The sequence below is a fragment of the Thermobia domestica genome, chromosome 3 (assembly GCF_964235325.1).
Source record: "Thermobia domestica chromosome 3, izTheDome1.hap1.1, whole genome shotgun sequence".
Taxonomy (NCBI): domain Eukaryota; kingdom Metazoa; phylum Arthropoda; class Insecta; order Zygentoma; family Lepismatidae; genus Thermobia; species Thermobia domestica.
This window is the reverse complement of record NC_137456.1, coordinates 226,558,282-226,630,370: the sequence shown is the minus strand read 5'-3', so window position 1 is coordinate 226,630,370 and position 72,089 is coordinate 226,558,282. Positions and strand designations below refer to the sequence as shown.

Sequence of the window (72,089 nt, the reverse complement as noted above, 5' to 3'; positions counted from 1 at the left end):
ATGAGACTATTCTTTTAGTAGAACTGCCTTTCCCGTAAAAATATTTCATAGAAATAAATAATTAAAGTCGTTGAATCTCTTCCTTGTAGACATACTTGTACAAGAGTAACAATAAAATAATTAATACTGGGGTGTGTTAGCGCCCCACTTGTTAAAAAGAAGGTTACACTTCCATTGGAAGCAACTTGATATGATTGTATACATTTTCTTGTACAAAGTGCAGTAAAAACAATAAACTTACATGCTTAGAAAAGGGTAGATCTACAAATGCACTGTAGGCATATGACCTCAATGTAAAATAGAAGTAATTTTATCCCCTTGTTGTGCGAATTTAAGTGTGCTGGGGAAAATTTATGATTTCTTCTGTGTTGAATATTATGACCGAGAAACTAACTATATTTTTATGTATGTTGTTTAGCATAATGCTATCTTATTTTGCATTCCGTTTCTAGCAAGCTATTCATTCAAATTAATCGTTATCTCATATTATACCTCAAGTCTTAGTTTGACCACATACGGTGTTATTTTCTCTGCCATGGTAAATTTTGTTTACTGACTAATACAGCAGAATTTACTTTCAAAAATTGATAGCTTACATTTTTAAAATTATAATTTTGTTTTTCTAGAAGTTACTTTCTTTTATGTAATAATAATTGATCTAGAACAAGTTTGGTCTGCTCTTCATACTAGTCTTTGCATCTTCTCTAGAATTGCGTCAATCGTTTTTAGTTAGCTAACATTTTTGAGCGTCAGCAAGTATCTTATTAGTATAGATAAGCCATTGCCAAGGTTGATATCTACAAGGGATGAACGGTTTGGAATTCCGGTTTGTCAGCACGTTTATCTACATTTAATTTCAGTATCAATCCACATTCAGTGTGATAAGCAAGATCACCTCCTGAGTAGAAGCTAAGACATCAAGAATGACTAGCAATCAGAATACATCCATGAATACTGTACAAAACGCTCTAAATAATAGATATTCGTCTTAAGCTGGATACATATTTCGTGCATAATAATCTTCACAGCAAAACAATGCTTTCGTGGTACTCAGATTTACCAACGGTCTTCGATTATTAGAACTGATAGTTATAAGTTCCTTTGCTTATGCTCGTGTGCTTTTGACAGCAAGAAGTGCGCTGAATGCTATGTAATAAAGTGATAGTTCTCAACGGAGAGCAGATTGAACTCACAGCTGTACATGGCATTTAAGTTATCGATACTACTAATAATGTTATACCTTTATAATTTTCAATTCAACTTACTATGTGTGTTATTGCATTATAACATTCGGAGTGCCACGCATTATAATATTATCATACTAATTTGATATATATTGAATAAACCGAAGTAATTTGTCAGTATATACCCAAGCCAAAGAAGTATTACTTGAAGGTAATACGTTTATTGACTTTTAAAATGAAGTGAAAAATCTCATATAAGGTGAAGTTATTTAGTATCCATAATTAAAAGAAAAAAATCAATTAGTATTTTACTTGTGTGTAAGTATTGCAAGCTACATATTGTTAATATATTAAAGATTTACTTAACTGAAAATATAATTACAAACTTCGCTTTGAAAGTCCATAGTTAAGTAGAAAGTCAAAATAATGTTTGGATAATGCACGACTAAGAAGAAAGTTGAATCCGTCTTTTCCATGATAGTAGTAGTGGTACAAATTTTGGAAATCACAAAGCCTATTGGCATGATAAATTCACCTAAGAAACTACCTATAAAATGTTTGTTAACATCAACGGAGTTGCTTGATATCACAAGTGAAGTATAAAAATGATAAGGATAATATCGTGATCAAATGAATGCTAGCAAGAAACAAACACAAGATGAGCAATTAATTCTATATATATTTGTTTGCATTTGATGGAAATGTGACGTAAATTATTCAGTATACAATTACAATTAAATTTGTTTAGCATGAATGTTGTAGTGAATATTCTAGTAGTGACCTTTAGGATTGAAATTCTCCTTTGGATCGTTCTTCTTTCTGATAGGATTCTTTTTGAAAATAAATAAATTACAACTTAAATAGGTGATGGTTTACTGTGCCAATTATTAAAATATTATTCAGTTTAATAAATATGAAGATGTGAACCACTGTAATATTTTTGATGGTAACAGTATTGCTAAAGTTACATATTCTAGTAACGTTTGTTTAAATGCACGTTATAAGATTGTGTTCAAGAGTTACAAGAATAGTTTCAAATGTTATATTCAACAAGATGTAGCACGTACAGTTCGTGGCCCCAATGGATAATTTTTAAACAATTTCAGTCCGTATATGCAGTATTTTGGGTTTCTTGGAAACTGAATGAAATTTCTTCCTACTTCCATGTATCGAATATAAGGGGTGGTAGTGGGATAGTACTTCGATTGAAATGGAGAAGCTTGAGTTAACTTTGTAATGTATGTCTTAGTTAATTTTGTGAAATATTCCCTAAATTTAACAGAAACAAAGAAAGAAAAAAAAGATAGAGACTGGATAAAGATATAAAGAGTAGCATTAAAATTATTATGTATTGAGAAATAACTTGAGTATTAATGGAATTGTAAAAAGGAATGGTTTTTATTATGTCAACTACGAATTTGCTATGTGCTACATCTTGCAGCTGCCGTGAAAGATTATCACGTCACTTGCAAGCAAGCTCTTTATTGGGAAGGTACTGAAACATATATGGACAAAGAGCAAAGGAACCGCTTATAGATGTGGTTATAATTTATTTTTGCATTAGAGTGTTGTAAAATACACAACTTGTTACACATTGTAAGGAAAAATGTAAGGGAGGGGAATGATATATTGCTTTCAATTACAAACTTTGCACAAACTTTGGAAAATTATTTGCTTATTCCATTATAATGTTCTACCGGCAAGTAATCAATTGAGACGTCCTAGATTTTGAACTACTTTGAATTGAAAACTCTGGTATATTAATATTAAATATTACGGTTTCTACCTGCAAATAATTCTGGAATATTATTATTATTATTATTATTATTATTATTATTATTATTATTATTATTATTATTATTAATAATAATAATAATAATAATAAGTATTGGCAAATCAAGAGGTGGCTACTGAATCTTTTCCAGATATTTGTAAATCAATATAAAGAACTACAGCACGGATACTTTACATCTCCATGTGGAATTTTTGAACAAAATATAGTGCCAACGTTCCATTAGAAAACGTATCCAAAATATTTTATAGGACTAAAACAATATAATATGTGGTTATAACTTAATGACCATTTTATTTTCTTACATAATGAAATACTGAACAACTATTGGAAATATTGAATAAATATTTTCTTCACTTAACATATTTCCATATTGCTTTCTATTTGAGTACATATATTACAAATAAAAACATAAAAAAGAAAGTGAAAGATAAAATGATATAACATAGAAAGAATTTATTTCAGTTTACGTCTCAGGAACATGTCGCTAAGTCTAGAGTATGCAAATGGTTAATCCAAGTTGACGAATAGGGAAATTATTTTCAATTTTCTTAACGAGAATCGAACCTGGAACCACTCGCACATTAGAATCAAGACGAGACGGATGTGTAATTTGGTTTAATGTACAGGTTTGTTTTCGTATGTTACGTAGCTGCGATGTAATTATAATTTTCTTGCATCGACATATGATTCATGCACCATGAATGACTGTTGCAATAAAATGCAGATTCTTCACTTTAAAAAATAAATTCTAACTAACATAATTCCTGCATAATCAAGCAATTGTAAAAATTTTCTATGTATTAGACACCACTCTACAAAGTAAAACGTTCCAAGTGTTCCGTGTACGTATGTCCAGCCTTTTTAGTGATAATGTTTCTTAAACTCTTGAATCATCCCTTATCACCAAGTATGCTAGGTCTTTAATTGTATCTATCTATCTATCTATCTATCTATCTATCTATATATATATATATATATATATATATATATATATATATATATATATATATATATATTTAATTTCATAATGTTATTGTATTCTATATGTGAATTATATATTTACTTGGTGGTAACCTCAAGATGGTCTATACCTTTTGTAGCACTTGGCAGTTATTTTCTGTCAGAATGGAGGGAAAATACATTTCTTTATAAGAACAAATCCAAGGGACGTACTGATCTTGTTCAATTTCATGGCTTTAGTCTCACATAGTAAGACTAGGAACTTGTGATTAGATGTGTATAATTTAAAGTATGTATTGACTTAGTAACAAATACCCCTCAAATATCTCTACCTTCTATCCTTGCACTGCAATTCTTTTTCGAGTTTCTAGATAATAAAACATATAATTCTTATTAACAACAAAATCAATTGCATTTGTGTTTTCAAATTATTTGCAACAAGAACTATTATTTAAGTGCAACTAATTATAATTGCACTTGTCTCTGTACTAACCATGTGAAGATACGATATTCTATTAGATCTTTTAATATAATGTTAGGGAAGAATTATATTTATATTTATTAATATTTGCAATAACTTATAATTTTCATTATATTATTCTGTTTAAATGCATATTTAAGATATTCAATTGTTAACTATTTAACGTTTTATAATTAAAGCAATAGTGTTTTGCAGAAAGTGACCCTACCATCAAGTTCAAGAGTTTCATTTGGTCTACATGTTTCGGAAAAGAAGAAAATAGTGACTCATGTTATTTCAAAAATCGTAACTTTATCTTTGTTAAGATTTTTTAGCAAATTTAAACATATGTAATAAATAGAGAAACATATTGCATTCTTGGACATTACCGAAGTTAGAGAAGAAAAATATATAGAGGCCTTGAATATGTGGTAATTGAGAAAGAAGGAGAAGTTAACTTCCAAAAACTAAGCTATAACAGTAACATCCGTCTGAGAGACGGACACACACAATTGAGATGCTTGAAGCCAAAGTGGAGAAAGTCAGTTTTCAATAAGTTCTAGTTACACCCAGAGAATTGATTCTAAGTAACAAAATGAATAAACTGAATATGGAACACGTCGTAATTCATTTATGGATGTACCCATGAGTTTATTACAACATGCTTCACCGCTGAGAATCAATTTCTAACCATGTACCTTATAGAGTTTTATCAACACATATATGCATCCCAATGGAATATGCCGTCTGACAATTAGAAATGAACTTATTGAAAGCATTAGAGACTGCTACTGAAAGATTCTTTCATTTCCTCCGTTCAATAGTAGATTAATCATCAAACATAAGGGCCGCCAGCAAACGTTCACACCTTTTGAGAGAAAAGGTTCCATGAAAAGCATGAAGTCTTGTGCAGTCAGTTAATAAAAGTGATACCAAGCTCTCACGCCCCGACTTGAAAATGGAGCACAAAGTCATAAAAACAATAAGCGCTAAAATTTTAGTCTTGTCAGTATTCTTATAACTTGAGGAGGAGTTACGTAACTTCCATTTTAACCCCTTCCATTTTACACTAATGGTGCCTACAGTTCTATAAAAATAAATGGCAGATCTTCTCTAGATTTGGAAAATTCCGTAACTGATTCGGGGGTCCTAACCATGATGACAATTTAATTTTATCACGTTTTCCTTCGGTGTTTTATTACTCAAATTTGGCTTGTTGTAACCCCATTCGATACAACTATTTTTTGCAATAAACACTATCTGTTTCTTTTGTTCTTATCATTGCTGTATTCTTAATCAGCTATGTTATTGGCATCATTAAACTCTATATCTGGATTGCTGTCATTACCTGTTTTGGATAAATGATCTTGCTCAGGAGCATTCGAATCATCGGACTCGTAAGAGTAATCAGTTTCTGATTGATATCCATATCTAAGTGTTATATATTCATTCGTAGTATAGCCCTACTCCTTTGTGGTATATATTTTCTACTTGACATCTTAAGATATTTAGATTTTTCGAAACGAAAGAGAAACCGAAATATTAATAGTTGTCAGTATAAAGTAATATCCGTCCCTTAGACGGACAAAATATATTTCTTTTAGAGTAATATCCGCTTGCGAGACGGGATGGAATAACTTTATAAACACCGAAGTTTGCAACAATGAGCTAGACACGCGACCACCTGACAAAACAGTACAGTCAAACCTCAACTGAAGCATAGGTGAAATATCAGATGGGCATAACCGGGTATATGGTTAACAACTCTGAAGAAAAGAATATCGTACATCCGCCTGGGAGACGGATATTACCGACTAAGGGTAAAAATGGGCAGAAAGAGTAAGAAACGAATATGTTTTAAAACGGATAGGAAACAAGAAGAAGCTTCTAGCCACCGTCCTTCGTAGAAAGGCTAGTTGAATTAGATACAACTTCCAAAGAAATTGTCTTCTTCATACCATCATAGAAGGAAACATGGAAGAAAAGCGAGGAATAGGAAGAAGAAGAACGCAAATGATCGATGGTTTCAAAAATATAAGAAAATATTGGGAGTTAAAGCAGGAAACTTAAAATCGAAAAATATGAAAAAAAAAAACCTTTCCAGGCCCAAACTGAAAATTAGGAAAAATAAAAGAAGAAAGTAACCCTTATTAGTCCCAGGACCTGCCAAATAACAGAATACTTAATCATAATAATTATTTCAATTAAATTATAATCCTGCATTTAGTAAATACTAACGAAAAACTTCACATAATTCGTTGAGGTTAAGAAAACGTACACCAACAGATAAAGTATAAGCTGCCAGGTATGTTTAATGAAAGATCCAACTTTTCCATTCGTATTTGATGATCATGCATGTAATCTTGATTAGGTAAAGAATTCTAATAATTAATATCATTGCATACTTTATATATTTCTAATTTGTTTATGGGCTTTGCTATCCCCTATGCATTCGTTAGTAATATTATTTTTTTCTTAGAAAATAATAAATTTGCACGTTTTGACTTCACGTATTTCATAAACAGCATTGGAAACGTTGGTTTTATTTTTATGACAACAATTTTACTCGTCAAATCAAGAGGTATCTCAATATCTCTCTTAGACGGACATAATAATCTATCTTAGATCAATGTGATGATCATTGTTGTATTGCGTAAGACAGATAATGAATGTTTAACGGCTAATATTACGCAATGCATTTTTCTTGTAAGGTATTTGCGGATTGCAACTTTGATAGTTTTTGCTACGCTTGCTGCTTTGGTGTCTCAGTATCTATGGACTCTATACTTCTACAATGCAAGAAGTTACACTCTGGAGGATATAAGCCAGGAGGTGAATCTAAGTTTACCGGTCGCTATGGGAGTTTGTTTCTTATCGATGGATATCACAAACACGTAATATTTTATTATAGTATTAATACAATAATATTAGAGGTACTAATAATAATAACATATAATACGTATTATGTTTAACAAAGTTGATATTACGGATAATGATTAGGTTTTTACTGGCAAGTATAAAATAATCTTTGATTTTAATACAATTAAAATATTTTAAACTTATTAAAGTTAATAAAATATATTTTATATACTATAGCATTCAATTATCTGAACAATATTGTTGATAATATAAATTGCTAGAACATATCGAAATGAGAAAAATGATTATGAAACCTGAAAAAGCATATGCACGAGAGAAACTCAATTACTACAGAAAGAAGTAGAATGATCTGACGTAGACAAACTAAGGGAAGTCGCGAGATGTTACTCTGACTTCATGACGATACTATGCTCAATCGACTCTTTCTTTTTTATATATACATACGAAACAATTACGCAAACGGGGAAATTCTCGATCACAAGCGTGTTTGAATTAAGAGCGTTAAAAGTTCAAATTTGAAAAGATTTTGTATTAAGTGTGAAGAAACTCTATTGTTAGATGCATGCATCAATTTTGGTATCGGTGTGATTTATTGTTTGCTCAGTACAGTTGTGAGGTCAAAACTTATGCGTGTTGCAAGATAAGGCTACTTGTTTGGGAGGAGATGAAGAATAATATATTCTTGCACTGCCGGATCTGTTTTATGAACAAATTCAGCGCGATTGACCACAAATAACAGCCGTGCTGTAAACTGATACTCGTATTCACTGTCAGTGTCGGTCTGTAATATATAATTTATATTGTTTATCTTCGTTTTAACTATAAACTAATTTTGGTTTTACACTAGGGTTGCCATATTTCAAAAATGAAAATTCGGGACATTACTAAATTAAGAGAATCTATGAAATGCTGAAACTGAAAAGAAGTGCTATATAGTAATGTACTTTGTTCGGTTAGATAGTGTTGATAAACTATTACGTAATCATATTTATAGTCATTTTAGTGGGATTTCTTCTCCTTACTTAAACAAACCTACGAAGATGATTTACCCGGTCACCCTTGGTAAGAACCTTTTTGATTTCTCAGGATTTCTCACAGTCTCTTTTCATTCAAGGTATGATGTTTCTTTTCACACCTTTTGTATCCTTGTGTTGTATCTAATTTTCCTTTTTAGAACGGTTAATTCATTGGGAATACGTTCTGGCTGCGTTTATTTTCCAAAAAAATCTTTCGTTGAAATTTTACTTTATTTACGTTATTTTTAACAAAGTAACAAAATAATTTGTATGTATGCATACGTCAGAATTATTCCTCACTGTCAACAAAAATAAGAAACACTTAATTCCAATTCCCTTTTAGGCTGTTTACGTAACAACTGAAGAGCCCTTGAGTTTATTATACATATAATAACATAAAACTTTAAAATAAATCAAAATATGGTACTTATTGTATACTGTTTTATGTAATGTACATTACTCTATTATTATAAATAAAAAACTCATTTCCTGATTCGTTCCTCATTTCTGTTCCTGAAAGTAGTTCTGACTATCTTCCTGATAGTAGTTCACTTACTTTCTTCTTTGCTGAAACACGCAAAATTTAAGCATTCCGAGAAGTATTGTTGGGACGCCACGACGCAGAGTTCGATTCCATTACGGTCCCGTGTTTTTGGGACGAATGGCAACCCGATTTCACACATATGATACTATGTTGTGCACAAAGTGCAAAATGCTTCTTTTACAGCTTTTCCGGGCAAAACAAGACCTTGGTTAGAGATGCTTTTGAGAAAGTGTTGATCTCACTCCTATCTACAGAAAACAAGAACATCAATAATAGATTATCCCAATATTAATTACGAATTACCGACGTTCTTCATTGAATTTCTCACGCCTGGCAAACCTTTCGCGGACAAATGTCAATATTCAATTTAAAGTTGGACACACAGGAAAATTATATTTGAATGACCATACAATCGAATAGTGGTAGCAAATATACAGAGTGTCCATAAATTTTCTGGACAATTTTAATCGTTCACAACTGTAATGAATAAAGATTTTATAGTCTGCCCTTGTCAGTGAATAGTGCAACTCAAAAAGTTTATGTACAAAGTTCATTAGTACACCTCAATATGTGCACCGTCCGCAGCAATAAGCAAAATCAGTCTGTACTCAATTTCCTGCCAGGTACACTATAACATTTAGTGTATGACACTGTTAAGAGCAGTCGTAATGTCAGTTTTTTCTCAGCTATGTCACTAAACGGCTTAAGGTAAACACTATCCTTTACAAAATCCTACAAAAAAAGTAGAGGAATGCAGTATCTGGCGACATCGGGGGCCATGGAATGGGGCCATCTCGTTCAATCAATCGGTTGGGAAAGGTATCACGGACTGCTGCGAACCAGTGTGGTGTAGCACTAACATGTTGGAACAGAATATTGGGATGCAAATTCTCCAACTACGCATTTGCGAAGACTTGAAGAGAGTCGGGATAAATGACAGCAGTAATTGTTGGCTCGGCGATGAAAAAGGTCCGATGATTCAATTGCATCGTGGCGAACACTTGTCTTTGACCAGATAATGGCGACTGCTTTGAAACAAATGCAGAGCATGAGAAGAAACAAGCTTCTAAACCAAAGGATTAAGAACAACTCAATTTATTGATTTAACTTTCCCGAAGATTATTCACTTATGTCATCATAAAAGAAATACGAAAGACGTTTTGAATCGAAGAAATATAACATACAACTTTGCAAGCGCAGGCAAAGAAACTTAACGTAACCAGACTGAAGAAGAATCGTTTACTGCGCAGTGATCGCGGATCAGTGGGTAAGGTGCTTGAGCAGTGATCTGGAGCTTCTTGGTTACAATCTACGTCTTGGATTTTTTCTTACTCTAGGACTTTTATGGTGATTGACTGGCGATGACATACGTTTTATTATATTCAGATATTCAATGCTCGGATGTTTCAATACTTGAACTATCAAATTTTCAGGAATAATAATAAACTAATACTAATTATTATTTTTTCGTAGAAGTTTAAAAGCTAGGAGCTAATTATCGCTCAGGTCATACCATTACAAGCAGAAACGTGACATTTGGCAAGAGTATTTTGGTTTTATTTAATGTTGCCCATGAGAAGAGGAATTTCTCATCTCCTTAAATCAATTTATCGTCTGGCTTTGGAGATTAGATTCGAGACGGAACGAAAAGTATCGTAAACATTTCTCGTCTTGTTTCGATTCCATTCGTTAAGTTTCAATTGCTCTGTAGACTGAATTTTATAGGGTATAGGCTATTTAGTTACTTTGTATTTCAGAACTCATTGAGTTATGGTCTGTGTAGTTACATGTGTAGGAAACATTTTATAATTACCTCTGCATATCCTAAAAATTAGTTTATTCTATGCCTTACTGTTGTGCGATATTAAGTTCTTTTTACTACAGTTATTCTCCTTAAAACATACAGTAGAATACCTTCTACATTATTATTACTGAGTATTTGAGACCTGAATTTTACGTCCAATTAAAATGCAAATAAGTATACTGAAGTTAAGAAAAATGAAAAGAAAATTTTTGGACCTTCTGTAAGCATGAATTGCCTTATAAGAAATACTTTGAAAGGAAAAGAAGGGAAAAAGTTTTCAGCTCCTTGACAATATGAAAATTGAACCTTCGGATGGCCTTAACAGAAACTAACTAGAATTTGTCTTCATCACGATACATAGTAACGCCGTTTCTTTGGGTAAAAAACTTTGGATTATGTATGCGTTATATTGGTATTTTTAACATAATATAAAAAGGAATGACTCCTATTTACAAATTTTGGTTTAACAGATATATCTAACGTATTGGAAATGGCGAACGAAATTATTAGAATTATTTCTAGTAAGAGTGGAAAAACTGGGAAAAAATTCCACAATGAATCAATAATGTTTCAGACACATTTGTGACACATACCTTATGTATTCATGAAGTGTTTGCTAAACACGAGAGTACGAGTTTTCAGAGAGTACGAATCGAGATTGTAGGCTGTGACATCATGTTGTCAGTATTTCCCCTGTGAAGGAAGTCAATTCAACTCTAACTTGTAAGAACGAGAGAAATTGAGTATTTTTCAGTTATTGTACGCCAGAAATACTGACAACCTTGTGCGTTATAAATTATCTTTTCTTCATCGGCGGGAATCGAACAGCGGACCATAAAATTACGAAACGAATGCTCAAGCCACTACTCTAAGACTGCTCGTACATGCAAGAATTAATAAACACTCATGTATGTAGGGAATTGAAGACGTTTACGACTCCAATATTTTATTAACGATGAAACATTCATTTGTCATGATAAAATACTATAGTCCAGAGAATTCAAATTTAAATAAAAAAGACTTACAAACAAGCAAGAACACAAAGGAATAAATGGTCTTAAGACTAATTCTAATCATTAAATGGAACATGGTGCCTCAGACCACTCTTTTTTCTGATTCACCGAAAGTATCTCGGTAACGTATCTGTATTATATTCGGTTATTCTCGTTTTACAGTTATTTCTAGTAACCTTGAACGACAGGGACACGAACATAGATACATCAAGGACATTTAATATTACAAAGCCTCTCCCTCCGGAAATCGAAACTGAGACCCCGCCTACTAAACTATCTGATGGGTGGGGTACCTGGTTCGTTATCAAGGCAAATAAGCCTGAGACGGACAACATCGTGTTTGTGGGTTTTCTCGGACGCTCCCACTTTCTCATTCCACCAATTCGTCCATCATAATTAACTTCGTTTAATCATTGTCTTCCTCAACCTAACAGGCATAATCCTAGAACAGTGAACCTAAAGATTACATTTCGAGGTGTTAACACAAACGAATCTGAACATAAAAACAGTTCTATTTTCTATTGCTCGTTAACATCTTTCCTCAAAAAATATATAAGGAAAAAAACATGGGGAATCGTAATTTCGTTCAAAAGTGAAACAGCAGATTTGTAATACCTTAACCTAAAACGAAACCATTACATATCGTTTGGAACTTTTCCAAAATATATATTGATATTCTGAAAAATGGCAATATAGTGAGTGATTGATATTCTGAAAAGTGGTTGTGAAATTCTAACTAATCAGAGTTTGAATTTCTACGGTCAATCGCTCAAGCACCGCTCTGTTACAATAACGAAGGATCTGATCTTTACGATATAAAATGGTGTAGTGTTTGTGATGGATAAAATTACTATGAATTTCATTTAAATTATATTGGTCTAATTATTTAATGGTGCAATTATAAATACTATTCAGTGGGAAAAAGGATGAAATTTTGAAAGTCTCAAATCAAGGTAAGTAAGTTAGTTCCCAAGACAAGTAAGCTCGAAATGGACAAAATCGTGCTCGTGGGATTTTTCGGGACACCCCTGTAAATGTGTCTGAAACGTGCCCCACACTTTTGGAGCTATAGGCCTTTAAATGTTCATTTCGGGTGCCTATAACTCCGGAAGTTAGCATTTGTGCACCCAAGTTGGTCTATACATTTTATGATGTATTGGTGTCAGGAATCAATCGCCAAATGTTCTCTTTGTTGTTTTGGAACACCCTATATAGTCCTCTCTTTCCACCCAAATATACATATCTATATCTAATATATCTATCTATCTATCCTTCTATCTATCTATCTATCTATCTATCTATCTATCTATCTATATATATATATATATATATATATATATATATAGATAGATAGATAGATAGATAGATGGATAGATATATCTATCTATCTATCTATATATATATATATATATATATATATATATATATATATATATATATATATATATATATATATATATGGGCGGAAAGAGCGGACTATAATGTTTTTTTTCTACAAATATGAACTACATAATGGTAGTTGATTTCATGAGACAGTACCTAGGTAGTAACATCAAATACAATCTAGGTAGTATTCGTGTTCCACCAGAGTTAGAGTTTGTCAGTGGGTCGGTGGGTCAAGTGGGTCAAGCTTACTGAGTGGGTCAATGGGTTGTGGGTCAACAGCATGTGACCCACTGCAACCGACCAAACACTATGACCTACTGCAACCCACCACGAACCACTCTGACTCACCGACCCAATCTGCTCACAGCATTGTAGACAGCATCTTCTGAACAACACATTTTTTCACCCCCGACGCTAGCCATAGAAAATAAAACACTTTTCTGATTGGTTGCAGTTTGTGATTGTCCAAACTTTATGGTGTATGTATTGTGTATTATGGTACTAATAAAAGAAAATTGTGAACTTGTTGGAATTGAAGAAGAAAAGCATTGAAGAAGCAGTTGAGGTTAAATTTATATCATAGCGGCCTAGATGGAACAAGTCGAGCCCTGGGAGGCTTCTAACCCATTTTTATTACTACTACTTATACAGTGGAATCGTATAGCAAAACTGCACACGTAACGTAAGGAAATCACTTTTTTGAGTATTATTTTTTTTAAAATGTAAATTAACTTTCCTTGGTCCGGTTTGAACCAAAATCTAAAGCAATTACAATTTCTAGCGCATTGCGCTAGTACGCTCGTCCACGAAGACCGCTGGAAACATAAATTTGATTTCCCCTATATTTGTGCTACATGGCGAGAAACTGATCCACGTATTTTGATCCTATGAGACGGTCGACTGTGATTTAAAAATAAGCTTCCGAACTCTGGTGAATTTGTCTACAGATTACTTTCAAGGCCACTATTTCAATTTTTCTTTTGTTTCTGTTTACTTACCTGAGATGAATATCTCTAAGTCAAAAAAGAACTTGATGCATTTTTGGATATTGATATTTGTAATTGTAATAATAGTAATAGGACTTATACTACTATTTGGCTTTCGAGACAGCCTGTGAGTTTTTAGAGGAGCTAACTACTGGAAAAAATACATTTTTGATTCACTGTAATATATAAATTATTATATAAAATAATTGAATGTAACTACGAGTGCCTAATCATCACTGCCAAATGGCAGTCAAATGTAATGAATTTTAGTGTGAAGTTAAGCTTTAATCCAAACTTGGATGTTATCATATTGCTTTCATTATAATAATATCATAAGGGATAGTGAGATCCGAATTTTTGGAAAAAATGAGCTGGTTCTCACAAGCAGTTCTACTTACGGAGCTGAAATTTAGTATACTAGCTCTTTATTAAAAATGAACAAAACGCCTCCTAGCGTATTTTAAACTTATCCTTTGTGGGGAGGGGCGACACTTTCTATATATGGTAAATTGAGAGTGGGTTAGTGGGATAGTGGGTTAGAAACAAACAATACACTGCTTCGCATCATACATCCATATATGCTTACCATCAGGGGCAAATCCAGGACATACTTCTGGGGGGGCGGTAAGTAATGCTGCTACTTAGAACGACTTTTAAGAGCTCCAAACTCTGGGATGTGTTTTATTTATATATAAAATGAGAGAATTTCTTCTTCTAGAGGGGACGATCGCCCTGATCACTCTTCCCCCTTAAGCAGCCCCTGCTTACTATATGCTTCCTACTATATCAATTGCTGAAGCTTGCTTATAATATGGAGCGCTTAGAGCACATGGAAATCAACCCATTAAGTTGTGAGAAAAATAGACATAAAATGTGTAACCTATGTTGGTCTTCTGTACGTTGGTCTACTTACATGGATGTGGGACTTTAATAATTTCATCCCTTTTTCCACTGAAAAGTATTATAATTGTACAAAGAAAAACCTATTTAATTAGACCATGATAATTTAATTGAAATTCATCGTAATTTTACCCATGAAAAACACTTTACCATTTTATATCGTGAAACTTAGATTCTTTGTTTCTGTAACAGAGATGTGCTTGAGCGATTGACCATAGAAATTCAAACTTCGATTACTTAGAACAACAAAACCTGCTTTTATTACAAGTGTAAACTCCTTAGTCGGTACAGAGAAGGTCGTGGATCATCTGTCAGACTTGATGATTATGTGTGTTTGTGGGTCAGTGGTTCATGGTGGGTGGTAGGTCAGAGTGGGTCACGGTGGTTAGGAGATCAGTCGGTCGTAGGGCAAGTTTCCATTAACCCAAGACTCGCTTAACTGGTTTGGGTTCGGTTTAAGCTTGAAACAGAATGTGTCCGTTTATTTCAGAAAACGAACCGTAATTTTTTTCAGGTTTGTTTGAAAACACTATATTGCTACTCAGAATATTTTGGAAAAGTTACAAAATGACGTAACGGTTTCGTTTTAGGCTGAGGTATTATCAGTCTGCTGTTTCACTTTTGAACGGAATTACAATTCCCCATGGTTTTTGTTTCTCTATATATCTTTTGAGGAAAGACTTTAGTGAGCAATAGAAAATACAACTGTTTTTACGTTCGGATTGGTTTGGGTTAACACCTCGAAATGATATATTTACGTTTACTGTTCTAGGTTTATGCCTATTAGGTTGAGGAAGACAATGATTAAACGAAGTTAATTATGATGGATGAGTTGGCGGAATGAGAAAGTGGGAGTGTCCGAGAAAACGCACGGGGCTGACAGCTTTTTCGCCTTCCTTTGCTTGCAAAGTATCTCTTATAAGGTAATTCATGTTTAAAGAGGGTACAAAGAATTTCTTTTCATTTTTCTCAACTTCAGTATGCTTTTTTCCATTTTAATAGAACATAATACTGAGGTCTCAAATATTCAGTAATATAAATAATAATAATAATAATAATAATAATAATAATAATAATAATAATAATAATAATAATAGTAATAATAATAATAATAATATAGAAGACAAATTCCGTATGAGGACAGATTGTATTAAAATCTTTAAAATTGCCCCTGGGATTGGAGAGAAGTATCAGGCCCATCAGGCCGTACCCTCTGCATACCAACCTACAGCTATTAAATTTTAAACGGAATGTTTTCGGGCAAATTTCATGTAGAAAGTAGGGCTACCGAACTCACAAGAGCCATAAGAAAATTCGTTTTTAATTAATGGTTATGCCGGCTAAGCTACAGAAGATATCGATGATGAGAATGTAAGAAATGTTGGAACAAAGAATATGGGAGGAAGCGGAACCAGGAGAAAACCTACACACGGACGTTTGTCCAGCAAAATATCCACTAAGCAAGAGCTGGGTTGAACAGGGTGTTCCATTAAATTCACAACACTTCAGTAATAATAATAATAATAATAATAATAATAATAATAATAATAATAATAATAATAATAATAATAATAATAATAATAATAGTGGTATTAAAAGTTTGAAAGTTGTCCTAAAATTTGGCAAAATTTTATTCTAAGTAGGATTTACGGGAAAGGGGTTCCGTACCTTCAGACACACCTCTGCAACTACCCAAATATTAAACGAAAGCATTCCACTCAAGTTTTAGGTCGAAGGTATTATACTGTATGTTTTAAGGAAAATAACTGTAGTAAAAATAACTGAATATCACTCAACAGTAAAGCATAGAACAAACTCATTTTTCGGATATGCAGAGGTAATTATAAAATGTTTGCTACAAAAATACCTACACAGACCATAATTCAATGAGCTCTGAAATACGAAATAACAAAATTGGCTATAGCCTATAAGATTGAGACTACAGACTAATTGTAACTTAAAGAATGGACATACCATAATTTGAGAATCAATATAAGACGAGAAATGTTTACGGTACTTTTCGTCTCGTCTCGATTTTCATTATTAAAGTGAGAATATAATTTGAGTTATCCTTGTCTCGTCTCGAATGTAAAATGTTAATTCTGATGTTATTTTGTTTCTTTTAGAAACGAGATGAGAAATTCCTCTTCTCGTGCGCAACATTAAACAAAACTGAAATATTCTTCCCAAATTTCACGTTTTGCCTGCAATGGTATGACCTGAGCGATAATTACCTCCTACCTTTTAGTCTTTTACGAGATAATAATAATTATTATTAGCTTAAGATTATTCCCATTATTATTCCTGAAGATTTGAAATTTCAAGTATTGAAACATCCTAGTATTAAATATCTGAAGGTAATAAAACGTATGTCATCGCCACCAAAAATTCTAAAGTAAGAATGAAAGGAAGTAAGAATAAAAGAAATAAGAATTTATAGTTAGAAAAAATACCTCCCCCAAGATTCGACCCAAGAACTCCAGATTACTGGTCGAGCCCCTTGACCTCTTAAGCACGATCACTAGGCGGTAAATAATTCGTCTTTAGTATGTTTACGTTAGGTTTCTTCACTTCTGCTTTAAAAGTTTTATGTTACTTTTTGTTAGAGGATAAGAAGGATCTAGGTACAAAGTGTTCATGTATGTGACACTAGCTGTTGGTAAGGTGAAATGGGCACGAGTATGTGCAAATAAAAATAATCAAGAAATAGATTAATGAGATTGAGAATATAGATGTTGAGGATTTAAAAGATTACGAGAAAGATTATAAATATATGAAGAAAGATGATTTAAGAGGATTTACGATAATAATAATGTAAGTTATGTAAAGATATGAAAATAGAGTGGCTCAGATTAAGAATAAATATATAAGAGAAGATATCAGAATTAGTTGTTGGTGTAGTTAATGTAGTAGCAAGTAGAATCAACGAATTGACATTTAGATTTATAAAAGATCATTTTTAAGATTTTAACAATTGGCACAGTCATATTATACAAGATAATCTACGTTCCACAATGACGACTATTAATAATTTTCCACCGTTCAATATAGAATCAGATCGGCTGCAATCGTATTTAGGAAGGTTCGAACATTTATGCATTGCATCGCAAATTCCAGAAGAAAGAAATGTTTCCGCGTTGTTTATAGTTATTGGGGCAGAGGCTTATGAACAATTATGTAATATTTGTTGCCCAGTATCTCCATCAGACAAGTCATTTGCAGAAATTAAAGAAGAAATGAAAATTTATTATGCTGCGAAAGTGAATATCATTTCAGAAAGATATCAATTCCATACGTTGAAACAAAAAACGATCAATCTATCACTAATTTTGTCCTGGAGCTAAAAGAACAACCGTCTTTCTGTGAATACAAGTGTTGTTTAGATGAACAATTTGGAGAGCAGTTTGTATTTTGAGTTGCAGACGAATCCATTCGGCGAAAATTGTTAAACACCAAGTAGTTAACTTTTCTTAAAGCTACGGAGATCGCATTGAACATGGAAAGTACCGAAGAGCAGTAAAGGCGGTTTAAACCTAACCCTAAACAAGAGATCAATACGGCTCATCGGTCAGCCCTGAGGTCACGGAAATCTTCAGCACATTTTTCATTTATTTCTGGTGCCTCATCTTCGTCCTCAACTCAGTCTGTGATTAGCTGTAAATTTTGTAAGCTTAAGCATAAAAGGAAAGCTTGTCTTGCATGAGGTAAAGTCTGTTTACGTTGTGGGAGAATGAATCATTTCGCGTTGGCTTGTCAGTTTGATTCCTTTAACAGTAAAGTTACTGATTTTGTTTCATCAAAGCAAAATATTATGGATACAGAAGATAAAGAATTACCTTCACAGCAAGAAGAAATGATGAAGTTAGCTACTCTAATGAGGCTGAATTTTATCACAGGTGTTACTAGTGAGGAAGAAGAAGCGGTATCAAGTATGGACAAACCTGGCATATCTAACTTTTTATTTTATGATCAAGATTGTTCCCCAGATGTAGTTTCAGAAGAGCAAATGGCCTTTAATTCAACATATATGATGGCTGAGAGGCAAAATTGTGATGGAGAAGCGAAGAGTTGGAGTGATGAAAGTTTTCATGATAATTTGTTCATACATAAAGCTAATTTGCTTTGCACAGGTACAGGTCAAGATTTCGCCCCAAGAAAAAGAGGAACTCTTCACGAAAATGGTGGTGGTCTAAGCTTCGGGGTAAATATGCGGAGAATATGAAGGAAGTGGAAACTAAATTACAGGAGAGACATGATTCGGTGCAGATACAGCAAAATGTAGCAAATTTACCGCAGAATATAGAGGTAGTCCTTCTTCAGGTATTGGAGCAACAAAAGAAGATGCAAGAGCAAATTAATTACTTGTGGGAAAGATGGGACAGAAAAAAGAAAAAGAAGAAATGTGAATTGTGGAAGAGTGATTAGGAATTACTGTTTTATGGTTAGGTTATGTTGCAAGTTGTAGGTTATGTTAAAAGAGGTTAGGTTATCTTACTGGATGTAGGTTTGGTATAAGTTCTTCTAATTTGTAAAGGAGGGAGAATGTTAGAGGATAAGAAGGACCTAGGTACAAAGTGTTCAAGTATGTGACACTAGCTGTTTGTAAGGTAAAATGGGCACGAGTATGTGCAAATAAAAATAATCAAGATATAGATTAATGAGATTGAGAATATAGATGTTGAGGATTTAAAAGATTACGAGAAAGATTATAAATATATGAAGAAAGATGATTTAAGAGGATTTACGATAATAGTAATGTAATTTATGTAAAGATATGAAAATAGAGTGGCTCAGATTAAGAATCAATATATAAGAGAAGATATCAGAATTAGTTTTTGGTGTATTTAATGTAGTAGCAAGTAGAGTCAACGTATTGATATTTAGATTTATAAAAGATCATTTCTAAGATTTTAACACTTTTCTTCATTTCAAAACGTCTTTCGTATTTATTTTATCACATATAAAAGTAAATAATCTTCGGCATAGTTTACATTAATAACTTAAGTTGTTCTTAAACCTTTGGTTTAGAAGTTTGTTTCTTCTCCACACGAAACTCCAGATATGATAGATTTAATTCCTATACTCTGCATTTGCTTCAAAGCAGTCGCCATTACCTGGTCAAAGACATGTCCAAAACGATACCTAGTTACATTAAACCATACGATACACTAATCTTTCGACTGTCTCATGTTCCCGTGTTTCGTGTGGGTTTCCTGAACCCCAAATTCTTGTTATGACTTTTTATCTTACCCGTCACATGAAATGTTCCCTCATCACTAAAACACATCCGTTTCCAAAACCCTGCATCTTCATCGCAAGGTTGTAACATATCCGTTTCAAACTCAGCCCATTTGGTTTGTCTATTGGTAACAATGCCTGCAACTACTGTACGTTATACCCAAATAGAGACATCCGTTTAGGAAGAACCATTTGTACGGAGTTCTTGAGTATTTGCAGTTGTCTAGCGACCGAACGGATTGATATCTTCGGACTGCCCACGAGTGCTGTACGTACCTGTTCAACTCGTTCATCACTTGAGCTCGGTCGCCCTGATTTATTCTTATGCAGCACAGAACGTGTTGTCATAAAGCTGGTATGCCAAAGATGGATGATGGGTCGGGATAGTGGCTCCCTGTGAAATTGTTTACTGAAGTTCCGTTGGAATTATGTGTCCGATTTGGTCTTTAGGAACCATGCCACATACTGCGCCATCCACTGGGTGGTGGTTAACATGCTTACTTACAACTGGCTAACCTAAAGCGATAAAACAGGTAGGAAGTTTTATGAGTTGCTCCAATCACCGCAAAAAACAGAATGGAAATATCTATTCTCATTACAAATTTATTAAATTTCGAAATTGTGAGGATAAGTTTTCAACACCCTGTATTTTATTAGTTTATAGACCCATAAACAAGAGGCAATTTGCAAGTTGTAAGACGGTATTACCCTCACCCTCTTCATAGTATGTGCCCTTGCCTTACAAACTGCTTATCTTTTGATCTCATAACTATGCTGGGCACCCAAAGGGAACTCCTAATACCAAAATTGAAGAGTCTATCTCAAGCAATTGTTACTTCAAACTTTCTGCAAGACATGTGCAATTTTGAAGTGTTAACGTTCGTAGTTCAAACAAGTTTGCAATCGAATATATCCTCGTAATTCTTTCGAATGTAAAAACGAGTCGAATGTGCATAGTTTCAATAGGTGGTGAGAGTAACACTCCGCGACCTTCCCTAGTAAGTAATATGTATGTTATATAACATCACCTAATTCAATCTCAAATCTGTGTATGTTTTGAAATTCAAGTGATATAAATGACCTAGGAGAATAAATTGAAAAAAATATCTTCTGAGAGCTAAGAATTGTATCATTTTGCATCACAGAAAGTGAAAATATTGAATCTTGTTTGTTTATAATTAACTATCGAATTTGTGAACTATGAGGACACAGACAATAAAATCTGGCCTATGTAAATTCGAAATTTTGAAAATTATGGGTAATGTGCACCCAATAAATGCGCAATTTTCGAAAATGTTCGAACATTAATTTGCTGAAGTTTAATCAAATTTTCACCTACAAAAAATATAGTATACTCAACTTTATCTAATCATCACTTTGAGAATAAAGCAGGAAAATTTTGAATATAATGCTCCAATGTTGCTTCACTTATCCTTCTAGGAGATGAATTTTTGAAAACCTGAAGAGTTGTAATAGTTAATAATAACTGCTATTAAATACTGAATTTAATACTTCCAACTTAAAGTAATGGTCACCTTGAGCATATCCTTAATAAGGAATTGAAAGTTTTAATTTTATGTAAATTGCATCCAGTCCCAGTTTAGTTTTCGAAACTACTGAAACACCTATTACATGATTCATATTAGTTACCGAATGTTGTATCCCAATCAATTCAAGTAAACACTCAGATATACTTGTTTTGAAATGGAGGTTGCATAATATATAGTGTAGCGCTAAATTCGTTGTACAATAGCAGAGGAGTGATTCCTGAGAGTGAAACAAATAAAAAAAGATCTTATAAACATAGGGCAAAAACCGCCGCGTCGTTTAAGTGTTATAGGCTGAAGGAAGAGTGGGAAAACAGATTTTAGAGTTAAATATTGCACAAACTACTTAGCGTACACGTGATGGGGCATGATGTCGTCATCGGGTCCTTGCATATTCTATCCCAATTTGTAGTTTTCATATTTGTGCAATGGCGGCGTAAGGGATTTCCCAAAGACGTTACTGATTTCGGATATTTTATGACGTAAATTGAGTGGACAAAAGCGTGTAAAGGACGTATCACTGCCTGGAAATTATACTACGTGACAGGTCAGTGCTCATACACACAGATTAAAAGATGGAGGATGAGGTAAATATTACTGTGCATGGTTGCATACCTTCTGTACTAGTAAAGACGTTGTACATGAATCCACTGGAAACGTCACGTCTCTACAATGTAAAAATACATACAACACAAACCGATAGGTAACAAAAAATAAAAGAAATTGCGAATGCTGATCTGCTCATATCAATGACATCACATCGCTTTTCATGGTGATCTGCTACTACTGCTACTGTCGTTCAGTTTATTTGTGTTTCGTAATGTACATACTAATGTGTTATTCTCTCAAGTATCTTCTTGAGTTCCTTCGTGACTAAGCAGTTAGCGTCCGCGGCTGTGACATGAGAGACCGCGGTTCGATTTCCGGGGGATCTCATGTGTTTCGGATTCCACGTTAAACAGTAGGTCCCGTCCCATATAGCCCCGCTGCTGAAAAATACTTTAAACTCAAAATGAACTAAATTCTGCAGTATCTTTGCAAGAAACAACGGGACATCGGCAATTTGATATTTCTTTGGTTCTTTTGCTGTACCCTTTCATTTGTTTGTTGCATTATGCGTGAGCTGAAGTCATTGCACATGAGTAAATGAGCTGGTTTGTTAGTCGCTTGCGGAAGAACGGGATAGATATTAAGGACAGTTAAATGAATCCTCCTTTGAGGAATAGATGTACTCGTGTGTTTCTCATCATCCGTTTGAAAACGAAAGAGTACGTACTGTATACCATTTCTGTTAAAGGCTACGTTCGTTCATTTGTATTCATTTGGGTGCATTGCAACTCTAATTTCGATACATTGTTTTGCGTTTGTTTCTTTAATGACCAGAACATCATTTGTGTCATTATGTGTGTCTTACAGGTGGATGATACAGTATTTGTGAATGTGTTCGATAAGATATTAATATACTACGTCAGTCGTCCTAGTGATGTGTGCATATTTCTGTCTTGTGGTGTGGTATCTTCTCCTTCGCGGTGGAGTCGTGTACATTTTCTAATCGGTATACAGATATATCAGTGGTGTGTACACTTTTCTGTCTTGTGATGTGGTATCTACTCCGTCACGATGTAATTCTTGTACATTTGCTAATCTGTATACACAAAATATCACTCTTTTACCGAAATTTTGCACAAAGTTGTAATATCGCTATCTTCGATTCCGGACAATGACGGCAACGGAGGAGGGAACATTTATCATTTCCGATCGCTTCATTTCATCGCCATAAGGTGTGCATGCACAACGCTTGTGATTACAGAGGAAATGGAGCACTACACATGTGAGAAATTGACAGACACTGATCTAGCATACGGTAGAGCAGATGGTACAACTTCTATACAGACAACAGTTTCCTAATCGTGGAATTTCAGACCACGCAACTTTGTCCAGTGTAGATCGAGGACTGCGAGAAACAGAATTGATGGAAGCACACAGGCCCAATGCAGGACAAAACAGAACAGTAAGCACTGTGGATTTTGAGGAGTGCGTTCTTGCTAGAGTTCGGAGGATTTCTTCCACCAGCATACGGATAGTAGCTGTCGAAGTCAATGTCCATCATCGGCAGGTATGCAACGTGCTTCATGAAAATCATACCCTTTCCACGTCCAAAACGTGCACGTATTTCACGAACGCTGATTATCCAGGTAGGCGTGAGTTTGTCCAGTGACTACGCGAATGGCATGCAAATACACCCCACTTCATGTCTTGTGTTCTCTTCACAGATGAAGATACGATTTCCCGTGATGGAGTGTTCAATACTCACTATCAACATTTGTGGTCCGAGGGAGACCTAAACGGAATGTTAACTTGTGCCCCTAAGGAACGGTGTTCTGTGAATGTGTGGGCACGAATCGTAGATAAGTGTCTCATTGGACCGTATCTACTACCACAACGCTTGATCGAGTGGGAGTTAAACATATTTTAGGAAGAGGTTCTGCATGAACTATTAGAGATGTTGCCACTGGCTGTTCGTCGAAACATGTGGTTTATACATATTGGTGCCCCAGCACGCTTCGTTGCGAAGGTGCAATTTTTTTTAACGCATCCTTTCCGACCAAATGGATGGGCAAAGATGGACCAGTGTCTTGGCCAACTCGCTCAACAGATCTTAACCCTTTAGATTTCATCTTGTAGGGCCATATGAAACAACTAGTCTATGCGACGCATGAACAATCAGAGGAGGATTTGTTTGCTCGAATTTTTGCTGCTGCCTGGAACATTAAGGGAAACGCCAGGAGTGTTTCAACGCGTCCGCCGGTCCCTTTTCCGCTGCTGTAACCTTCGCATTGAAGTGGCGTGTCGAAACTTTGAAGACCGTTTGTAGTGACAGTTCTGACAATCATTCTCTTTTCATTTGACTAGAGACTTTCCTCTGTACCTTGTTCCCTACAACTCTTTCCGGTATGCAGTCCCGTTATACGATTTGGGACCAGAAATATCAGGCCTTGTTACAACAAATATATCAAATGGAATGAATGTTTTGATTCACGTTTGTCAGTTTAGAACATTGATTGAAACAATGAAGTACTATAGTCACATTTATGTGATATACTGATGAAAATAAATGTGCTCAATGAATTTGTATTATTATTATTATTATTATTATTATTATTATTATTATTATTATTATTATTATTATTATTATTATTATTATTATTACGAGTTCTTTATTTGTCTTCTAATAGCAGTTCTTATTCAACACTCGTTGCCGAAAGCGTTGCGAGCAGATCAGCAATCGGAATTTCTTTATTTTCTGTTACCTATCGCCTTGTGTTGTATGTATTTTTACATTGTACGGACGTGACGTTTCCAGTGAATTCTTGTAGAACTTCTTTACTAGTACTCTCCTTTACTAGTACAGAAGATATGCAACCACGCACAGTGATTTTTACCTCATCCCCAATCTTTTAATCTGTGTGTATGAGTACTGACCTGCCACGTAGTATTATTTTCAAGCAGTGAGACGTACTTTACGTGGTCTTGTCCACTCAATTTAGGCCATAAAATAACCGGGAATGGATAACATCCTTTGGGAAATCCCTTACCTCATCCTCCATCTTTTAATCTGTGTATGAGTACTGACCTGCCACGTAGTATTATTTTCAAGCAGTGAGACGTCCTTTATATGGTGTTGTCCACTCAATTTACCTCATAAAATATCCGGGAATCAATAACATCATTTGGGGAATCCATTGAGCCGTCATTGCACAAATATGAAAACTACAAATTTGGATAGAATATGCTAGGATTCTCTGACGGTGTTATGCCGTATCACGTGTACGCTCAGTAGTTTGTGCAATATTTAATACTAAAGTTTTTTCCCACGCTTTCGGCAGCATATAACACGTAAATGATCCGGTTGTCGCCCAATGTTTATAGGAATCATTGTTTGTTTTATTCTCAGGAATCATTTCTCTGCTTTTGTACAACGAATTTAGCGCCATACTATATATGTGTTTCAAAACAACAACGACAATGTTTGGGAGGTGATTTTTTGACACCAAGATAAGACGAAAATTTAGACCACCCTGGGTACAAAAATGCTAACTTTGGGAGTTATAGTCTGCCAAAAACTTCAAAAATGAACTTCAAAGGTCAATAGCTCCAAAACTGTGGGACCTACCGTAATCGGGTCAAGACTTCATTTAGGAACTAATATGTGCGCTATCTAAAAATATATGTTTCAGAATCCTATGATATTCACCCAACAATTTTGGTAGTAAGAGTTTGGCTACGGGCACATAATTTGAGGTACTGTTCAGGAAGTACAGCAGGATTGTGAAGCTTCGATATTTCGATACGCGCGAATTAGTTAATAAGTGAAGTGTTGACTCGACTACGGTAGGTCGCATAGTTTTGGAGGTATTGACCTTTCAATTCTTCCATGTTTTTGGAAGCCTATAATTCGGAAAGGAAGCCTTTGAGCAGCCAGGATGGTCTAAGAGCGGAACAAGTTGAAACTCTAGAACACACGTTACTTCAATATAATCCTTGTCCCGTTTAGGGGCAGTAAGATAAAATTACTTTAAGACTTACCTCGGTAAACAGATGTGTTTTTCGATTATGACTAATTACCCCAACTTAGTACTTTATACATTCGTTCATAATATAGCTTTCCTGCTAACAAATGATATCTTCAAAGTTTACTGATGTATTCGTTACGTCCAGCAGCGTGTGTGACATGTATACTAATAACAAGGAAAATGCACGTAATTTCGCATTCTGATTGATATTTTAATATCTTCTCCTATAATTACTAGATTCAGGACTAGAAGAATTAATCTCTCTTTGCTACTTTCACTTACAAATTAGTTAATGTAAAGCATGGTTAAAGTTGTCCAAATGCAATACAAAAGCACTCCGAGATGCTGACAGATTAATTGACATTTCTTGTTAGTAATCTTAAAGACACAATAGAATCCTAGGATTGACGTGGGATCGACATTTATGATATACAATTAGCACAAATGCATACATACGGTAGAAAGTCGGGAAGGCACGCATTGACCTCAGTTAAATGATCGTCTGTCTTTCGCAAATGCGACATCAATATTCAGTACTGAGACAAATAGCAAACACATCCTAGTATAAGTGTAATATAATGAATGATTAATGTTCCAGACATATCGCCTCACTCGATTTCTTACTTTCAGAAGCTGTTGCATGAAGGGCACATCTTTTTGGAAAGTTAACAAAAATATTTCTTATGATACTTATGAATCACATCCGTATGCTAAAGGAAAATATGTAATTGCATTTAGTCACACGTTGACCGCCATGTGCATCACCGTTGTAGTCTAGGTATCTACTTGATACAAGTGCTCTCCTTTTCGAGTTTAAGACCAAATGATGTAACAATTTGACATCCGAATTTTTTTGGAATATATACCCACCACTGATCACTAAAATTCCGGATGCCAGAAAGAACACCTCAAGGGTGAGAGGAAGATGGGGAGAAAGAAGAAATTTTACCCGTTCCTACTACTCACTATAGCTCCGTAACATTGGAGCTAGAGCAACCAAACTTTTCTTTTATTTTGTTTGCCTAATTGTCTTGTACAATTTAATTCTAGTGCATTTTTGTGCTAGATAACAAGGTTCTCTTGTTACTTTCATTTTTACTCACAAGGGACATCACCCAATTATCCGGCTCCGATTTTAATGAAATTTTTGTTGCTGATAGAGGACATGTATTCATTACTTGTGATGACAGAAATTTTTGCCATCGTGCATCTTTACTATTTTTGATTAATTTTTAAATGTTGTGATGTGGTTAATAGAGATTACTGCAGAAGTCCCTTACTACCCTTTGTAAACGGAGTGTTAATGAAAGAACAACCATGTAGATACGTATAGGGCCTAGGGGGAAGTCGTATGGTACGTATGACCTTGACGGCAGCCATCTTGAAATCCGCCATTTTGAATTAAGGTCAAGTTTTTTTTAAATGGGAATAGGGTAATATGATACATAATTTCGGGCTAGAATTTAATCAGAAAGACAAAGGTGAAGTTAGTTTTAAGATGCGCTCATTTGGTGAAAAGTTACAGACATATTAATTGTTTATACTTACTATGTGCGTAAGCCCCATATCTCCGCTTCTAACCCGCGTATTAATGATGATAATTGGATAAAGGTTTCGGTAATACATATTATGCCTAGAGGGAGGTGGTACGATAAGGGTATCATTGACGGCAGTCATCTTGAAATCCGCCATTTTGAATTAAAGCGAAGTTTTAAAAACTGAAACCCATAGCATGTGGCACCAAATTTTAATAGTAAATTTTCCCCAAAAGCCAATGGTATGCTTATTTTTGTTCTATAGTTAACCAGTATGAGTTTATGACTCTTCTAATGTGCAGGAAACGTCCATTATTCGATCTTCCAAATTGGCAACACTCCTAATTTTCATCGCATGTTTTAAAATTCCAACTGGCACTTTGCAATTGTTTCCATGGCTCATGTTTTCTAAATTTATTACATTTTTTAAGAGTTGCGATTTGTCAGTTCATGAATAGTGTTGGGATAAGCATCCAGCAATCTTTCTGAATTTTGAAGACTTGCCATGTAATTATTAATTTCCTAGGCAGTGTAATTATTTATTTTATCCCAGAGTACATGAGGAACCTATGGACCTATGTGATGTAAAGAAATACAAATGAAATTATAAGAAATTTGTGTAACATGAACTCACAATTATCATGAAAAGTAGCCTACATGTTGCGCAAACGACAAACATTTTTTTTAATAAATACAACTTTACAACTTTAAAGGAACAGCAGCAATGATAGAAGAAACTGGATCCAATTAGCTAAGGATAGAAGTCAGTGGAGAGCTTTTGTGAACGCGGTACTGAACCTCCGGGTTCCATAGGCCATAGAGTTAGTTAGTTAGTTAGCAGCAATGATAGAAAATATCAAACAGACATAATATGACTGTTTCCAACAAATGTTTGTACCATGAACAAAATATGAAAACTGGTAACTTGTTTATAAAAAGGTGTAAATTAATCGAGTTCCCGATCAATACTGATTATAAATCTTACAAACATGAACCATCGACACCAATCACTAGAAAACGAATGACTTTTTTGTCTTACTAGCTAAAATATCGCCATAGAAAATAAATAAATATACAATAAACAAATAAATATAAAATAAAACAAAAGACCATTGATTTACACAACAATCATATTTCGTTTCCTTTTTAGAAGTGAATTTTCAACTTATTTCTCGTCTCATCTATTATCCATTACAAGCTACGTCTCCGGTATTACCCGAATGCAAAGTTGGAGTTCTTTCGTTCTGCGATGATTCATGTCAGTAAACGTGTTTTTGAATTGCTGGTATAGGAAATAAATAATTACATTGCCTATGAAATTAATAATTACATGTCGTCTTCAAAATTCAGAAAGATTGCTGGATGCTTATCCCAACACTATTCATGAACTGACAAATCGCAACTCTTAAAAAATGTAATAAATTTAGAAAACATGAGCCATGGAAACAATTGCAAAGTGCCAGTTGGAATTTTAAAACATGCGGTGAAAATTAGGAGTGTTGCCAATTTGAAAGATCGAATAATGGACGTTTCGTGCACATTACAAGAGTCATAAATTCATATTGGTTAATTATAGAACAAAAATAAGCATACCATTGGCTTTTGGGAAAAATTTACTATTAAAATTTGGTGCCACATGCTATGGTTTTCAGTTTTCAAAACTTCGCTTTAATTCAAAATGACGGATTTCAAGATGGCTGCCGTCAATGATACCCTTATCGTACCACCTCCCTCTAGGCATAATATGTATTACCGAAACCTTTATCCAATTATCATCATTAATACGCGGGTTAGAAAGGGTAGTAAAAGCCTTGTGCAGTAATCTCTAATAACCACATCACAACCATTTACAAATTATTAAAAAATAGTAAAGATGCACGATGGCAAAAATTTCTGTCATCACAAGTAATGAATACCTGTCCTCTATCAGCAATAAAAATTTCATTGAAATCGGAGCCGGAGAATTGGGTGATGTCCCTTGTCAGTATTATTTGCCCGTGACGTCAGTATTTTTAGTCACGGAACCTCTAAAAAACCGAATTTCCACAATTGTTTCCTCTATAACCTTTTCGCCATTTTATGCTCTTTCAAAAGTTGTGTACTTATATTAATTGTGCCTGAGTTATAAGCGACCTAACGCTGGCGTGCGCAAAACTGATCCCGATGCGGCCCAAGAGATCAACTTCTTCCCACAAATTGTACAGTGCGTCCCACTAGAATTCGAACCCGAAAAAAACGTTATGATTTCCGAGCAATTTACATAAGAAAATGTAATTCACAACACACGTACCTTGTTCCATGCTAAACACGAAAAAGAGTCGAACAGTAGCGCACACGTCAAAACAAAGACGATAGGTGGCGCCAGGGGAAGTGCTGCTTGGCGTGGTGCATGTGCGTTAGTGTGACTCGAGTCGCTTCATCGCGAGGATATTTCTGTACACCGTACTGGAACGCGTGTTCATTGTTAAAAACTATTGGATATTGGTATCGTATCAGACCGTTCAAGGTGAATTTTGCAGTGAATTTAGATGCCGTAAAGGACCATCGGAATCATCAATACATCATTTGGTGAACCAGGAACGTTGCTTACGGGACATGGAGGCGCGCGTGCACGGATGTCCGACTAGACAGTACAGAAAGTGCGTCAACGTCTTTTGCAGTCCCCTAAGAAGAGCCTGCGTCGATTATCACAAGAGGTAGGGATGTCAAAGTCAACTGTGCAAAGATCCGCCGAAAGAGCCAAGCTGTTTCCATATCGGGACTACAAATTGGGAAAAGCGCGTGATGTATTGTCATTGATTGCAAGCTTTGTTGCATGACAATTCAGGAATCCTAGACTATACTTGGTTCACAGATGAAGCTTGGTTCCATCTCTCCGGTTATGTGAACTCGCAGAATACTCGTGTGTGGGCCGCCAAAAATCCGTATGTGTACCATGAGATTCCACTTCATCAATTGAAGGTGGAGTTTGGTGTGCAATTTTCCGACAACACATCATTGGACCTATCTTCTTTGAGGATACAGTAAACACATAAGTTTATTTACACATCTTCAGGGAATTAGTGAATCAGCTGGACGATCAAGAACTGCGTCTCGGATATTTCCAACAAGACGGATCAACATGCCATTCTTCCAAGGTGGCCATGGCTGAAATTGAGTCCTTTTTTGGTGACAGGAAAATCCCCAAAGGATTGTGGCCGCCAAGATCCCCGGATTTTACACCACATGATTTCTTCTTATGGGGTTTTATTAAAGGTTGTGTCTACAGAAACAAACAACGATCACTGCAAGAGTTGCGAAACAACATTGAGAATGCGATTCATGAGATCACACCAGAGATTCTACATCGGACTTTTCACAATATGGAACGCCGTGTACAAACATGTCTTGACGTTCAGGGAGGACACTTTCAGCACCTGCTGTGACGGCCATGTATTCAGCATGAAACAAGGTACGTGTAATGTGAATTTCATTTTTATATGTATATTTGTTCGGAAGTTATAACGTTTTTTTTTGGGAGGGGTTCAAAAGATAGTGGGACAAACTGTAGATATTACCAGCTGATGATGATTCATATATCTAACCTTGTCTGCGTGCAAATATATAATCCTGGTGATTATGTCTGTCTATAATCTAATTAAAAATATCCAAATTTAATATCTTTCGAAGAGATTTTCGGAAAATAACCCTTGTCATAAGAAGATTTGTCTGAAGAATGAAAAGAGATTTTTCTCTAGTACACAGGACGAGAAACTTTATAAATCTGTTTCTTTATACCTGTCTCTGATACAGAACAGTAGCTTTGAATATCAGCGCAAGGGGCGAGGATGTAGGATGTCGTCCCGCCTGTGCATATGAGTGACCAGTCGCGAAACGTAAGAAAATTTTCAAAAATAAGCGCTGCTCTTCTTTGATTTTGAGCACTTTTGATTTCTTTTCCTTCCACTTTATAAATTTCTTTTCTTTTTCCTTCCGAATTTTTCGCCCCCTTGCTTTGGCTCCCGGAGTCCTCGCCCCGCTCGACCCCATTCAACGGCACGGTACTCCTCTGATGCCTTCGAAAAGAAGCACAAACATGCAACTTTCTATTCCTTTTCTGAAAAAAAATATTGTTTCGACAAGGGTTGTTTTTGCGACAAGTTCTTCGATTTATGTACTAGATTGGTACTGAAGGAAATAAAGCAGGAATCATAGTTCAAAATTGCCTTCAAGAGGAAATCGTGAACAATTTGCCATCCATGTTTTTATACATTACCACCTTTCCCTCTTAATACTTACTGTAATGGTAAGAAAAAAAGCTTATATATATATGCCTAACACATTTTATAAATAAATCAGTTTTTAAGCTGTTATATCTAATTTACAGAAGAATTACTTGCCTATTATTAAGATTGTGTACAGTTCTTCAAAATATAATAAATCTACAATAAGAAGCGTAATAAAAAGTAACCATATGATTAAGAAATCTCCACACAAAAGAAAAATTATTTGATTTCTAGAATTAGTTCTCAATAATGTTATGCCACTTTAATATTTCGAAAAAGATAAAGAAATTTGTGATTTCGTTAATGCATCAATCAGTTTTCTTCAACATTCTATTCATTAACTGATATTAACTTTTTATACTCGCTCGCACAACTACCGGTACACATTGGAGTGCATAAGAAAGAGCAATCCTTACATATGCATTTCAAACTTACACACTCAAGTTTATGACAGCTACACATAGTAATCTCTGAACAAGCCTTGGGAATTTCTTCGAGTGTTTTCAAAACTGGCTTCAGAATTTGCTCCTCCAAGTACCGTTCGGAGTGTTCTGGCCTTCGTAGATCGATCTCACAATTATCAGTGTTTACCAAATTGCTGTTTGGTAATGCAATCTCTTCATATGTCGTTGCAGAGAATCACTAGTTGGAGATGATCTCTCCAGACTGCATTTTCCTAAAAGCGGGAGCCTAAATCCTTCACAGATCTTCACATTAACCTTGAAGAGCTTTGTGAAAAAGAGCTTTGCAGCTTCAGTAGGTTAGTTTGTAAAGCAATCAGTACTAGGAGAAATAAAAGGTCACATTTCTCTGAGTAAGTATACCATAAGTAGATAATGCAGTGCTGGAATTATCACCTTCAGAACTTTTTGTTGTCGTTTCGGATAGTTTTAAAGATCAGCAGTCAAGTCAAACTTCGAGATCGATGTTCAAAATCTTGAAGGGAAGCATGAGAAACCAGATTCTAGAATGATACTTCAACTGTGAATCACAATTCAGAAGGAATTGTTGTGATGAGTAGAGACATTGATGTATTCCTGCTGTTGATAAGCCATTATGACAGAATTTATTGTAAAGAATTTAGTATGATGGGGAATTTCAAAGACAAGAAGGTTTATTCCAGTTCATTACTTTTGCCACGAGTTATCTGAGAATGGGATGAGTGGTAATGACTTATCACGTTCCACTTGGATGCTACATAACGTCATATCCAGTTGAAACATCAAAGATCAAGAACTGTCTACATACTCATGTCAGAAAATTGTGACATTTTATTTTCCTTAGGACAGATTCCTTTATCAGCAAGTGCTATTGAATCTTTAAAACTGTTTTTCACAAGGTTCCTGAAGGTTAGTGCAAAGATTGATGACGCTAGGCTCCTACTTCTTGGAAATGCAGCCTGGAGAAATCATGTCCAACTACTAATGCTCTGAAACAACATAAGAGATCGCATTAGCAAACAACAATTTGGGAAACGCTGATAAGTGGGAGATTGATCTGCCAAGCCCAGAAGACTCCGAATGGTACTTGAAGGACCACATTCTGAAGCCAGTTTTGAAAACACTCGAATATATTACCAACATTTGATTAGAGATTACCATGTGTACTTGTCAGAAACTTGAATAAGTAAGTTTGAAATGCAAATATAAGAACCACAGTTTCTTGTGCACTCCAGAGCTAGTATAACACTTCATTATCAGTTAATATATAGAGTGATCAGGAAGACTGTATAATGCGTTAGAAACGACATAAATTACCTTTTTTGAAATATAAAGGTAAACAACAAAGTTATGTCTTTTTTTTTTTGTAGAGGTCTGGGTTCAATTGGCCCTCACACCATGAGTTGAATGCGAATGGAGATAGACAAACATCAGTAGTTGGTGTGGTATATCAACATGCTATCTGGTGGTGGTAGTTCAGTTACACCTTGAAATTGTGTAAGAAAGGAGTAAACATGGGACCTCCATAGAACGTCATAAGGTCGTGTATATTGTACGAGTTAAATCTGTTATGAAACTCCGTTGCAGCGAGGCGGAAGATATGCTAGACGTTTGGTGAAAGTGTCGTGAGTAAGCGGACAGTGCAGTTGTGGTTAGGAAGTTTAAGGACGGTGACGAAACACTCGAAGACGCACTACTTACCGGAAGACCAACACATATACAGAGTGAAGATCTTCAGGGAGCAATTCAGTTTAATGGTGGTCAACCATGTGGGTAACTGGGACTACAATTTAGTGTGAGTAGAAAACCATTCGGCAGCACCTCCATCAACTAGGGAAGCACTAGAAGTTGCGTCGACGGGTCCCACATGATTTGACTCCGGGCCAGAAAGCAACACGACCAGACACCTGTGTTTCTTTGCTGTCGTCTGAGGAAGGACACAATTCTGGACAGGGTGTTGACATCTTGTACGAAGCTCCACGGAGGTGTCATGATTCGTTAGCATCCCATGAACTGGTTTCAATACAGCCGAAACCAGCACTGCACCAGAAGAAGGTCCTCCTGTATCTTTGGTGAACTGCTCGGACATCGTGCATCAGGAACTGCTACCAGCTGGTCATAGCATCAATGCAAGTGTGTACTGTGACCAGTTGAGCCGTGTTCGTGAAAAACTTAAAACTCTGGAGTCAGCATTTCTGAATCGCATGGGGGTCATCCTGTTTAAGGACAACGCTAAGCCCTGCGTGCCTAAGATGCCTGGGGCACTAATCTACGAATTGGATCAGAAACACTATTCCCCGGACATGGCACATTCCGATTATCAATTCTTCCATTCCTTGGACAATCACCTTCGAGGACGCCAGTTCAAATACCTAGTAGAGGTGCAAAATGTACTTGATACTTTCTTCGCTTCACGGCCCAGCAAATTCTATTGCAATGGAATCCATGATATTCTAGAACGTCGGCAAAAGGTTGTCGATGTTGACGGGGACTATTCTTTATCTTGCAAGTACGGCTTAAGTGACATATCGATGTTCGAAGATGGTGGGTGAAAAAGCAGCTGACCTTTATTGGTTACCATTATATATGAGACAAACATTATTGAGAACTAACTTTAGAAATTAAATAATTTGCTCTCTTGTGTAGAAATTTCTTGTTTATACGGTTTCTTTCTATTACGTTTCTTATTAGAGAATTACAGCAACTGTACCCAATGTTAATAATAGGCAAGTAATTCTTCCGTAAATAAGATTTAAGAGTTTAAAAACTTTTTTTATTTATAAAATGTGTTAGACATATCTTATATTTTGCCTGTTTTTCTTATTGAAACGGCTAAAATTTCTTTATTCTCGCCCTCCGACAGCCCTCCCGTGAGACGTTTTTCTGGCATTCGCCATTTTTATGATTACTGATGGATATATATTCAAAAACTATCAGATAACTAATTGTTTCATGATTTGCCCTTAGAACTCAATTTTTAAGTAACGATGCCTAGACTAGTGATTCACAATTGGTGTAATTCGCGGAGCCATATGCATCGTATATGATTCATATGCTTTGCATCCTAGTTTCTGAAGCAGTGTGAATCACAGGTGATGCACAAGCATATAAGTTTAAAATGGTAAAATTAATTATCTGGCCTCAGAAACATGTTCTGCATCCTTAGGGTTCGGATTCCGGCAGTTTTTTTATCCGAAATTGTTTGATCATTTTGATACATATTTTCTTGCAATAAATATAGCCACATAATTCATGTTAGCCTATTTCGCTCTGGCAGTCAACCTGTTTGCCTGATGATTTCGATGAAGTTTGGAGTAATTAAAAATTAATTTTATTATTTTTGTTTAATTACTTTCCGTCTTTGCATTTTATTTAGTATTTGCTAAACTTAGATGATCCACGTAGTATGTATAACAATAAAACGTATAATATAGTATTAAATTCTTAATACAGCAAGATTTGTGAAATTTAACTTTGAAAGAAATATAAGAAAGCAAAAAATTCTTTATATTATTCTTACCATTCTAATATAGGGTTGAGTAAGAAGATAAGATTAAGTAAGTTGAAATCTATATCTTTCTTCCTTGTTTTCAGTGCATATAAAATAAAATAAATTTTCTTTAGTAATATCGTTAAATTAAAGAGAAAACATTCTTAAAATTTGCATGAGCACAGAGAGATAAACAAATGTTTATCATTAACTGAGTGTAGTTCAAACTTTAAATATGTAATACATATCGCAGACAAATTTAAAAACTAGTAATTTATACAACTTAATTTGTTTAAGATCCTGCTTTAATTATTTCCGCAATTGTACATACGATGAACACATACTTGAATGTTGTTCAGAGTTCCAGTTAATTCCAGGAGATATTTGGCCGTGCTATATTATGAACTCTAAACAAACCAGGTAAGTAAATAGTATTTAGTTCTTATATCCCGTGTGCCAGACAATTTTTCGGTATAAAATGAGGGAAAAGTGAAATATTCAAAGGCATATATCTCGACACCTCTTGTTCCGATTTCAATGATATTTTCTTTAAAATAAAGACCAAACATAAAGTTTTAATTTTAATTATTATCACTTTTGATATATATTTGATGGTTTTAGAGAAATGTTTGAATTATCCAATTTTCTAAAGTGATTACCTAGTTGCGTTTGCGTTTTACTGACATACGGCTACTTAAACTGAAAAAATGTACCCAAATAGAAAAGAAGACCTATAATCTGAGATTCTTTAAAAAATAAAACATCGTAATGTGACTCTATTTAGCCGAAATATAAAGCGTAAAACCAGTTATTTGTGGGACACAAAAGCGGAAACGTTAAGAATGAGCGATTACTTCAAGTTTTCAATTTTTGAGTTATCCTTGTATCTTTTTCTTACTGAGATGTCTGATTATTTCAACCATTTCTATATTGTTTATTTAACCAAATAAAAGGATAAAATTGTTGTTTTTGATATTATTATGCTAGACCAACTATTCTTAGTGAGGCTGCGGAAATACTGTCGACCAATCACGATGAAGATTGTGGTATCATATTAATGTTTGGGAGCACGTATCATATCCAACTTCTTATATATAATTTTGAGGCTATTTGGTTGCAGTAGTTTAAGAAATTTGGCTATTGAGTCTGGTGTTACAGCCAAGGGCTCCATAGACAATGTGCTGGAGAGAAAATATTACAATTATGCAATTAGTGTTTATAGCCTAATGTTAAAACTCGTATGCATGTCGCTTGTTCGGATTTCAACAATAGTTCATCAAAAGTTACTTAGATTTGAGCCAGAGTGATATAAATAATACCTTGAATAAATTGTGTCTTAATCTTTGTCATGAAAACTATCAGACTATGTGACGCCTCAATTGTCCAGAACACATTTGAATATTTCAACAAATACTTATCTATTCTTCGTAGTGAAAAATGAAGATTTATCATCTGAATGGACAAATTAAGTGGATATGGTTGAGATTCTGTCTGGATTTCTCAGAGCTAACCGATAAAGTGATTGGTTCCTCTATCTTTAATGCACTGAAATGATGATCTCTTGGTGTTTTGCGTTGGACAGTCAATAAAACTAAATATTTGTTAATTAATTACGCAGAAGAAACTAAACTACAAGAGAGAAATCCAACTGTCTACAGTTACTTTCTTAAATTTAGTTTTACTGTACAACTTAAGGATCAGCATCCTTTTGCTAAGGTTCCTATCGACCAAGCTAATGAGGAGGCTGTTTTTAAGGTTACACAAACCTCAGGTGGTACTCTTGGCTTCAGCCTTAAGAGAGATGCAGTGCCATTACATTATATTGATGAAGAGCACAGGACATACACTTTACGAAATCTAGGTGTAATTTTATTATTTACTGAAGGAAAACAAATCATTCTGTCCTTAAACGCTTTGGATGAAAAGAGATGAAAGATGATTCCTCCTTAACTGAACTGCTTGCCAGTGTTGACATTGGGTTGAAAAACCCATTTGAGCTATATTCGACAAGTATCATGCACTTGCCAACAGAATTATCAAGTAGTGAAGATATTGGAGATGATATGCTGAAAGCAAAAGTAATGAGAACACATAATATAGTGAGTTTTAAATTCACTTGGATAAAGGTGAAAATTTTCACTAGCCTATAAGAACAATGAGGTTGAAAACAATGTTTCCATGAAAGTTGTAAAAAATAAATGTTCTACAAACAAAGAATATATACTTATAACAAAATGACCTATATTGCTCGAAATCTTGCCCATGATTTGTGAGACATATTCAGAAACCAACTTGAACCACTTCCTCAGTATCTTGCAAATACAGGTGGTTCATTAAAGAAATCTAATAGAGTTGTGATTGGCCACAAGCTTTTCTCTACCGTGCAAACCACAGAATTTAAAATCACCTTCCGTAATAGATCCAAAAGGTTATTACTCACTCACTAAATTGGTAACACAAGACATTGAATGACTTGGCAGGCGTATTCCTACTACAAGTCTTAAACACAGGAAACAATAGTCAAAGAACTGACATAGTTTTGGATGTCTATCACAAAAATATTATTAAATCCTCAGAAACGGAGACAGGTGGAGAATAAGAAACATAAGCATAAGTTTCAAAAACATCAAAAGCAGTTACAAGATAATTTGCTGGAAGAGACTTCTGAGAAGTTCTGAAAGTAAATATAAGTTAGTACAATTTTTGGTAAAAACTGGAAAAATAATAAATGGAAGGTAACAACGGTGACAAAGAAACTTTTGATACTCTTAATAATACTTGCATCAGAATATAGGCTCTGACATAGCATCAGCTGCGATAGGATTCAATTGCTGGACAGATTGTGATGGTGTAAGCGCTTCTTCGGGTCAAAAGAAGATCAAGGGTTTCAAAATGGTTTGCAAAAATAATGATTATATTTCAGCGTTCAGAAGTTAAAGTTGTGAATGTATTCTTTCTAGAGACTATTCATGATAATTACGTAAATTACTTGGGAAATGTATTTCATGGGAACAAAGAATATGCCAACAAGCTACGCAAAAAATTCTTTCGGGCAAAAGGGAGTCCTAAATGATACTTGCCAATTACTACCATGCGAGAATGCTCTACAGCAACATACAGTCAACACCAACTATTAAGCTGGAGTTTGGAGAAGAAATCTTTAAATTTGCTAAATGTACAATTCGCGGCATAGAAATTGTTACAAAAATATGTCCAAATTTATAGCAAACTCTTGCCCCGTTTTCTTATACATCCAGAAATATAAGTCCCAATCGATTAGTTGCTTCTAGTACGATCCAACTCCAACTCCTCTCCTCCTCCACCTCTCCTTCTCTAAAGCAGTGTGTGTGAAGTAGTACACTCTTTCTATTCAGGAATCAAGTTTACAAAGTTATAGCTGTAAAACAGTATTTTCCAGTCGTTTCTTCTGAAATATTTTTAAGAGCCTACATTAAAAAAAAGTCTCACAATGTTCCCAGAGCTACATAAAGACCTTTAATTTCAATCTTTCCCTTCTTTAAAGACAGCAAACTAGTAAGATGCTCCCTAAAAATGTATCAAAATTGCCAATAACAGCAGTAAGTCTTGTGCTTCCTAAAGTCTGTAATGCACGCACAGAGCTCGAGAATATCTACTGACAGAAATGAGTGTAATTCAATGATTCATTTCATTTATTTTCAGTAATTGCAATCAAACGTTCATTCGGGCAGGACAGGAGGGTGTAATTTCCCCTCCCTTGAACTTCATAAATACATATTGTTTGATCAAATGTGTAGTAACGCACTAATAAAAAAGTGAATTCTTTGTCGGCGGAGACTCCCCCACTCGAATAAAATCCAAAATGACACTGATTTTAGCCGAAAACCTATAGTGTTACGATAGCACATTGCTAAAGATCTTACATTTGGTTTCAAGAGTCGAACGTTTGATCTCAAGCTATATGAATTCCTGGGCGACATTGAGAGAGACAGAGAGAGTTTGAAATGTGGAGACAGACGAATGATTTATATACCCAGATTTGGAACTGGGGAAAAATGATTGAACACCATTGGTATTGTAATGAAAATTGTGATTTTGTGAAACACAAGAAGGGAAGGTTTTGAACTGCAAGAATCACATTAGGCAGTTGTCGAATTAAGATGGAGAACAATTTTCAGACCATCATATGATTACGAATGGAGAGAAAGAACTTGAGAACTGAGGAATTAAAGAATTTAAAATATCTGCAGCTTCCGACACGGGTTTCGAACCGCAAACCTGGTAGTTATCGAACCATAACTTTATCCATTTTGCTACGGAGAACTCTGTACTCATTCACATAGCTACGTTGAAAGCTAACCTAATGGGATATTCGAAGAGTTGACTTTGTGAATGCGACGTTCTGATAAGATATAAACTTCTTGTAACTTAGTTACAATGTGCAAAATGAACTTCTCCTTTTTCAGAACACTTTTTAGGGCAATAAAATTTGTTACTATTGAGTTAATTAAGTGACATTTGATAGAACCATCTGATAAAGTAGTCCAAAACCCTGCGCGTCATTGTCAGTTAGGTGAATGGTTAATGTAAGTTACTCCTACGTGTATGGACCGAGCTTCGAATCAAGACAACTCTTATTGATTATTTTCATTGAGCTACGCTCATACTATACATTCCACAAGTTCCATTTTGAAGTAATGTGGTCACAGATAGTTTAATTCGAAATTATTTTCAATTATGTTATTTGTTATTACACGCGTTTCATTAACTTGCGATATTTCAAACTTGATATTAAATCTTACAACCTTAATGTAATTCATTTCCCTACGGCATATCATCAAAAATGTTTGCACAACGATAAGTCAGGCGTTAATACAAAATCCAGTTCTTCATGTTCTTCGTGTACATATTTAGAAAGTTTGACTCAGAAAAAACGCACAGTGCAACATTGACTCTTGGAGGAATTTCAAACGAGTTTACTATACGCATAAATTACCATCTCAACAATCTACTATGGAAGCTAAGACACTGAAACCATTCCAGGGAGGGAAAGGAGGTACAAGTAAAAAAGTAATAGAATACGAAATAATTGGTGTCAAATTCATGCTTTTCTGGTTCGAAGACATGAATAGTGGCTACCTGATGGTACTTCTGACTTGTTTGTAGCCTTGCATAAATGGAAAATTGTTTTTAAAGTATATTTTACATTCAAGTATGATTGTTTTTTAAAAAAGCTTCTCCTTCAACATTATGTTTTATAATTATATTCTACTGTACTTCTTATTTATAATAACATATTTTCTATATTATATTATTTATAATAATATATATTCTATATTATTTTCTATATTATATTACATATTATATTATATTCTATGTTCTTATTTAGATTCTAAGTCTTACATTTGAAGATGAGCTTATGACAATTCAGAGCAGCAAGGATATAAACAGAATGTAGACCTTGGCAATCCAGAGATCCTGCCCCACAAAATGACTACTTTTCTGTAAATTATATCTAATTTTAGGGATGATAATAGACATTTTTGTAAAACATGCTCTCAAAAAGCCTTGTCTACGCCTCTGCAAAGCAGTGAAAATTTTAGAGAGTGAACAGTTAGTAATGTTTCTCCAGAAGTTATATCTCCGATAATTCCGAGTGTGATATCAGTATTTGTGCATTATCACTTTTCACCCGCAGTGTATTGAAACGCACTAAAAAGGAACTGTTGTGAAGTCTTCACTGCTTCCTCTTATGACCTCATGCCAATAGGGCCATCCTTGGACATATCCACATCTGAAATATCACCTTTAAATCAGTGATCCCAAAACTATCCATTCGGCACAAATATAGCATATTTTCGAATCTTTTTGCTTGTGACTCCCCCATTGTCAACTCCATGCCTACCAAGGCTTCATGTAATTTGGTCTTACGCAGCACCCACAGTGTCATTATTTATCTTTGCACATAAATTCGACACTAATATCTTTCGTATTTGAAGTCTTTTACATGTCTTCTTCACCTCTTGGTAGGGGTGGTTTCAATGTCTTGCCCCCATAACTATGGAGAAATTTCAATCATCGTAAGTATAATTATATATTACCATTTGAAAAATAACTCTACAGGTGATCTTTTTCGGAGAGGAATTCGTTAACTACTTTTTCGATATCAATGCATTGCCTTTTTCGCTTTCCATGCAGAAAATTGCCAAAGGACTCAACTTCATCTGCACAATTGTGCTACGAATATAGGTTTTAGTGGTGTAATTCACTGAATGTTCGCTTCGATGTTGCTCTCGTCACATGAAAAGTGTGATACAATTGTAAAAGAAAAAAATGAAATGAAATATTTAACTTTTATATCCACGATTGTACTAATTACGCTAATGGAGACATTGAAGCTGAGAGATGAATGAAATCTTGGTATGAAGAAGTGGGAGGAAATGGGACAAACCGGAGAAAACTCATGCACACGGTGTTTGTCCATAATCAAGTCCATTCGGCGCGAGCGCGGATCGAACGAAGGTCCCATGCACAATAGGAAAAGATATAAAGAAATAGACGTCTAAACAAATACGGAACACAACTATCAATGAGAGTCATATAAGTTTAGATCTTTAGTTATTTCATTCTAACTTAAAATTTCAATGAATCTTGTTCTTCATTACTGTTTGAAAAGTTAAAGTTGTTGCTGCAAGGAAGTGATAAATCTTTTCAGTAGACTTCACAGTCTATAGTTTCTTTCGCAACTTCTGTTTCATCTAAGGCTAAAGTAGTTGCATTTTAGACATTGAGGAGAAGGTGCAAAATTATATGAAAACCTCCAAAGTGGAATTACGAAACTTCAGTCTGATCTGTTACGGTTTGGATTTTTTTTAAGCGTTAGTTTTGATAATAGGCACAACTGTCACTAGTTGGATTAACGCTTATTCAGGTGACACTATTGAAAATATGCAATTGGTCGACTTCGTACACAATACTTTACGTTTGGATTTAACTGCATATTTTCAATAGTATCACCTGAATAAGCGTTAATCCAACTAGTGACAGTTGTGCCTATTAACAAAACTAATGCTCAAAAAAAAAAAAAAAAAACTTTACCAGACCATGACATGATCTCAGACTGAAGTTGTACTTTCCACGATACGATTCTAAAAATTTCATTCAGTTAGTCATAGCTGTCGGAAAAGATTTTCTGGACATAATTAGGCTTCTACGGATAGAAATTCAAGTCTTTTAATACATTCTAACGTTTGAACTTTAAATTAAATATAATTGTAAAGTTTTCAGATAGCACATACAGATTATATATATATAGATAGATAGATCAGGGTGGCCCAAAAGTAGGTGTACACCCCTGCATTGATTAAGTATAACATTCTGGTTTATGAATTTATTGGCTTCGGCTCTTCTGAGCTAAAGATGTAAGTAAAAACACATTAAGAACAAATAATAAAGAAACTAAGTCTACCTGATGGATAACAATAAGAAATGATATAAAATGCAATGAACTGATCAGTACGGCACTGTATACCTACTTTTGGGCCACCCTGTATATTTAAAAATTATAACGTTAAAAAGTTTGAAAAAAAATCAAGCGGCCATGTTTTTTGTTTTACTAAGTATGCACTACTACCAAACCTCGCATAATCTCTAACCGAAATGCACATGACAAACCAGTAAATACATTTAACATACATAGGCTTAATGCAGAATTTGACTTAGAATGAAATGAAACAAATTAAATATGCTCTAAAATTTATTAACGATACCATGACAACTACCTGACACAATGTTCTTAAAAAGAAACAAGAAAAAAAAGATTATACTGCAAAATGTTTATACCGTGGCTAGTTTTATTGAATTTTATCGTGTACATAAACAAAACGTAGAAATTATAATTGCGTACATAAAATCATATGCACAGAATTACCTTCACTTTATGACGAGAGCTTTATATATACATATATAAAATTATTTCTAATATTTTTTTCAATATTGACACCTTAAATTGTTCATATTACCACACCTTGGAAAGGATTTAAATAATCACTTGTGGTTTACCATGTACTATCTGACAGTTGTCATGATGACTGAAAAAAAAAACAATATTACAAAATAACACAATATTCAAGTAAACATATTTATTTCTTTTCATCTATCAAAAAATTAAAAAAAAACATCTTTACTAACAATATTCAAAATACGTTACTTTATATAAAATATAAAATAGAGTGTAGAATGCAACAAAAACCACATTATATTCAACATATAATGTGGTTTTTGTTGCATTCTAAACTCTATTGTATATTTTACATAAAGTAACGTATTTCGTATATTCTTAGTAAAAATATTTCTTTGTATTTTTTAATAGATAAAAAGAAACAAGTACGTTTACTTGAGTGTAATGTTATTTTCTTACTTTTTTTTTTCGTCATCGTGACAACTGTCAGATAGTACGTGGTTAACTACAAGTGACCATTGAAATCCTTTGCAAGCTGCGGTAATATGAACAGTTGAAGGTGTCAATATTGAAAAATTATTAGAAACATTTTTATATATGTATATATAAAGCTCTCGATATAATCACATTTTCTGTTCAAACACTTGTCACAACGGATATAATACGCTACAGGATATTCAGCGATATCGCCATTGTGTTTCTCTTATGGTTCTCGGATGGTGCCCGTGGCACTTATTACGTACACACTTTCCTATGCTTAAGGATATTAAACCATGTTACATTTAACTCAAGTAAGACTTTACTAGCTTCTATTGAAGATAGCGTTCCACTTCTCGAATCAAATTCAGGATTTTGGGGCTTATTGCTGATGGACTTTTCTTTGGACGTTTGTGTCCCACAGGAGGATTTATTTCCATAATAAACCTGCAATGAAAGGGAACAATAGTCAAAGAAAGAAATTGAAAATGGAATGCGATAATATACTAAATATTAGGAATATCGAAAACGATAATTAAAAGAATGAAAACACAGGTTAAAAATGAAGTGACAGCGATATCTACTGGGCAATTTGGTACATCAAAGGAACAAAAGTCGATTAACCTTCCACATGTACTATTAAAGTATAATCAGTTAATATCTCAATAGTAATCATTCTACACCAAGTCATCTAATTCAAATATAACTTTCAATCGAACTACCCCAAGGTTCTGTGAAATTTAGTATATAGTATCTATAAGGAAAAAAAATAATTCGTATTTTTTGTTTTCGCACATACCCCCCCTTTTTTTACAGCCTTCGAAAGATTATTGAGCTCGAAGGTGTATACTATCCAGTAAAAAAACAGGACGTCTCACTTCAATTACGTAGCAGCAGATTTAAGTTCACTTTACTGAAAATTTATTGAGGATTTTGAAAATGTGTAAAATGACAAATGGACTTTTTATCCCTGAAATACAGATGGTGATCAGAAAAATGGAAACACCTGTAGTTGGCAACACGTCAGATGTATGGGTTGGCAGTGGTGTCGTGGCGCCCGCAGCGCTGGTGGTGGTGTGTTAGGTCGGTCTCCATACTACGTCAGGCGCAGTGGAACAGCAATGTCCAAAGGCTGCAGCAGACGGAGATAGTGTAAAATGGGAGACCTCTCAGATTTTCAAAGAGGGCACACTGTTGGTGCGCGGTTATGTGGAGTGAGTGTGACGGCAGTGGCTACTGTGTTAGGTGTGTCGCGTGGGACAGTGTCGAAGGTGATGACGGCCTACACAACATAGGGAAAACCACATCGGGGAAGCGGAACAGTGGGCGGAAGAAAATCATGAGCGACAGGTCACGCCGGGTTTTAAAGCGCATTGTCCCGCAGAACCGTCCTGCCACTGCGGAGCAAGTGACGGAGGAACTCAATCAGCATCTCCCACACCCTGTTTCGACAATCACAGTCCGCCACGATATACATGGCATGAACTTACGAGGTTGTGTTGCACGGGCCAAACCGCTCATTGGGGACCATAACGCTTTCGCACACCGCAAATGGTGCCGCGACCATGCAACTTGGACCGTTCAGGACTAGAAACGTGTGATATGGTCGGATGAGTCATCCTTCACCCTATTCCCGACTACGGGCCATGTTTATGTGTGGAGAACGCCCAAAGAAGCTTATGATCTGCAGTGTCTCGGCCCAACTGTGTAACATGATGGCGGCTGGTCGGTGATGCTGTGGGCCACCATATCATGGTTTTCATTGGGTCGTGTGGTTACACTTAGCGGACGAATCACTGCCAACGATTATGACGCAATTTTAGTAGACCACTTGCATCCTATGGTCCGGATGTTGTTCCCGGACAATGACGCCATCTTCCAGGATGAAAATGCATCCGTTCTCACAGCTGGCGTTGTTGCAGCGTGGTTTGAGGAACATCGGGAAGAAGTTCAACACCTTCCCTGGCCCGCCCAATCCCCAGATCTCAACATAATTGAACATCTGTGGTCCGTCTTGGAAACACGACTCCGGCGACGAGTTCCACCTCCATCCTCTCTCACAGAACTGGCTGATGCCCTGCACGGGGAATGGTGTAAAATTCCACTTGCTACCATTCACGACCTCTATGCCTGCATCCCACGTCGCATCAAGGCTGTTCTGAAGGCGAAAGGTGGCCCGACATAATATTAATCTGGTAAGTTGCAATTTTGTTCAGGTGTTTCCATTTTTCTGATCACCATCTGTATGTATCCAAAGTAGTGACTGGATTTTCCACAAGTTACAAAATCTTTCTTTTGTTAGGATTATGACACTAATGTAAGCATCATTTGAAATACCACACAATTTCCTATGAAAGTATTAAAAAGTAGCGTTCTGTATTTACTTTTAGCTATATACAAAGGATATAATGTACAAGGGGAGTGCAAAAGAACAAGAACACTCTCTTTTCCCGAAACGTAGGAGGCTAATCCAAGTAGACCATTATACACCGGGATAGGACACTTTCAGCAATTTCCAATATTGGATTGAAGTCAATTCTTTCACGTTCAATGTGGAGTCGTTGTCATTTGAGAGTTATCAATATAGACACTGAACAGAAGTGCTTTCTTACAGATAAACAATGCTATTAATGAGAAAAGAAACGAAAAAATTAATCCTAAGTTGTGGGGAAAGGAGCTACCGCAGTTGTTCAATTCAACAACCACCATCAACCTACGTAACCAATTTCACGTAATATAGTTTAATTATTAATAGCCAAATTCCGTAAAACGTAAAGTGCTGTAAGCAAGGCTCGTAGTACTAGGCTTAAAACTGCTACTGGTTAGGAAAATATGAACAATGGTTTGGACAACATTCACAAAGTGCTAACGCACAACACACGTCATCAGCACAACCAAGAGTCAAACACATATCAATGTACGGATTCTGCATGCAAGTTAAATCTATTTAAAAATAACTGCAGCTGAAACTTTTCAAACCTCGGCTTGGGAAAAATGAAAGAGAGATCTCTAATTTTCTAATAGTGTACCTATATCGCATTTTTAAAAAATGTAAAGTAAAAAATGTTATTTCAAATGTGTGTATTATTCTACATCAATCTCCTGCGTGTTCATAGCAAAAGACATAACGACTAGTAAATTAATATATATATATACGTTTTCACAATCGACTATCACCATTTCGGAGATTCCTCCATGGATTAGTAAAACATCCATATTATTTTACACCATATTTTTGAAATTCTCACCGAATTTCAAGTAATTCTCATTAGAATGCTTCTACTTTAATCACGCCCTCTAATTTAACGAATGTGAAAAATGTAACCTTGCTCTTCAACAGCATCGTTTACGGAACCTTACGAAAGTTGTAAAAAATTAATCCGAGGTAACGAGGTATTTTTAAAACGGATTTTTATATCTTCCTACCTTGTTATACACCACGTTTCATGAAGATACAAGACAATGGAATGTACACCACTAGGTAATGTGAAATATAATGTCCCTACTTTACAAAATCGATATTTCCGAGAAAAAAAAAATCAATTTCTCTTTCTAAAACCCAAAAAAAAATCTTTCATATTTCTCTGTGGTAAATTATGATGATCTGGACCTGATTTTCGATTTTCTACTATACTTTTCTCTCACAATTAATAAATCTAATATTACAATTAAAGGATGTATTGGAATGTTCAGAAAGAAATGCTGCTGTGATTTTGCCTTTGCTAAAGAAACGTATAATAACCTTACGAAATCTGAAAATTGTTTAACTAGGTCAAGTGACTTAGGTTGGGACTAAATCCAAGTAAGAGGGAAAACTTACTTACCTCTGAATAAATTCTAAAGTTAGTGATGCATTTTCTGGGTATTTAATATTGAAAACGAAATATGCGCAGAACATCATCAAGCCTGGTGTAAGGAATGCATCCTTCAGGATGATTTTTCCTTCAATGGCTACGTAACTTCGCAATGAAGAACTGTACATATTGGAGCCTGAAAATTACGTTAGAATACAAAGGTAGTATCATAATATTAAGGAATTAGTTTATGGGTAATGGAAAATTCAATTTTTCCAATGATATATATATATATATATATATATATATATTAATAAAACAACATACTAAACAAAATTAGACATACAATTCATTATTGACATTTCTTTTCCGCATTCCTTCCATTTACTTATAATGTTTTATTTATTTCAAATAATAAGCTTGCTTTATTTCTAAAATTAAAATAAATTATTTCAATTTAATAATAAATTTAAATTAACACAAACTTGAAGAATAAAATTGTTCTGAATTAAAATTTGCACATTTGAAACTAGGTTATAATCTTTTTTGAGGTATAAGATACAAAAGTAAACTATGAATTTAAACCTTCTAAAAGGAACATTTATACTCAATACAAAATACATAAAATGAAAGACGAAGTGGTCCAGATTCATATTTCATTCAGGTGATGTTGCGCCCCTGCTATTAAACGAATAAAGGATTTCTTTTATTTCTTAATGTCCATATTATTGCGTCATGCGTGCTATTTCAATACTATTCCAACTACTACTAGAAAAAAATTACTATAATTAGATACAAATGGTTATTAAAATAAAAGTGAGGTTCGTTTCACAGTGTGAAACTAAGACTTTCAAACTATCAATACTGAAACTTGAAATAGTGTATTTATAAATGCTGGTTGCAACCGAGTAATAAGACCAAAGATAGAACCTAATCCGCGACTGAACCCATATCCAAAAGCCATTACTAATATCCCTTACTGTGTTTCTTCTATGGCGATAAAAGAAAAAAAAACTTGGTGGAACCTATTCTGGGGATGCTGAATCGATTGGAAAGAACCACTTATCCATATCTCTTACAGGTTTACTGTATGAAAATCTGGAACCAGAAATACGAGAAAAGTCAACCAGTTCCGGTTTCGACACTATGTTGTGGTTTATGATTATATACATGTACTTGACACGCTGTATATATTAGACGAAGAGTTTGTCGTTATTTATTACCATTTCTGCTCTATAAATTCGATAGAGCAGATAATTCGATAGGGTCGATAAATTCTGAAACCGGAAATGGTTAACTTGAACCGGACTTCCAACCACATGAGCTCCCGAAGTGAATCGAACTCAGGTCTCCCACGCCAAAAGTACGTACGCTAACCGCTAAGCCACGAAGGAGCTCACACCACTTATTTGAATAGAGGGTTTAACGGAGGAGGTAGAACCTTTTCTTAGAACGCTGCATTGATTGTAGAAAACCGCATTTCGATATCTCTTACCGGTTTTGCTTTGATACCTGTCGACAGGACGGACGAAAAAGCCGTTCTGTAAGACTTTCAATATTTAGCATAGCATAGTTTGAGCCAAAAAAAAAAATCTGAAGACAATGCAATTAAATCGTTGAGTTCGAAAGCCAGTCATCTCCATCGAAACTAATTTTAGAGGAGAGACAAACAATACTAAATTAGTCAATATGCAACTGACATATAGGGCTGTTTTCATCTTTGGAACGTAGAAACTGCCATATTCAATTAATGTGCACAAACAATTTCGCCTATTTGAAACTTCCATTCTGCATCACCGTTGTCTGTCCACCTCAACACATGCCTACGTTCTATCCTAAATGATTTGCTATAAACTATAATCTAACAAAGCACTAACAACGGTTAGTCACTGCAAACAAATCTGACGTCCTGCTAACAATAGGTTTTCATTATTCTGATAACCATCTGTATTAGTCATTGTTTACATATACAACAAAACGAAATTTACGTTTATGTTATAACAAATCAAAATATTAAACAGTTACATACCTGGAACAGCTACAACTGGAGTGGATACCGTTATCATATTTTGAATGTCAGTAAATCGTAAGGAGTCCTGAAAACAAATGAAAATCTTAGGAAGGCATCAACTTTAAAAATTGGTATAATAATAATAAATAATAACAATAATATAAAGTGCGTTGCCAAGAATTTTAAACATTGGAACATATTAGATGTTTAACTCGCTTGTTACGATTAATTGTACTTGTCTGGTGCAGCACAAGCTATCATAAAGCTACTTCATAAGCAACCCTTCCGGATGTAAGTCAAAGGAAATTTTATCACGGAATTAGCAGCAAACCCAGAAATTTTTGTTGGGAGGATTCCAAGCTTTATGGAGGTCCAACACTACAAGCCACTACGTCTATGTAGTATAGAACGGGTATTATTCTGCACCCAAAAAGATGATAAGTAATTGTAAAATACTTTTAGCTTTATTATTAATTAAAAAAAATAATAATTAAGAGAAAGAGTTTAGATGATCTATAAGATCAAATTTTCATGTTACATCAATCATTCCTCTGTTAAACAATTATAGCTTTGAGAAAGTATACAAATATATGTTGATTTCGGAATTTTGGAGGGGGGATCTGGAAGCAGTGGAACCTCGTGGATGCATGCCTGCAACATTGAAGCATTTTATTAGGCAATAAAGCAATCAAAGTGATGCCTACAGTAAACGATTCCAAAAGTACCTCTGGTTCTTATCTCGTATGTGAATTTCAGCCTTTTAAATAATTATAAACCACAATTAAGCTTCGCAGCTTTTTCTTTGTTTCTAAAAATATATCTAGTTTTCTCTCTATTTCTTTAAACTTTACCTGATAAAGCATTTTAACGAAAGAGCTGAGTGTATATTTTAGAATGTGTTAACATGTTTTCACTATTTTCTAAGCTTCCTCGTGGTTAAGCCGTTAGTGTACGCGCCTTTGACGTGGGAGACCCGGATTTGATTCCCGCTGAGCTCATGTAGTTCGGAATTGAATAGAATTCCGAAGCAAGAAATAAGTTCACTATTAATTCATTACCACCAAATAGTTTAAACAATCACATATGTTTAAGAAGTACATTTTCGCTGATGTCTTCATCAGATATGGAGCGGAAAGAAGCTGAATAAGAAAGGGAAACGAGAAAGATAGTAGTCTGTATATCATGCTGAGAAAAAGCTGTGAAGCGTTGAGGTGCACCATGTTAGAATGCTGGTTGTATCAAGGCATTACCAGGATAAATTTTAAAATTGGCAAACATGCACCAGAAAAATCTGTTTTAAAGTTCAAAACAAAGTGAAAGTACTGTGTAATAGTATACCCTCTGAGCCTTCTTCAGGTAAAATAGCAAACAAGATTTGACAATGTAGCACATCCCACAAGAACTTCAGTTGACAGACTGATAGACAGAAGAATTACAACTACTCAACAAAGGAAACTTACAATAGGTAGTTACTTTAAATTTTGTTGCAATTTTTACTGCTGTGCACACCATCAAATCTTCAGTTAGATCGTCGAGCCTGAAGGAGACCATCAAGCTCAGTGTATAGCATATACCCTTTGACTTGTAGAAAAGCTTTCTACAGTTAGTAGTAATTTATTATTATTATTAGTATTATTATTATTATTATTTAAATACCATACACGTTGAAACAGACAATACTCACAAGAGCATGAACTCAGTTAATATTAAAACAACAGCAATATCTTTCTACGAATTTTAAAGCGACTTAACTAATCTAATGAATAGGGAAAGATGTGAGAAATAGAATAATTCGACATAGATGTTCATGGTTAACAGAGTTAAGAGCAAAATTTTTTTCAAAAAAGAAAAAGAAACATTTTGTTTAAAAAAAAGTCAAATTTAAAATATAAATGTCCATACAAACAGTACCAAAATTATGGTAATGTTCGTATGACTCAATATTTACTTATGTCTGCCTAAAAAGAGTCCTAGGATATAAAGTTATTGGAAAAATGAAATGAAATCTTTCAGTTTTACGTCCCACGGTATTCCGGTTAGGCTAAAGGAGACGGTGATGATGAATAATGAATGAAATGAAGAAAGTGGGAGGAAACGGGAGAACCCCGAGAAAACCCACGAGCCCGGTGTTTGTCCACCACAAAGTCCACACGGCGCCAGCTGGTATCGAACCAGGGACTCCAAGCACTGAAGGTGAACGCCCTACCACTGAGCCACCGTGCCCCCCATAAAGTTATTGGAGTCTGAAGCCCCGAAAACTGCTAAAACGGATAACATTAAATATTTCTTTTTCTTTTTTCTTCTTTTTTTAACTGAGGCTGTATCACTGAGCACTAAGTAAATGTCTGTATGTTGAAAAGAAACGTTCAATATCAACAGACGCAAGTGGTGCGTATTTTGTTTTTAGTCGGTAAAATTCCTCGTTTGTTATCATTCTTAATGATAGGGTTTTAGGTAAGCTCTCTCCTAGGGTCTGGTTTCCAATATTGCAAAACCCTCCACTGCTTCCTACACATTAATCACAATAACCCATTCCTCATCTTTCTCAGGACACTACTCCTGCAGTGTTGTAATGGAAAGAGTAACAATAGGCATTAAAGAGTTATGTCGTAACTCCTGTTTACATACAGGTTTTTTGTTACATTGCATTTTAGAACAGACCCGTCGATCGAGTATAATCTTCTTAACACCGTTTAACAATATTATATATATTTTCCCGCCATTCACTTTCTGTTTCAGCATATAGTTTCTGGCAACACAGGAAAATGGCAAACAACACTAAGGGAAGCGTATTTCGAATTGAAAACTTAATAACAGCTTAAATTTTTTCCAGCACCCAACAATATTCATTAGTGATTAAAAGTGCATAACAGTAATGACAGTGAGAAAATGTGCAAAAACAGTTTGCATTGAAAAAAAAGTGCAAAAACGTGCAACCCATGCCAGTTAGGAATGATTATTTTGTGTTTTCTTTGAAAAGCAAGCTAATTTGGCATTTTAATATTAAAAAAAAGTGCAGCACCTAAATTTCCTAGCTTTGTTAAATACTTACAATCACTTGTTGAATTATTTGCTCCTTTTCGTTGAAATACACAGCAATTAACGGGATCACAGCATGACATAAAGACAAATTGCAGCTCTCCAATTTTGAATATACTTTAGCATCCATTATAATTAATTGTAATTTATGTTTGTTTTTGCAGTTCGCAGCTAGGAAAAACGAGAGAAGGGCATCTGTCTTCTGCTCAAACGAAGTCTTCCACTTTTCTTCTACATTAAATCCTAATAATATACATGCATGGCTAAAAAAATTTTTTTTCTCGAAAAGGACAGGCCATAATTGTCGTACTTCTTGCACTAGTTTCTGTTCATTTATGCAAAGTCTCTGGGTCATATAAGTTTTCTTCATGTAGGTATTCACTAGCTCTTCATTTCTATTACTTAAGTTTTCATTGTTTATTAGCCACTGTCGTGCCTCTTCCTGAATATCACTACCCTCCCCTTCTGGCAAAACAGAAGGCTGCCAAGCTACACAACCATAACTGTCTTTTCTCTGCTCTGGTGATACAGCTGAATTCAGAATTTGATCATCTGTTTCATTTTCCATATGCGCATTCGCTTTAGAACAACGTTTTACGTTCACTATTCTATTGTATACTTGATTGTATAATGATTCGTATCCACCACCAATGATATTTCCACCAACTCTATCCTGAAATGAAGCAGGATACTTTCCAACTATTTCCACACACACTTTTCTTATATCCTCTCTGCTGATACGTCTTTTTACTGATAATAAATGGTCGGATAAAATTCGTACCATCTGCCTTCGCTTTGACGGGCTTGGGGCTTTCCCTTTTTCCACGTATTAATTAACTGTGGTGGAAAGTTTGTCCATGGCACATAGGCATGTTCAAATTCATGGGTGTTCAAAAGCTGAGGAGACTGCAATGTAGTTAGTGAATCGTCTGAATCAGAGGTAAATATTTTCTCTGAAGAAGTCTCGCTAGCATTATCTATAATCTCCACATTAAGTTCTAGAAAGCAAAGTAGATAAATACAATAAGAAAAGCAAAATAATTGTTTGTTCATGGCTTCTATTTATGTTGAAATTACCTTCTTTTGAAACGAAATCTTTCAATTTAACATCTTACGATTATGCCCTTTCAGTCTAAGGGAGACGATAATTGAGGCAAGTGAATGATGATGGAAAAACTGGTGGAATATTAACGAGAGGGAACGGGAGTACACGATAAAACCCAACGACACGATGCTGTCCACCACAAAATTACTTGGCAAGGGATCGAACCAGGGATCCTACGCAACAGAGGCAAGAGCTCTACTGCTGAGCCATCGTCTTCCAACTAAACTACCTTCTTTTGCATTGTCTTTAGATAAAGGAGTACTCAATTCTGAGTAGATCATTACTAATTTAACTTATTTTCTATTTATCGTATAGTTGAATTATTTTGAAAACTCAGCTTGCATTTTGATAAACACAAAATTGTTATGTTGTGCTACATTTACTAGGAAATTATATATATATATATATATATATATATATATATATATATATATATATATATATATATATATATATATATATATCTTTTCAAGATCATATTTTTATGATCAAAACTAAAAATAACAAATATATGACGAAGAACACATATTTAACTGACTAAAGTTGAGTCGCTTTTCAGCACAGACGCTAAGTGAGAAATGCTCAATGCAACCAAAACCATTACATTCCGGTTTATGTCTAATGAAGTTATCTCAATTGGGGATCAAACTAAGCACAGATAGGTGCCAGGACACTGGTGACACGCTCTCCTAACTTTTAAATTTACACATACAAAACGCTGAAATTTCATATCATGCAATCAACAGGAGACATGTTTGACATACCCTGCAATACTACCAGATTAACACTGTTGCCAAATCAAATAAAGTTTTATTTTTTCAAATTACGAAATTTTCATGGACGTCTTTTCCTTGTTGCCCTGATAGAAAACAACTATAAATAAGGATCATTTCATTTTCATCATCTCTCGAACCTCAAGTTAAATTACTAATCGAATAGTAATTGAAGTACAGTGTGATCAAAATGTCACGCAAACTCTTATTGCATTTTTTTTTCTTTTGTTGCAGCTGCGAGGTAGTGATAATTCACGCAAGAAATTAGTTGAGTACGACAGCTACATGGTGTACACACTGGAAGAAAGAATTTTGATTTTGGAAGTGTACATAATGAGTTTGAGTTACGAAGTCATCACGGTACGCTATGCAGAGGCACATCCCAGGAAAGTATCCCCCCTCTTTCCCCAAGTGTCAGACCGACGGTTCTTATCGAGGACAAATTAAGGGATATCAGTGCAGCATGGTATCAGTCCACGGATGTTCTAGTGCAATTTGTCTAGTTACAGTGGTGTGTTTTACAAGTATAGCACGCACAAATAGACACAAACGTTTTCGTAAGTGTGTTGAGTATTGTCGGTTGATTCATTAGACTTTTTCTTCTGGAATGTCTAAAGTCAGCAGCTTACAACTCGGCCAATTATAATACTTTGGAAGACCTGCAGGCTAATATCCAACGAACTGTGGACATTTCACGTACAACACTCTAGAAGAACATGATCAGAAGGGTGCACGAGTGTGACGCACTAAATGGTGCCATTTTCAAAATTCGTTGTAAATCCAGAGGTTTGTGACTGTTGATCACCCTCCTTTTACTTCTTGTAGTTTCACTGGAATATTAATATACGTAATATTCAATATGACTTTGCTTTATCTTAGCATGAGACACTTAGCTTTGAAATAACGAACAACTATTAAAATTTGGATCCGAACTAATGTCTGGCCTTCATTCGAGGTGGTGTACTTCCAGTAAGATTTCAACCTACAAAATACACACACGCGCGTGCTGGCTACGGAGTTAGGGGCTCTGTACTGTACGATGTTTGCTGGGACAGATACCATGCATCACCTGATCTAGTTATTCAAACTACGTACACTTATGCTGACAAATAAACATGCACGCGAAGATTTAGTATACAAAATATGAATTTACCTTCTGTCCATTCTTCATTTTCTGTCAGCAACATTAAACAAAAGTGTAATGGGTCGACTGTCTGCGCTAATGCTAACAATACTTCTGTATCTTCTATTTTTGCTCCGTCTTTTTCTAAAACCACCTGTGGAAAATTCGAAATTTATCATTATTCTATAACACACTTAAGTAAATTTACTTGAACCTGACAGTAATCCAAAAGAAATCAAGAAACTTAATTCTACAGATTTTTCAACAAATGGGAACACACAACACATATTTAATTTTTCAACGTTAATGAATGAAAAAAAAGATAACTTACTGTCATGTATGCTGTCATGTTACTGTCATGTATGCTGTAAAATCAAATTAACTGGTATATGACAATAGACGTGTACTGGAAAAATTTCGCAAAAAGGTGATAAATTGCAAAAGTTAACCTTTGCTGCCACGAAAGCTACGAAACACGCAAGCTTGAGAATATGCTTTTATTCACGCTGTAGTAAGATTATGAATCAGAACATAAAAGAAAACAAAGAAGCAAATGGAAATAGCAGAACACCAACATAAAAGTCATTACATATTATGGTACAAATATACGCAAGTGGAACAGATTTTAAATTAGTGAAAGCAGAAATCTTTCGGAGCATCTGTATGTAAAAGCAGAAGAGATGGGTTTTCACAATATTTGCACTTACTTATAGGAGTAAAAACACCACACAATAATACATATTATCTTTAAATGAAGTAACAGGTAATTGTTTAACATAACGAAACGAACATAATGTGAGGAAAGTGACATGTAATTATGAGGGATGATCGAAAAAAAGGTTACATAGCACATAACTGTGGTTTCATTCACTGTAACTTAATGAAATGTTATTTGAAGATTAAATGACATATTCGTCTTGTTGCAGAATGGAGGGCTTAGGATTTTTGCCATGCATACCCGAGAAGCGGATATTTAAAAAGGTAACTGGTCTGGAAAGCTGGTCAAGAGTACAAATAAGGTCAGAGATGCGGTTCCTGTGGGCCAAAAATGACATTTGCTGACATTCATGGTCAAATTGTGAATCTAGCACAATGATCTAGCAAATTGTGCTGAGACAACATGTAGCGAAGTAGGTCGTACTTTGAAAGGAGGGACCAGTATTGTTAAAGACAACGCTAGACACAACGGTAGACCCAGCACCTCAACCATTTACATGAACTGTGCTCTTGTGGTTGAGTATATTCATAAGGACAGAAGAATATTACGCTCAATATCAGCTGTGTTGAGACTACCACATAGTGTTATGCAGAACATTGTGGTTAATGTCCTTAAGCATAAGAAAGTGTGCACGTAATAGGTGCCACGAGCATCATCCGAGAACCATAAGAGAAGCGGAATGGCGACTTCGCTGAATATCCTGCAGCGTTTCATTTCCGTTGTGACAGGTGTTTTCACAGAAAATGTGATTACATAGAGAACTAGTATTGATCTTCCAGCTATGTTTCACATACAACCCATAAAACCTTTTGTAACCGTTTTTTCTTATCATCCCTCTTATTCATTATTGACTATCGCACCTGTTACATCAACACACTACTATGGTATATATTTACCTAAACTGAATTAATTCCAAGTCTTTCACTCCCTTTCTTCGTAAGTTCATCTATGGTTTCTGCCATAATGAATACTTTTTCCTCTTCTGTTTGACTTACAGATTTTTAGCAATGGCATTATCTCACTAGAAAAACAAATGTGAAGACTAAAGCAATATCCTTACACATTATTAATTATTTTTATGATTAAAGTAGGATTCAGTAGCTGTTACGTTTCTTTCCTGGACACTTGTGAAAAAACAATCATATTGTTCCAAATCTTAGGTTCTATCAAAATTAGTAGCTGCTGTTGCTGATAAATTTTTTAAATATACAGTTTACTATCAACTTCATACACTGTCAGTGGGTAATAGTCTAGGAGAGCATCCTTCTGAACACATATCCAAGCCCTTTGAGACACTACTCTGTACACTCTTAAATCTGGCAAAAATTATGTTTGCAATTTCTTACAGAAAAACCATACACCATATGACTCGTTTACTAAAATTAGTTTCACACGCCCGAAAGTTACGTCACATCCTTTAGAATGAAAAACCACCACATGGTCTTCAGTATACGATGTTCCATTTATTTCAATACTTAGAACATTTGAACAATATAATTGTTCATCAAATGGTACGCTATTTTTGTACTGTACTGAACAAGAAATCAATGGTCCTGATCTCAAATATGAATGTAATAAATCATGCATTTCACTCAAAGTTTTAAGTATATTCTTGAAACTGTGATTTTATGTTATACACAGTGTTTTGCGCTATCCTCGTTTAAGCATATACCCACCTTCCCTGATGCGCCTATTCTCTACGAATGCACACCCTTGCTACCGATCGGGCTTCCTGCCGCGCTCCTGCCTTGACTCTGTTAGATACCATTCGTGCTTTGTGGTGCCCATCTAGCATATGTTGGTTAGCGTCTTTAGCACATTAATTTTTATTGTGTAAGTACACTCAAGCCCTCCTAAAGTGAAACAGTACATAACCTAAGGTAATACTAACAGAAATTAGCGAAACTGTATCCCCCCGAAAAAAAGCTTTAGTTGCAAACAAGGTGAGCGACCAACTTCAGAACAAATGCCAAACCATGTGTTAACATTAACCCCATCCCGTGACCAAATAGATCGTAGAGCATTACAACACCACCAATTGTAATGCTTAAAACCATGAACGATCACAGAGGTATGCTACCCACTCACTCAAGACAAAACACACCATCTCGAAGTAGGTATTAACTTGGGATCACAATATTCTTTGCGGAGTGACGAACATAATACAAGCCAATGAATACACACGAAAGTAACAATTATATTGAATTTCTCATAACACGAACAAGTTGACAAAAGGCAAACTAGTAAAAGGTTACTCAATCGAAGCGTGTTCACTAACCAACAAAACATACTCACAAAATAGGAGAGGGTGAAACAGTAGACATTGATGACAACGTAAGTAGTTTAGATATTGAAGAGACAAGCTCCACTAGCCCCCCATAACTATATAACAATATTATTAGTATTATAATAAATATTTGACTGCGTTTAACAAGTTAAAAATAGCAACGTAACACAACAACGTCCGAATCCACCTCAGAATACCAATTTACGAACTGCACAGTGTTTTTCGCAATCGTTTTCATGGCCTACGTCTGGAGGCTTATTTTTATCCGTAAGAAAAAGTCCCGTACAGTGAACAGGCACCCATGAATACAACTGCCGAAAGAAACATTTTCCAAGACACTACGAGTAAATTTTCTGATGGGATAATTGCAAATAATAGTATTGCACGTAATCATTTTCAGGGCATATTAGTTTCCAGGCATCTTATCAATCTGCACACAAATATTTGGGCATGTGCCAGGATAATAATAGTCCACATCCCCTTAGGGAATAATTTAAAACAAGCTTCTTTTTTTTAACAGACGGATCATTCTTAATGAGTACCCTTTTTTCACTAGATATCCTTACAAGAGATTTCTTGTTTATTATATAATCTACTATTGTGCGGAAAAGGTGAAAGCAGGCGAGAATCAGGCCATTGAATATAATAGACGGTATGACACCTGGGGCGGATCCAGGACCGACTTCTGGGGTGGGAGCGGTGGGTTGTCATACTGCTACTTTTAAGGGCTTCAGACTTTGGGATGGGTTTTATTTATATATATAATATAAGAAAGCTTCCACTACCCCCCCCCCTGGATCCGCGCCCGTATGACACAAAGTTGATCGCATTGGAGTTTAGAGCCACTTTCAAGACCGAGGCTATATGAAAAATGGACCTACACCTTAATGTGAAACGTGAGATTCCGCTGGGAATTGAACCGATCTTGCACACTGAAGACGCGTACGTTAAGAACTACTAAGAGTTCACAGATACACAAATATAGTCTATGCAAGAGCCAAACGAACGTTATACAAAATTGTCAATATAATTATATACATTGTATGTCAACTACCACAAGGAAATTATTGGATGACATTTAGTGTCTATCCCCAACTCGTTTCATGGCTCGGGGCCGCGGTGGCTCAGTGGTAGAGCGTTCACCTCTGGTGCTAGGGGTCCCGGGTTCGATCCCAGCCCCAACCAAGTGAACTTAGGTGGTGGACAAACACCGTGTGCGTGGGTTTTCTCGGGGTTCTCCCGTTTCCTCCCACTTTCTTCATTTCACCATTTCATTCATTAATCATCATCACCGTCTCCTTTAGCCTAACCGGCATAGCCGTGGGACGTAAAACTCAAAGATTTCATTTTTCGTTTCATGGCTCCAGAACTGAATACTTTTATTTGTGTAAATTGTGATACAGGCATAAAACAAGGAGCACTGTCTAATCCGCCTCGTTCGCTGTCACTTGCTCAGCTATATTTTGTGAAGTAAATAACACTGGAGTTCTTATATACGCAAGATTGGGGAAGAAACTAAATTGTCAGCCGAAATTATTTTCACTGGGCTACTACACATACATTGTCTAATTTTTGGACAGTCAATTGTACTACTCCTACGCTCCTCCTCTGTTTAGACATACCCCCGTTTTAAGCGCGTCCTCCCTCACTGCTCTGACTGTTACATACATTTTTTGTTATTTGTGGTAATCTAGCACTACGTCGGTTTGCAGTTCTTGCATAGTTTTTATGGCATATGTCACTATACTGTATTTGTATCTATAACGGTTAACCCTTCTAAAGTAAATCCACACTTAGCAATGAAACAACAGAGAAAACAATGTTTAATAATCCTAAATGTACATTGAGTCTAGAAAGAACTAAATATCGTGCACGTTTTGTTCTCGCACACCGCTCGAAATAATTGTTGAAAGAACAATTTTCTAATTCTTTCACTAATTTCCTTCTACTTGTTCCCTGCAAGATTTGCGCTGGGCGACATAAAAATATCCTACTTGGTATAGATAAAGTACAAGGGAGCCACCAGAAGTAATTCTTGAAAAATTTAAGTTCTTTTACTATTTCCATATTAAATACCGTAGAATAAATGGCATAAAAAATACAATCCGGTGCTGGTTTACTTTTGGCGCATCACATTTTGGTAGATTTTCAGGTAAAATTCAATACTTTGCATGAAAAATATATTTATAAAGAACAAAGTTCTGGAAACAATGGAATGAAAGAGAAGGTAGCACACCTGTATTTTGTTTACAAGTGTTTTACGACGGATAAAATATGTGAGTGTATATGAAAGATGACTGTATTAGAAATTATTTTCCACCGGGGTGGGGGAGTATTTTTGCACAGTGTACAGAAACTGTTTACAAGTGTAGCGCTACTAGTATGAAATTGTGACAAGTGCTCTTGAAACTCGTTTATTTCCAAAACCCACTCGTTTTCACTATCCTCGCTGACGCCGTAATCCTTTCGGACGTACCCGGTCGCTAACGATCGAGTCTCCCAGCTTCGTCCTGTCCTGATTGGGTTAGATAGCATTCGTGGTTTTTAGTGGCCATCTAGTAGGCCTAGACGATGTTTTGTGTTCCCGACATCGTTTTTATACGCAAACCGTAATAGATTTGTAATTTTTCCACAACTGTTTGTGATGGCTCCCTTTAATTTTATCTACGCCATGTAAGATATGTTCTCGTCGCTTAAATCAAATCATTTAGGAGACTGTAAAGAAGGAAATAAGTGAAAGAATTACAATTTTTCAACAATTATTTCTATTGGTGCGCCAAAAGTAAAACTGCACATACAATGCAAACAAGAGAAAAGAAACCTGTGCTACGTGGCCACTATAAAGCAGGAATGCTTTGTACCGAAGTCGACGTAGAGTGAAGCTGGTAGGCCGCGCGGTAGAGCGGAGGTACGTCTGAACCGAGCAGGTGCATCAGCGATCGTGAGTATAGTGCGAGTAGTGAAAAGAAGTAGGGTTTGGCAATGATACGAGTTTGAATAGCACTTGTCATGGTTTCAATCTAGTAACGTTCCACTTCTAAATATAAAATACACTCCTGTACACCGTGCAGAAATACATTGCCGCGCTGGTGAAAAATAGCATCTAATACAATCACCTTCCATATGTACTCACTTATTTCAGAAATCGCAAGGCACTTGTAATAATTTTATACTAGTAACCTAACACTTGTGATCCTAAAATACAGCTGTATTACTTGGTATTTAATTTTGTCGCTTGCAGAAATTTGGTCCATACAAATGTTTTCTTCATGCAAAGTATTGAATTTTACCGGTAAACCTTCCAAAATATGGTGTTCCAAAACTACAACAGAATCCGTAACTATAATCTTATAAATCTTACAGCAGAGTCTGTAACTATAATCTTTTTATAAATCTTAATTTAAATATTGATAATTTTAATGAAACTACTTACATTTCAGTCGTTCCTACTTATTGTTTCGTCGCACAAACGGGCTACAAAAACCGGCTTTATCGCCATTAAAACTTAAAATAGATCTTCAATGTTGACAGGTGACGTTTCTTTATTAGTTGTAATGTTAGTGTCTTATCTACGTACAGAAACATAGGAATACATTACGAAAACCTTCAGATTGTATTGGCAATAATGAATTCCCATGATGCAATTTGTTGTCGAAAATGAAATAGAACTTGTAAGAAAACATCGTACATTGTATGTTTTATAAATCACAATCATAAAATGATGTAAAATCACAATTTCTTCAATAAAAATATCAGAATATCGTGTAAGTTTACCACAAATTTGTAAGAGTATATAGAATTTTGTAAATTAACGTTAATAAGTGTATATCGACTTACAAAATGAAGGGTAAAGCGAAATTACCTACACATATTGTAGATTAAACTACAAAAATTTTTTTGAGTGTAGATGATTCGTATATAGTCTTGTTACTTCAGGTTTCTTTGCCTCCGCTTGCAAAGTTGTATGTTATATTTCTTCGTTTCAGAACGTCTTTCTTATTTCTGTTATGATGATATAAGTGAATAATCTTCGGCAAAGTTTATATTGATAACTTGAGATGTTCTTAAACCTTTGGTTCACAAGTTTGTTTCTTCTTCAAATTAAAGATATGACCAATTTAATTCTCATATTACGCACTTGCTTTCAAAGCAGTCACCATTATTCTGTAAAGCAATTTCTCCGTCATCATTCATGAATTTTGTAACAAAACATGTAAAGAAATGAGAAATGAAGAATGGAAGAGTTGATATCAAAGTTGAGTACTGTAAGCTAATGAAAAGCGTGTAATAACTTTTCGTATTTGGAAATAATGACAGCTACTGGTATTGGATTTGGTTCAAACATGTAGATCTGGAATGCACAAACTCATTGTAGCTAAAAGAAAAAAGCAACAAGAATGGACGCGATTCAAGGTAGATCCACCAGCAGAAGAATCCCGTTTACTAACCCCTCATCTAACAACCCACACCTTTTATAAGTTATAAATTTGCATGCAAATGATACCATTATCCGTTTGTGCAATCAATGTTTTGCTATTTTTCTCTTCAAAAACGTAACATGTGTACGATGATTCGTTTCGCCTTCCATTAGAGCTTCGAAAGAAATGATTTGTGTTTGAGTATAGGATCTTTCGATATCCTTAAAAAACAGTTACAGCTCATACAACTCAATTCACACAGCAGTAAAAAAAACTCCTACGGCCTTAGAAAATATTCCTAAAAGGGTAGGTGTACAGCAAAAAGGGGGCCATTGAAGTTTCGTAATTCAACTTTGGAGAATTTTATATATAGTTTCACACTTTCTCCTCAATGTCCACAATGTAACTACTTTAGCCTGAGATGAAACAGAAGTTGTGAAAGACCTATATACTATGAAGTCTACTGAAAAGATTAATCACGTCCTTGCAGCAACAATTTAACTTTTCGAAAAGTAATGAAGAACAAGATTGATTGAAATTTAACTTAGAATGAAATAACTAAAGATCTATTCTTATGTAACTCTTATTGATAATAGTGCTCCGTATTTGTTCGTATTCTTTTATATTTTTACCTATGGTGCATATATTTTTTCCTTGGTTCGATCCCCGCTGGCTCCGGATGAACTTTGACATGCACAAACGCTGTGCGCAGGTGTTTTCTCGGTTTGTTCGGTTTTCTCCCACTTCTTCAATCCAAGATTGCATTCATTTCTCAATATCAATGTCTCCATTAGCATAATCGGTATAATCGTGTTACGTAAAAGTTAAATATTTCATTTCATTTTTCTTTCATAACTGTATCACACTTTTCCTGTGACGAGAGCAACATATAAGCGAGCATTCAGTGAATTAAACCATCATAGCACAATTGTGCAGATGAAGTTAGAAGTATGCTATATTTGTGTCGAATGGATAGTTTTCTGGATCACTGACATAAAAGGTGATATTTCAGATGTGGATATGTCCAAGGTTGACAATATTGACATGAGGTCATAGGGGGAACCAGTGAAGACTTCAGAACATTTCCTTTTTAGTGTGTTTCAAATCACTGCGGGTAAAAAGTGATAATGCACAAATACTGATACCACACTCGGAATTTTCGGAAATATAACTTCTGGAGAAATATCACTAACTGTACACTAAAATTTTCACTGTTTTTCATGGGCGTAGACAAGGCCTTTTGAGGGCATGATTTACTAAAATGTCTATCATCATCTCTACAATTAGATATAATTTACAGAAAAGTAGTCATTTCGTGGGGTGGGATCTCTGGATTACCAAGGCCTGCATTCTGTGTATCCTCCTGACGCTCAGAGGAAATCGTCTACATGAAGAAGGAGGAATCTTAACTGCTGTCCAATTGCTCAACATAAGGCGCTTCTGCTATTGTTTGTCTACAGAAGAAAAAAAAATTGTTGTGTACAAATTACCCTACAAAAGGTTTCAACTCAAAAAAGCTCGAGATATCCGCAGGAATGAACAGGCAAATGTCATCATCTTTTGTAGAGCCGGCTTTACGCGGGGTGTCAGGAGGGTATGTCCCTGCTTGTCCGAGTTGTCATAAGCTCCTCTTGAAATGTCAGACGTAAAATGTAAATAAGTAATTATGAAACATAATGTTGAAGAACAAGCTTTTTATTTGACAATCATACTTGAATGTAAAATATACTTTTAAAACAATTTTCCATTTATGCAAGGCTACAAACAAGTCAGAACTGCCATCTAATAGCCACTATTCATCTCTTAGAACCAGAAAACTATCAATTTGAGACACATATTTTTCGTATTCTATTAATTTTTTACCTGTAATGGTTTCAGTGTCTTAGCCTTCACAGTAGATTTTTGAAATGATAATTTATACGTGTAGTAAATTCGTTTGAAATTCCTCTGAGTCAATACTGCACTGTATGTTTTCTGAGTCAAACTTTCTAAATATAGATACATACATTACAGTAAGAACAGAATTTTGTATTAAGCCTTAACCGTCGTCGTTGTGCAAACTTTCATGATTATATACTGTAGGGAAATGAGCTACATTAAGGTTGTAAGATTTCATATCAAGTTTGAAATATCGCAAGTTAAAGACATGCATGTAATAACAAATACCATATTTGAAAATAATTTCGAATTAAACTAGCTGTGACTACATTACTTCAAAATGAAACTTGTGGAATGCATAGTATGAACGTATCTCAATGAAAATAATCAATAAGAGTGGTCTTGATTCGGAGCTCGGTCCATACACGTAGGAGTAACTTACATTGACCATTCACCTAACTGACAATGATGCGCAGGGTTTGGCACTACTTTGTCAGATCGTTCTATCAAATGTCACTTAATTAACTCAATAGTAACAAATTTGATTGCCCTAAAAAGTGTTCTGAAAAAGAAGTTAATTATGCACATTGTAACTAAGTTACAAGTGGTTTATTTCCTATCAGAACGGCGCATCCACCAAGTTATCTTTTCTAATATCCCTTTAAGTTAGCTTTCAACGCAGCTAAAAGAAACGTACGTGAATGAGTACAGAGTTCTCCGTAGCAGAATGGATAAAGTCGTGGATTGATAACCAAAAGGAGTGTGACAATGTCCAGGTTTCTTTCTGTTTACTTAGCTCGTTATATTCAACCATAATGTAGAGATCTGCTCGCGATAATTCTGTAGCGGATGTCAGAGGAAGATATAATCAATTTACACAATGATTTTCGTGAGAAAAGTGGTTTAATCTATGAAAATGACAACATAATTTCTAATTAGTTAAGTTTATTACATAACTAAAATTGTATTATATAACAACATTTAATTTAGTGATTTGACAAGGTAATGGAATATCTGATAGTTCGTTAACAGTTAGGTACATTAATATATCTTGATTAACAGGCTAGATATTCAAATATTTAAGTTATAAGAGATGGAAGATGAAATACGAATATGTGACTTCATTTCTTAATCTTGAAAGTTTTATGATAGGCTGACAAATCATTTTATTGTACTTCATGGCATCTCATAAATTGAAGATAGTAATGCAATAAGTGCTCGTACATACCTTGTATTAGAAGCCTTCTAACACTTATCAACTTGATAACTGACGTCCCGAAATGCTGGATCTCGAAGCTACGTATCTCCGAATCTCTGCGTCTCTGAGTGTCCGAATCATTAATTGAGTACTTTAGGTCTTTTTTTATTATCTTACGAGGGACACACCCAAACCTCATATCAGTCAGTACATCCGTTTTATCATCTCTACAAATATGGAAATTTATTGCTTTTTTGCATTCTGATTGGCTCTTAGAGACTGCCGCATCCAAAATACATGGCGAGACACACGTGTACACACGTGTACTGTCACAGACGGAAAAATTAAATAGCATGATTTCTAAACTTATCTAAAGATTCCTAACTATTTAGCCAATTCCCAATATTAATGCGATGTCACGTTGTCAAAATCATAATTATGTATCCTATAGGATGATTTATAGTATACTCATAGTATATGATAGATGACTATGAGTAACCTTCGACAAGTAAACTTCCCACAAAATTGCACAACAAAAGCAACATCAGTGACCTTCAGAAAGTTTTACGTATTTCCTTTCTCTGTTACTAGCTTGTGGGAAGGCAAAAGAGAAAAATGTCTTTTAAAATGCATATTAATTCAAAATGATAATTTCAATTCCTTCAATAAAGAGCAATATAACAATATTTTTTGGATTCAGCGTCACAGGTGCGCGGTTCGAAACCTTTCTCGGAAGCTGGAGATTTTTTAAATTCCTAATTCATCACTTCTCAAGATCTTTCTCTCCATTCGTAATCATCTGATGCTCTCAAAAGTGTTGGCCATCTTAATTCGACAACTGCCTAATGTGATCCTTGCACTTCGAAACCTTCCCTTCTTCTGTTTCACAAAATCAAAATTTTCGTCATAATACGAATGCTGTCCGATCATTTTTTCCCAGTTCTAAATCTGTGTATATAAATCATTCCTCTCTGTCTCCATATTTCAATCTCTCTCTCTCTCTATCTCTCTCTCAATGTCGCCCAGGAACTCATATGGCTTGAGATCAAACCTTCGACTCTATAGGTTGGGTGCTAAAAGCAGTGTTATTTTAGATTTTATTCTGGATGGTGGTCGGAGGGTAAAAAAATTTTCACTTTTTTATTAGTGTATTACTATACATTTCATCAAACAATATGCATTTATGAACCTCAAGGGAAGGGAAATTAGAGTCTCTTGTTCTGCACCAATGAAGCTCTTGGAACATTTGCTTGCAATTACTGAAAATAAATGAAATGAATCATTAAATAACACTCATTTCTGTCAGTAGATGTTCTCGAGCTGTGTGCGTGCATTACAGACTTTAGGAAGCACAAAACTTACTGCCGTTATTGGCAATTTGCATAGATTACTTAGGGAGCATCTTACTAGCTTGCAGTCTTTAAAGAAAGGAAAGAATGACACTAAAGGTATTAATGAAGCTATGGGAAGATTGTGTGACTCTTTTTTAAAAAAATAGGCTCTTAAAAGATATTTCAGAACAAACGAATGAAAAAGATTGTTTTAGAGCTATAACATTTTAAACTTGATTCATGTTTTTTTTTTTTTTTTTTTTGTCTGAACAGGAAGAGCGTACTACCTCACATACAATACTATAGACTAGGAGAGGTGGAGAAGCGGAGGAGTTGGATCGTACTAGAAACAACTAATCGATTGAGACATGTATTTGTGGATGCATAAGAAAACGGGACAATAGTTTGTTATTAATTTGGACTTAGAATTTTCGTAACAATTTCTATGCCGCGAACTGTACCAAAACCTGAATTACATGAGTGGACAAATTATAGTAAACGAACGCTATGCATTTGCACGAAGAGTTGTATTTGATGTTCTGTATTACTTATTAATCTGGCAGAAAATGTAGAGATGTACCTGCTTTCAAAATAGAGTGTTGTGTTTATCAGGCTGTAGTCAAGGGATTTAACCTCTTAAGTTTTTGCAATACAGTTATCGTCAATATACCATTGATTGGTATAACAGTGATTCAAGTATTGAACATTAAAAGCAGTTTTTTTTAAATACCGAGTTCTTGAGTTTTAACTGGTAAAAGAAAATAATAATTAAAATTAATTATAGGCTTTTATACTCATATATATTGTGAATGTATTATTGTTTAGATTTCTTGAACTCAATGTTTTAGTTGCCATCTATGCATATGAGTAATTTTATTACTAGTACAGTAAACAGGTGTAAATTAGTGTAGAAACAGAAATCGAGAATAGTGTGTGAATTCCACGTCCCGGGTATGAATTACGAAACGAAGATAGTAAATGTTGTAATCAATGTTTCATATTTCGGTTAAATGGTGTCGGATAGCGATGACCTTTTTTCTATAAAAATTAAGGCTCAGATTATAGGCTTTCTTTTCCATTTGGATACATTTTTCAATTTAAATAGCAGTATTTCTGTAAAATTCAAATGTTACAAAATATTCACCCTACAAAACTGGATAATTCAAACATTTTTCGAAAACTATCAAATATACATCAAACGCGATAATAATTGAAAATAAAGTTTATGTTTGGCTTTTATTTTAAACAAAAGGTCATTGAAATCGGACCAAGGGGAGCCGAGATATATGCCTTTGAATGTTAAGCATCTGACACCATTATGAATGGCCGCTATCTTGAATAGCTAATTTATTCAGATGCCTATAACCTATTTTTGTATTCACGATAGCATACTGAGTAACTGTGGAGAGTTTAATCTGGTTCCGACGATTTATACCAAAATGTAAAGTTTTGGCTTCTGTCAGAAAGAGTATGATTGACAATGTTTTGTGGCACAGTCTTTTGTCTCTTTATGTTTCTTCATTGTATAAAGTTAAATATTTATTCCAAGTAAACGTTTCAAATGCAACTATAAATTCAGTAACATTAATTCAAACAAATTTGACTACATGATTTATAACACAAACACCAGAACGATACAACAGTAATACATTATATACTCTGGAACACAAATGCAGATTTACAACAAAAATCTGTCTTATTCTGGTCAGTCTTTACAAAACTCATACACCGTTCATTCTGGTGCTGATTGTGCTTGATCGTGATTCATTGGTGGGATTTTTATGATATAATCATTTCTTTATCCAGAGTTTATTCCAGCAGACATTGGTAAAGCATTGACTACCTGGCTGCAATTATTAATTATGTTATTTAAATCACAGCAGCATAGCTAAATACATGCATACTAAAATCTAAAAAGAGGTTATAGTTGGGAAATACGTCGTTACTAAAATAAAATACAAATGTTATAGTTTGCAATAACCATTACAATTTTCCTTTATTTCTTACGCAAGCTATCTTACGCGTAATTTTCTTCGTCATTACCACTTCTTCTTCATCCAGTTGTTTGCTTCTATTTTCAATCACATTATTCAGGAGTGGGCAACGTAAAATAATGTTATGTCTTTATTCTATCAATCTTGAGCTGTTCCTTTACACTTCTTCTCTCTAGGTACCGAATTTCTCTTGCAATGTTGCCTTCTTCTCTCTCACCTGCATGATGTCTTCCGCGAATAGTATATTACAAGGTACCACTCTTGGATATGATTTATAAACAGGTGTATCACGACCACAACAAGGTATGAACTAAGCCTGTGTTCCTGATAAAGTTGCAGAATAAATGCTAAATTTTATCTTATTCTACACGCTCACTTCACTCCTATCCCATATTCATCGTACATACTTGTTTATTGAATTATAAAGATGATGATATATTGAGTTTGGATTAAACTTGTTTCAGTGCATACTAAATAAGGTCCCATATTACTCTCCCTACTCTATGTGCAAATCGATAAAAGACATATAAAGGCTTTGTTATTCTTTGTATTTCCATTTCATCCAGAATGCAAATATTGCGTATGTTCTCATCCATCTTGCCATGATACCAAATTATTTTTCGAGTATTTATGTGCAGTCAATCAAACTTGCATCAGTCAATTGGGTGAAAGATACGTTCTATACTAAGCTACAAAATATCTGGTTGTAAATTGACATACTTCATGTTTGTATTACATCATTATAAAGTCGATTAAGCCATTGTACACTTTATTTACAAAAAATTGACTATACTTTCATAGAAATATACAACTATCACGTTGCTTTGCTACTATTCCTCCATTTTCTTGAAATTTTCATCACGACTTCAGCCACACACCGAATAATTCCATGATTGATTGCAAGATCCTTGCAAGTTTTACTTGCATTTCTTTTAATCTCAAGATTGTGAAAATACACCTTCCGTCAAATATTTATCTTCTCGTAACTTGTCAGAGCCATATAATTATTATCATTGATGCAATGCATAAACAACTTTAGACATATCGTTTCCTGTCTCTCGCTTACTCTCGAAGTCTTGGAAATTGTTTCATCTCCATTTCTTTGTTTTAGTTTGCTGCACAATATATCACAAGTCTGCCCATTGTTACTTTATCTGTCTTCTTCATGTTCTTTTCAACTTCCTTCTAACCCTTCATGTCTTATCGATTACCAGCCCTCTGTGTTTCTTGTATTGATTCCTTTCTCCCCTTTGCAGATGTCGGAAATTATTTTTCCCACACTGCTTTATTTTCTCACAGATGTCTCTAATTTTGCTGTCCCAAAAACAAATTTGCTGTTTCCCTGAGAGCTATTGATACTCTGATATAATCCTATTCTACGTAGATACCTATTCCTTCATTTGGAGTACTTCCACAGTAATTTTCTTACGGTTTTTTTAAGCGTTAAACTAAGCTTCTGATATAACGCCTTATTCAGCAAGGTTCTATCTATTTCCGTCCCAAAATATCGCTTTGTATACACATCTCATCCAATGTGTGGGGCATAGATGGTGACTATATTCTAGGTTACCCTTTCTCTCAGCAAGCGTCTGATTACTATAATTCTGTAGTTTATTCTCTTTACCTTCGAAAATGTCTCATTATTGTCACTATATAAGACCATTTTTACATCATTATTTGTGTTATCCTTCCCTGTACATATAAGCTTGTATTCATTTTCTATATCCATTCATCTCAAACCCTTTTGTTTAGTCTTCTGGAAGCGTAACATTCTTGCTCTTCTTTTCAGCTTTTACGATAACTCAACTCCTGCATATGGAGTTTCGATCTTTCTTCGTTCCTATTTTCATTATCGGCTGTATCTATAACTCTTTCTTTACCTTCTTCCCCAGTAATGGCTCGTAAGTAACCCTTGCTCACTTTCAACGAGCTTAATAATGTAGTGCCTGTGTCGCTTCTGGGGTTGACCCCAGTCTTTCCCTCTTTC

The 72,089-nt window shown here is 34.9% G+C and overlaps 1 protein-coding gene and 1 long non-coding RNA gene across 2 annotated transcripts; both read right to left on the bottom strand.

Annotated features, from left to right (window-relative positions):
- Positions 1-44,422: 44,422 nt before the first annotated feature.
- LOC145681591 (uncharacterized) lies at positions 44,423-50,318 on the bottom strand. Its single transcript, XM_081753217.1, has 3 exons — positions 50,257-50,318; positions 48,258-48,423; positions 44,423-44,880 (listed from the first exon to the last, which is right to left on the bottom strand). Exons 1-3 carry the CDS (start codon positions 50,291-50,293, stop codon positions 44,766-44,768), a joined length of 318 nt encoding a protein of 105 aa, XP_081609343.1. The 5' UTR covers positions 50,294-50,318; the 3' UTR covers positions 44,423-44,765.
- Positions 50,319-56,163: 5,845 nt separating this feature from the next.
- Positions 56,164-62,826, bottom strand: LOC145681590 (uncharacterized). Its single transcript, XR_014130826.1, has 3 exons — positions 62,717-62,826; positions 57,893-58,017; positions 56,164-56,432 (listed from the first exon to the last, which is right to left on the bottom strand). It is a non-coding gene; the product is annotated as an uncharacterized LOC145681590 (long non-coding RNA).
- Between the last annotated feature and the right edge of the window lie 9,263 nt (positions 62,827-72,089).

What these genes read in the sequence shown, in the direction of transcription:
- LOC145681591 (XM_081753217.1), bottom strand. Translation starts at nt 50,293, where the DNA reads ATGATAACGGTATCCACTCCAGTTGTAGCTGTTCCAG. An exon ending in TCCAGTTGTAGCTGTTCCAG is followed by an intron (nt 48,424 to 50,256) that starts GTATGTAACTGT and finishes CGTAATTTTCAG; the next exon opens with GCTCCAATATGTACAGTTCT. An exon ending in ACTTTAGAATTTATTCAGAG is followed by an intron (nt 44,881 to 48,257) that starts GTAAGTAAGTTT and finishes CTTTCATTGCAG; the next exon opens with GTTTATTATGGAAATAAATC.